Source organism: Wolffia australiana, chromosome 10 (assembly GCF_029677425.1).
Source record: "Wolffia australiana isolate 7733 chromosome 10, ASM2967742v1".
In the NCBI taxonomy this organism is placed as follows: domain Eukaryota; kingdom Viridiplantae; phylum Streptophyta; class Magnoliopsida; order Alismatales; family Araceae; genus Wolffia; species Wolffia australiana.
In genome coordinates, this window is record NC_135844.1 from 11,845,222 (window position 1) to 11,917,310 (window position 72,089).

A 72,089-nucleotide genomic window follows, 5' to 3' on the forward strand; every position below is an offset into this window, starting at 1 on the left:
ATAAGGTAGCCCAATAATTATTATTGGGCCACTAAAGTTATTAACTAGAATGATATATGGGCCTATAGTGTCACACACTTAAGATCGTAGGGGCATTGGTGAATATATTTTACTTTGTGGTTTTTTGTGAGAAACTTAAGTAAAATATAAATAGGGGAAGGGGCACTCATTTCAAGCACCCAGACCAGCGACAATTGAGAGCCCCCTCCCTTCTTCTCTGCTCTCTTCTCTACTCAACCAGTGAGAGTGTCTTTATGGTGAGAGAATCTTCAAGACTTTCAAGGAGAGTTGAAGAAGAATAAGAGGTAGAGAGCCAAGTGCAACATGATCGTGTGGATATTTCCGTAGGCCAGGCATGTGAACGATTGCAGTACGATCTCTAAGTTAGCATGTCAAGGGTGGAACAAGTTCCCCCTAAAGTACATGTAATGTATAATATCATAGATCGATTTAGAATTGATAAACGCTTCTGCATCCTTTGAAAAACTTCTCTTCCATGATTGAATCAAGGCACATGACCCAACAGATCATTGTCAAAGTACAATTGTTCATCTAAAATATGTATTTTGTCTCTCATGTCTAAGGATCTCTTACTAATGGAGGCAAAGCATGGTTTTATTTTTAATAGTAGAAATTTAATTTCTCAAAATCAAAGAAAATCTTATTTTAAAGGAACATACTCAAATATGCATAATGGGAGTGAAGTCGTTTCTACAGGGACATGGCTTAACATAGAGATCTAATACTTAAGGGTTTGGGAAAACAGGATCATAAGATGAGTGATTAGAGAAATTAATTATATATTAAAAATAATACAAGAGATGAATTAATAAAAAGTAGTGGAAGAGAGAAGTAAAGATAAGCAGAAGTTATATATTTATAAGAAAAAAGTGCTATCATATCATTAGGATTAATATATTTCTAGATACTAGTCCTAATAATATGTTGTAATAGAAATTGTGGAGAACTGTATATAGTATCATAAGAAATAGAGAGAATAAATTAGGTAGTGGAGGAATTATTTTAATTAAGTTATAAGGGAAATACCCAAGAGAGATTAGTAAGGGTACTATGATTCGTAGGTGATATACTTATTATGATTATTTTTTAATTTATATTAGGTTATATGTAAGGTAGGAGGGATAGGTATAGAGATTAAAGATATATTGAGATTAGGAAGATAGCGAAGATGTGTGCTTATTTTAAGTAAAAGATAAGAGAAGAAGGATGAAAAAGGAGATAAGAATTATGACAGATAAGGGAAAGAGATCATTTTTCTTGATTTATATATAATAACAGTTGAAGATAGGGAGAGAATACATTTTAGAAGACTTTTATTAGTTTAATAGAGAGGAGAGAATACATGTTCCTAATAAGGATTAATACGAGTGATTAAGGGGTCAATAATTATATTATACAATGGTTAAGGGTAGATTATAATGATAAAATACGGCTTATAAAGTCGTATATATTTATATTTAATAAGTCTTTTGATATTTTACTAGAAGAAGAAATCTTAATTCAACTACGATTAATTGGGGAAAATGCTCAATTTCCTGGTAACTATTAGTTAAAATTCCTCAAAGATGCCAAAGTATGGGACAACATTCAAAATTGGATTTCAGCATCTATTTATGCCAAATATCTGCAAGGAATCATAATCATCAACTATATGTATACCAAATTGCATTAAAAAACTATTTGGATAGCATGATTTAGATGAGTAGGGTAGGAGTGCCGACCGTCTCCCCCTAATTTTGGTATGTGTCGATGCTCATCTTGATGCAAACAAAGGAAGCTCCTAAGTGTTCTGAACCTTATTCAACACATTCTTACGAAAGCGAAGTCTTATTGGAGGTGTCATAGACTCTAGCTCAGTTAGAAAAGTTTTGGATGCGTCTCCTGCCACCTCCAATTTTGTCAAGAAACAGCAACATTGAGGGTAAAAAAGTCTTTTTAAAGGCCAATGTGAGTCCTTTGGTGGTCTTAGATGGGGTGGTCTGATTTTGGGTATCCTTCAAGCACCATTGGATTGCCTCTATCAATCTCCCATGGCCACAAAATGCAATCCACCAGATAGAGTCGATGACCAGGGCTGGAGATGGACCTCTAGTCTCCATTAAAAAGGATGAAATTTCAGCCGTGGGCCACAATGAATCCCAATGCATCCATGGGCCACATTAGCAACACCAAATCATCCTCACTAGCTACCACAACCAATCAGATGTGCGGAAAAGAAAGAAAATAATTAAGATTGTGTATTTTAAATCATGTCAACCAATCTTCGTAAGAAGATCTGACGACCGAGATAATATAAGCACACTTGTAGCAGCTCAATGTGACACAAGCTTTAGGCCAGGTTGGCTTGAAGCCAATAATATTTTCTTTGTAATCTAGTTACGGGCTGCTATCCATCTCCTTGCTTGTCAACCAAGTCTGTGCAAAATGAAACAAAATATTTAGATATATATCATAGAAACCAAAAAAACACAATTGTTATGTGAATGAAATTAACCCTTCCGTTCGAGTACACTGGTCTAGCTACCTGTGCAACTAGGCCTTCTATTGGGAGCTTTCAATCATCATGCTTAGGACTTGTCTTGTGGTGGGCCTTCCATGTGCTGCTTGCGTGCTGAGGCTAGTTGACCGTAGTTGGGCTTGAGCACTCTGCGCTCGCCTGCCTATGGTAGGCCTAACCATTGTTGCCCCTAGCTTGACCACAAGTGTCTGCCTGAAATTTTTTCTTTATTTATTTTAATTTTTATATATTTATTTTAATTTAGCCCTGAAAAGTATCAAATAAGATTCTAGAGAGAAGATTGAGCCCCAATATTTTTTCCACATTATAAAACTTACAATGTTAAAGTATATTTTGCACAAAAATAATTGGGAATGTAACTTATTTAAAAATCATTGCAAAATGTGCAGTTTTAACTAAGTGGTCCAATTAATGCATGAATTATAAATTCAACATAAAATCAGGATAATAGTCATAAAAGGAACCCAAGATTAGCTTATAATGTGTAGGAGCTTATGCACCAATTTGGATTCATCACTTACATGGTTCTTTCAGCACAAGAACACATATTGTTTATCTTTAGTGCATATGTCATTGGCCAGACTCATCATAAGAGAACGACTAGATAATGGTATGATATCTAGATATTTTTATGTTCTTGTAGATTATTTTTTGGATAAGACTATATAGAGAAAATGATGAAACACAAGTGATATTCATATTATAATCTCATGATAATACATTTTGTGATTCCATGTATTCATGGACTTCATCATATGCACTTAGTGGTATAGTGAAATTATTGTGTTTATGAACATGGAATGAGATATGGAATATGTGAATAGGCTGTCAGATGATAATCTCAATTTTAGGGGTTTAATTTGTTGTTGGTAATTGATATAATTCAATAAAAATTATTTTTAACCGTACTTAAGAATACTTAGTGATGAGCACAAATCTTCTCCACAGGGAACGATGATTAAGGATTTAATTTTCTCACTATAGTGATTATCGGTATAAGAAGAGATAAATATGAGAATAGAATAGGTGAGGTAGTGATATCGAGTAAAAAGATGTAAGTTATATGTTAATTTAACTCAAAGAAAAGAGTAAGAGAACGTGACAGACACGAGGATGGTCGATGGTATGAACAAGGTAGTGGTTGGATGTAGAGTGGTACGATGGAAAGGATTGAGAGACGAAATAATGGTGATGTAAGTAAGTGAAATTATAAATCAAAAGTTGATAAAAAAAACTATAATTATGATAACGATGATGTCGGGAGCGAAGCAATGTAAGGCGAAGACACTTACTTTAGATCCTTATGTTCCGCCAGAATCAAATCAATTTACGACTGTCGGTAAGCTCCCCCTCCTCTCTTATGCTTCTTCCCATACACCCAAGATAACAAGAACACACTTGATGGATCTCAAAACTCACCATCTTTCAATCAGCCCACACAAGTAGGAAGCAAGTTCAAGATAACTTTCACAATGATCCAGACCTCTATTTATAGATCAGAGTTATGGATGGAAAGAGGAGAGGAAGATGAAGCAATGCTGAAAATCTCAGCTCAATCAGAGTTCTAGGTCAAAAGTTATGGACATTTGAAGTTAAGCCAATCCTAGCCCTTGAGCATCCTCATTTCTCTCTCCTCATCAGCATCCTCATTTTTTGTGCCCATTAAGAAGTAAAAACGCATGATATTCTGCACTTTTTGTATTCCGTGCCATGTGTGCCTGAAAAAGGACAAAGAAAAAAAAATAAAAAGCATTAAAAAAACTCTTTGTCGAGTGCTGACGTGGTGGCGCGTCAGCGTGCTACATCACCCTCTTCTTTCTTCTTTTTTTTTGTTTTAAATGAGTGGAACTGAGCCTTCACGTCACCATGTGCCAAAAATACAAATAAAAGCCCAAAAAATACGTAGAAATATATTTTTTGACATAATAAGTCATATCTTTCCAAATTTAATGTCTACAAATTCCAGAGAATTCATATTCTGTCTCAAAAATTATATTCTTTTAGAATGTATTTTTAGAAAAATCCCAAAAATGCGGAAAATTCACAAAATCATTCTAAAAATAGATTTATCATTTTAAGCTTGATAACATGCAAATATGAGTGATTTGATGCAAATATACATGTAAATATGATCATAGTGAAGCGATAAACATGCATGTTATCATCGGCCACATATATTTCCATCAAACATTTTAGTGAACCTTTTAGATTTTGACTCACCTAATTAGAGCTCGTTCTCTATCTAAGAACTCAAATACAATGACTGAACATAGTAAGGAAATTGTGAAGGTTCTGAAAAAACATGCTGAAGACATAGTGTTCATAGTCACTATATAATTGATCATTACCTCCATACTCTAATTATTATTGCTTTGTTGATATATTTAAAATAATTGAGGTCATCTCATTCAATCTAACCTTATGGACTCTCTGAGCTCATAAAATGCCTTAGCGTGATTATTTGATTTGAGCAGTCAACATAATAGCAAAGAATTTATTAGATTGTGGCTCCTCATTTCACTAAAAAAGGCTTTAAAGCTTCAAATATATAATACTGAAAGGTGTACACATGAATACAATGTATATGATTTAACTCCATGAGCATACCCCATGAATCTGGGCATGAAAGTTTTAATATTCTTGAATAACATGGAGGTGAAGCGGAAGAACACAAAGACTTGCTCGAAGGAATAATCCATGGGCTTCTTGTATAGGTTAAAATTTTTTTATGAGAAAACAAAGTTGTTGAATGTGCACTATCGATAACACATATGAGGGTGAGTACACACATATTAGAGTTAGAAAGAAAGATTCCTCTTACAATGATGGCTCTGGCCACATTTAAGGTTTTGATGCTTGTATTCTAAAATATAGTTTTGTTAAGGAGTCTTTGCAAGTGAATATTGACATAGGATACCTTGTTTGGAAAATTATTCTCTAAATTATAGTTCTTCACCCATGTTGGTAAGCCTAAAAATGGTGTGATTGAATGCAACTTTAATAGATCGTTAGTGTTTAGGGCTATACAATAAAATCTATAGTTCCCTTTTCAAAGACAGCAAGTATATGTTGATAAAGACGTCGATCCACAAGGAGGAAACTGGATATAAACTTTTGAATATTCTTTCTTTTTCCTGATTAAAATTTTTGAAGAAAAGGAAAATTCCAGAATTACTTATAAATTTCTCTTTCATTATTTTTAGAATATTATGACAATTTCATAGGTTTCTACTGATCGGTTTTAGAGCTTCAGAACTGCGATCTGAGATCAAACGAAAATTAAATTTTAGACCTCAATTATATCAGATTTAAATATATATAAAAACATATATGTTAACTTCAAGAAGCAAACAGAAATACCAATTCAAGGTCAAAATCGGCGAATATTTTTATGAAATTTAAAAAAGAGATATTCTACATAGAGCATTGAATTTTAAACAACCCAATCTCCATTCTTAAGAGAGAAACTAGAGATAGTGATCTAGAGAGAGAAAGTGGAAAATTTGAGGGAAATGGATCTTTTGCTGAATTTCATGAAAGATAATATAGAAAAAAAGACAATGAACTGAATTTAAAAAGATAAAAGATATAACTAACGTCATCGTCATGTGCCCAAAATACAAAGTGGTGCTTTTTTATTCATCACACTTGATCAGATTCACTTTTATTTGATTGTTCAATCTCAAAATTCTAGAGAATACCAAAATAAGATCTTTGTGATAATAATCATTGTCAATATATTTAATCAATATTCAATTAATTTAGACAAGTTGAAACCATAAGAGTTATGACAAAATTCAAGTGATATTCATTAAACTGGCCGGGATCAAAATGGGATTAGCTTCTGTAAACTCCAGTACCAGGTTAACTTAATAAACACTTCTAAAGGCATGATGCATACATCACAGTTTTTCTTATAATATGTTTACCTTTGAAATCTTTTATAATAATCTGGACTTTTAAATTTTTCTGTTTCGGAAAATAGGTCCATAGAGTTTAAGTGATATCTAGATATCAAATATCAATATTGGGGAACCAATTTTTTGTACATATTTTTGATATCCAATATCGGGCATCAGCATCCGCCACAAAGGATTGGGTGAATTTGTTTATGTATGCTTGATAACCGGAATTCGGGACAAAGAAAAAGGAAGCCAACACGGAAGAAATATCAATGAGAGAGGCACTGAGAGAGAAAATGGAGAGGACAAAGAAACCCCCAGCAAAAACCCAAGAACAAATATGAAAAAATAACTTTCCTGTCTTCAAACTGCAACGCCCATTACCCAAAGTCTTTCTCATAATCTCTATCTTTCTTGACCCTCTGCCTGCCACTAGACTGCCCACAACCACTCCGTCTGTCTGTAGTTCGGGACGCTGATAGCTTGCCAGCCTCAGCAGCCTCTGCTACCGATCGGATTACTTTGCTGACGGTACGGCTGTCCCGGCCACCAGAAGTTCTTCTGTTGCCACCGCCACTAATCCTGCTGCCATGGCAATTACCCTCGTTGCTTCCACGATCAACACAGCTGCCATCTCCTCGATTGCCAGCGTAACTGCTTCCATCACTGCCGCTGTCGCCACCTCTGACGACATTGGTTGTCGCTGACCAGATTACTTTGCTGCCGCTACTTCTGCCACGTCCTCCACCAATTCGGCTGCTGTTGCTGCTGCTGCCACTGCCAGTCATGTCACGGCAGTCATCCCCATTTTTGATGCCACCACTGCTGTGGGGCCGGATTACTTTTCTTTCAACACCGCTGCAACGTCTACCACTCATTCTGCTGCTGATGCCGCCACCACCACTTCTGTTTCTGCTGCCAATTGTGCTTCCACTGCCATCGCCAACATTTCTGCCGCCATTACCACCACTGCAGCTGCCATCGCCATCATTGCTGGCAGCATTAACACCCTTTCTACTGCTGCTGCCGCCGCCATTGCCAACACTGCTCCCGCCATTACCACTACTGCAGGTGCCATTGCCGCCATTGTTGCCGTCATTACCGCCTCTGCGGCTGCCATCGCCTTCATTGCCATTGCCGCTACTAACACCACTGCTGGTGTCATCGGTGGCAGGTGCAAGGGTAAGCTGTTCGGGAAGGAACATTCCGGGAACCACGATGAGATCCTTCTTGGGCTCAATCAAACCATCATTCATCTGTTGGATTCTCAAAAGGCCATCGAAATTTTCCCGCCGTCTGATCTCTGCCTCAGAGTTGATGAGCTCAAAACAAAGAGCCTCTCCATCCACCTCCAAAGAGCTCTGACCATGACAAAATCAATGTCAATCATATGATAGGCGAGTGACAATAGAAATATATGAGCTCAAGCTGATTCTTTGTTTCTGGCACCAAAAAAATATTTAGAGCAACAAGCCAACGTAAATATTTGAAAAATCGATATGATGAATAAAAAAAATTGGAAGTGTAGAAAACTGAACGCATTGTCAAGGCGAATCATCCAAAGTTTAGTTAATGAGAAAAATCATTACTAAGACAAAAAAACTTCCACCTGGGGATACAAGGATTGTGATACGACTCTTCCATGCACTTACATGTGATGGAAGAAACCACACCATAGTCATGGATGCAGAGTCATGCACGCGAGACAAGATGAAGGTCGACATTTTAAAGTAGGGGGATCAAAGATGTACATGCAGGGAATTCATCGCTGACTTCTTGGAGAGATGCTACCAGAGATTCTCTTGCTCCGCCTTGGCTGGCTTCGAGAGATTCTCCCATCCAGAGGACGATAGGACCAATCCAGCCTATCATATTGTATCCTTTTCAAGATCTTTGATATTTTGGGTAACTTCTCGGAGACATTGTTCTTGATTTTCTCTCATCTTGTAAGCAATCTAGGACTGTACTGAATTGACATGTACAAGTGTAGTTGATTCTTGATTTCAGAAACCACAATAAAGCTTTTAGAACTAGATATGTAGCTTAGATAAAATGAGAAAAATGTCACCATGCACAGAAATTTTTAGAAATGAAGGAAACAGTACTCGACAGACAAAACTTGAGGTAATTGTTACTGGCATTGGTTTGAATCTTGAAGAAAAGTACTGGATAAGTAAAATTTCTGTACAATCCCAGTGAATTGGACAAAATCGGAGATCAGAAGAAGAGTATAACGAATTGGAAGTTCCATTAGAGAAGGTAAACATGGAGGGCTAAGCTGCATAGCTAGCTCATTGGATAGAGAATCTCCCGCCAGCCTGTTGCACTACAGAGACTTCAGGTAATCATGAGTTGTATTCTCGAGGGTTGGGGTTCTTATTTATGGAATTCTTCCTTTCCCGTAGAAATACTGTCCGCCAAAAGGGTTCATGAATTCCCCGCGATTTTATTCTGGTTTCATTTGAGCTTATTGTTTGTATTTCAATGGGAGGTCTATATCAATAATCAACTAAAGTTTAGCTCAAGACAAAAATCAATGAAAATGCAAATATTGAATATTCTTGAGTAACTAGTATGGGAGTAATTCAACAGCATAATCAATAACACAAATTATAGTTCAAAATGGAAGCCAAAACAATCAAAATCTAGAAAACATTAGTTGTAGTGACTTTTTACGGTTTGGATGGATGGTTCAAAATAGAAAAAAAAACATTTAGCGCATAGACGTCTGAAATTCCCCAACTGAAACGGATGAAGTGACTTACTGATTCCAACGCATTGATTTCAATCATAGCTAGAATGTGCTCAAGATCGGTCAAAGTAAACACCTTCCGGCAGACAGGACAGTTTGCTTGGTGCATATGTGTGCTTATTTGCACGTCTGAGCTGAAACAACAGCTTCACCCAGTAAATGTTTTCAGAACTTAACCCATCATCTTAAATTAAAGCATTATCATTTTTTAGGAAAAAAATGAGTTTTTTGAAAGATTTAGAATAAAATAATATTAAATGAAATAAAAAAAACCTCTTTGATCTTCGAATAACGGTCTAGTTCTCTGAGGAGGATTCTTGGCATCTTTCTCTCTTTCCTGCTGAACCCATTTCCACCACCTAAGGATGCATTCGCTGGAAAGACAATACTCGTGGCGGATAAGCATTAAAAAGAAATTCTAAAACTACGTACAAGAGAGAATATTGTTTTATTACCTATGAAAACAATGGAAGCAAGACATCAGCTTCATGAAAGGCAACAATTTATTGTTAGCATCTATCTGAAAAAGAGGATCCAGACAAAGTGGGCAGTTTCCTTCAGGATGATTCATGCCCGCTAGGATGTCTACTGCTTCCTACAAGAAAACCTCATATTAAAATAATTCTAAAATAGAAAACTAGAAACAAGCGTCCACATAAATATTCCGGACTAAGAAAAGACACTAACCCATGCATGTGTTCTACGGAAGACTATTGAAATATGGGATCTATTCATGCATGTGGGACAAAGGCCTGCGGAGGGATTACAGGCAGCATATGACCAATGAATGTACAAAATAAAAAGCTTCATTATTCAAAATATTCTTCGTCACAGAATCCCTTGCCACATCTCTAATCTCTACCAAGCTACTGGGCTGCCGGCCCCTTTTCTCCAAGGGATGGCTAAGGTTTTGTATGGACAAAAAGAATACATTAATGTTCAGTCCCGGCCCTGTTCAAACATTGGCCCCATTACACCGGATCCGGGTCCCCCCACTTAATTGATTTATTTCTCACATGAGAAATAAATCACTCACTCACGGAATATTCTGCACAAATAGAAGCAAAGATAAAAGAAACCATGAACAACTTATATAAATGTGGCTCACGTATAGTATGAATAAGAGAGAGAGAGAGACAGGGCATAACTAACAATTCGATTATCGAAGCTTCTGAATATTGCCAAAGCAATTATCCCTTCGGTACTCTACCACAGTACCACTACAACAAGATTAGAGTAAAAAAGACATCCATGTCATAACAATAAGTTTGACTATGAATTTGTTTTTTTTTCCAAAGTCAAATCATCTGGCATCCCTGTTTGCTTAATATTAACTATAAACAGAACCATATGTGTTAAACAACATCAGCCAAAACACCTCTCTGGGAGGAAGGAAAATTGGCTCGAAAGACGAAAAAAGAGAAGAAAAAGATTAGTTTAAGAAAATAAGTACCACAAACAGTAAGATCCCAGCAGTTTTTAAGCATGTGCGCAGCAGTTTTAAAAATCTATGTTCTATGTGCCTAGTGTCTGTCTTTGAAATAACTAGAATTTCATATTCTGATGCATAATAGATTCCAAAAATATGATAAATAAATTTCATAAAAATATTCATAATGATCATGCTGTACATAGAAGTCATTGAAAAAAGTTACCTCACAGAGTGCTATCAACATCGGACGGGAAGAGAGCTCCAAGCCTTTGTTCCGCAGAAGGAAAACCAATTTTTCACGCCGTTCCTCATCAAGACCCATGGAATCTACCAAGACAAGATCAGGTGGTTCTGCTGGATACTATCAAAGAATGAAGTGTCAATCATATAGAAGATGTTTTCATCATAACAGGGCGAAGCAATAAATATCATGATGTTGCGAATGATATTAGCTATGAAGATTTATCATAAATGACTCATGTCATGATCCATGAGCTTACAGTTCTCAACAATATAAATGATTCACTAGTAAACCCCTCTAAGGACGCCTCTTAGGACCTATCATGAGACAAAGAGGAGACGCTTTCATCTCACAGGTATGACATGAAGGCGAGCTTATAGCATTTGAAAAATGATTGGGCAGGAGTTGGTGGATATAATGAAAAGTAGAGGAATTGTCATGGAGGACGTGCACCAGTTTTAGAAATTGCTGCAGTAGGCCTCAGCATACCCCAGGAGGAGACCAATCTGGATCTCATTCCCTCTCAGTTCTCTTACCTATGTTGAGCTCTTGACGAGATCACAGTCTAGCTGGTTTTACTACAGTGGTATTGTTCTTGGAACGACTTCTATTTTAAGAAACATTTGCGATCGAACTCTTGAGGTGAATTCTTCAAGTATTGGACTGTTTCTTGCACTGAGTATTGAGTAACGCTCTCGACGTTTATTGAAATTACTCTATCCACGCAATGCAGTTATTGTCTTAAGGCCTCATAATATAAGCATAATTGAACAACAGAGGGATACAAGGCCCAAAGTTGGCTGAAAACGTTGCATAAATTCGGAAATTATCTGGTCATTCTGTCGAAAGCATGTCTCACAGACGAAATGAAAACTGCAAAGACAAAAGAAATCGAAATTTTTATTAAAAATAAGAGTTGGCAATGAAATGTTCATCCCAGAAGACGCTAACTTGAAAAATATGATCGACGTTATCTCCAAGATCTTCAGCCGAGATTCATGCATTCAAGTAATTTAATTATAATTGTACGCCTCAAACAGCTAGATGCGTTTTTTTACCAAACTAGGAGTCTAACGATGGCATAACCACCGAACCAAAGAAAAACCCCCCGACGTTCTTCAATTTAGTTCAAGCGAAAAAGGACCACAACACCAAACGGGAACAAGGGACATGAAAAATAAAATCTGAATTTCTTTCTAGTCATGTGAACGCATAATTCCTGGCACCAAAGGAAAAACACAGAGAGGATCTTCAGCTTAGTCCACATGAGAAACGCCACAACACCCAATTGCGACCACGGATCATAACAAATACAATCTACATTTCTTTTCAGTCGTGCAAACCCATGATTCATGTCCCCCCGAAAAAAACCAAGCCGACGTTCTTCAACTTAATCTACATCAAAAACACAATAAAACACAACGGAGGCACAGAGAACGAAAAATAAATTCGTGAATTTTTGTTCAGTCGGCGAACGCACAATCAATGACCCAACACAAAAAACCCGCGGAGACCATTCAGCTAGATCGGAAAAATAAAACCAACAACGAAAAGTAAAAATCCAAATTCCTAAAACGAGAGAGAGACAGCGCATGGAATTACAGTATACCAGAGGCCCGGCGCGCACGCCGAGGACGGCCTCAACGAACTGTTTGGCGGAGTCATCTGCGGTGCGAGGCTTCAAGAAAACGTGGATATGGGGCGGGAATTTCTTCAGAGCACGGCAATCATCGCCATAGACGGCCACCACCGCCTCCAATTCAGCTTGCACTTCTTCCTCTTCCTCCATTCGATCGTCGCCAAGCAGGGAAGAATTGATCTCGACTGTAGACGAGTCCGCTATTTATCTATTTTTGATTCTCTATATTATCCGTTTAGCGCCTGTTACAATTTATATTGTATTTGTACCCCTAATGGATGACGGATGACGAACTGTGAACAACGATTCGGTTAGTTATCTGTAGGGAACGGCACGTCTGGGACGTGATGCTCCAGACATAACAGGACGGATGACGATCAGTGACGGATGGTGACATGACAAAAGTTTCGTCATGTCACCGTCCCGTCACACATCCGAGGATTTCAGAAAAGTCCATCACGTTCACGTCACCGTCATGGCGTCCCCGTCACCGGACGGCGTCACCATCATGTGTGACGGGAAAAACAACCATGCAGAGGAGAGAGAATAAGAGGGGTGTATCTCCAATTATCCTTGGACGGCATCCTTCTACGTGTGTGAATTTTTTTTTGAACTATGTGTGCTTGAATTAATGCAGGGATTTTTCTGCAAAATGCCAAGAAATCTAGTTAGCGACACCACGTGGTGAAATCTCAGTCATCGAAAAGCTTAAATCTAACGATTTATAAGCTTTTTGGTCATTTTTAAAAATCTGTCACGGTCGTCATCCGTGACGGCCGTCCCATCACGTCACTCATCCGAGGCCCCCGTCACCGTCACGTGATGGTCACGCATAGTTCGTTATCTGTCATCGGCACCGTCACTTGCCCCTAATTTTGTCATCGTCACCGTCACATCATCCTTCATGTTGCCATCACCGTCACGTGTGACGTGACAGACGACAGCTGCTGTTCCCTAGTTATCCGAGGGCAGGACGGAACGGATGACAAAACCAGCTACTTAAATCTATTTGATTCTCTATATCATCGGTTAAGCGCATGTTATACTTTATTGCGGTTGAACCCCTATTTTGAGGACGGATGATGGATGACAGAATGGGAACAACGATTCAGCTTGTCATTCTAGGGTCAGGACAGAACAGAATGACAAAACCAGCTACTTAAATCTATTTGATTCTCTATGTTATCAGTTTAGTGCATGTTAAACTTTATATTGTGGTTGTACTCCTATTTTGGGGACAGAGAGGGATGGGAAGTTCGTGTTTCGTCGTCGAACGAACACTTTTTGACAACGAACAAACGGAGGGAAATTTCTGTTAGCATTCGTGTTCGGTTGTTCGTGTTTGTTCGCGAATGAACACGAACGACATATGACTTCAGAAACTTTACTTTTTATGTACGAAACCAACGTGGTATTTAACCTTGCATTTAAAAATTCTGCAACTGAATATCACTAGTAACTTGGTGGTCTATCTGAATATTAGCTTTTAAGTTAGATGATTAAAGTTAAGGAGACGCCAAATTTGAAATAAAATTGTCACTCTAACTGAATACTACAATTCATTACAGGAATATTAATAATTCCAGTAATCTATTTCACGAAAATAAGCAGTAGGTTTGAACTTTTTTAAGCATGGGTATGGTTTTATCATTTTCCATAGTAGGTACTTTTTGTTGGCGTTAGTCACTGGATGATTATTTCTCAGAAATAATTAGTTGACATGAAATCACTAGATGCTTTGTAGTTATTTTCCTTGGAAATAATAGATAGGTGGAAAGAAACATTCAAAAGTACTAATATAATATGTTGACATATAATTAAATCTAAAGTCCACAAGCATTAATCTATACTTAATGATTCAATCAGTACAAAGACTGTTAGAGTTAAAACTATGAAACATGCGTTCATGAGCTAAATTTCAAAACTCAGTTCAATTTGAAAAGTAAATAGATTGTCTTGGCAACAGAGTTTCAAAAATATCAAAATAGTGCATTACTCGATGAGCCATCCGTGGCCGCCCATACGGGTTAATTTGAACAGTTTTGGAGAGGCAGCGTGACTGACATTACGTTGGACATAATATATCATTGTTGGAGTGAAGTTGTGATGCTCCCAAAATATGTTGTCATTCCATTGAGTGTTGACTACTTGGTTTCCATGTCTTGTAGAGTTGTGGGGTTCAAACATGAATTCTGGTGGCATGAGAGAAAGGATCTCTGTAAGGATGAGCTTCATACTTACCCCAATTAGCATGCCTTGGACTGCGGAGAATGGCTCTATGTCTCCTCTATTAGCATCGTAAATGTCTTTGACGCTATCACCACCGTCTGATTCGGAGTTTGAGCTGATGACGACAACAATAGAATATCGGGGTTGCTTTGCTAGAATATCCGTTGGAGAAGGTGTACACTCCGCTTTGGTATGTGCCTTTCTTGGGCTCCTGCTTCCTCGACGAGGCCATCAACACTGAGCGAGCGTTGGAAACTGAGCACATCACAATCCATGATACCTGTTTTTCAACAACTCACATATAATTTCTGAGAGAAATGATGGTCCAAGGCAGTCAACAAACATTCAGATTAAATTGTTTTTTTAACTGATGACATCCAAATGTCGAGTATATCAATTTTTTAAAGTGCCTTTTGATGAAATTTTTTCCACAACTAACCCCTTGCAGTACCTGGTAATAAATTGGAAAGTAAATGATCAATGTGTTCATTCTTGTACTACGAAGAAATAGAAAAGTGAATGATAAAAATGGCATATACGTGGAAATTTCAGCCTACCATCCTTCCTCTATAGTCTCTTTGTCAGAATCCTCTTCCACTAATTTGACCTATTCAATCTTAGGTAATGACTCTGTTATGTTGCTTTCTGGATGTTGTTGCCTCAACCAACATTTTAGAGTCATCAGTACTGACATGTTCACCGCCAAAAGGGTGCAAATTCCATGTCCAACAGAGAAGAAGCGTGCGACAAGTGCACTCAACGCGCAAACATGATGAAAATTTCATTCCAAAACAGAGAGCTTAGGGAATCTCTTGCAACCGTCGCCTTGCCACCATAAGAGAGCATCAGTTGACACATGAGACATCTAGTCTTCACATCCAACAACACTTTTCTGCTATTAGGCATCTTTAATTGCGTACACCATTGGACATAGAGAAGGGTGTGTGGTGTAATGCAAAAATTTGCACCGACTGTGCAAATTTTCACACGCACGAGAAGCTCCGTGTGATGGGCGGTGCAGATTTGTGCACCGACTGTGGGGTGGGAGGTGGGGAGGGGGGAGGAATCCCTGATAAAATTTGGTCGGCGGATGGAGGAGAGGTGGGGCAGAGGAGGGGTAGAGAGGGGGCGCGGGCGGCGGTAGGGAGGGGGCGCGGGCGGTCGGAGGAGGAGGGGTGTGGTGGCACCTTCGAAATAATCGCACATTCACACATAACCACAACGCACAGACCCGTGCGCGATGTGTGGTGCGATGTCGAATATCGTGTGCGGTGCGATGTGCGAATTTTGCACTACATCGCACATTTGCACATTCGCCCATTTGCTCGCATGAATGGACCTTCCCTAATTAGACATAGCTCCGCTCCATCATCTATCATCCGAAGAACGAATGGCTGCGATAATTTGATGCACTCGTATAACCAAGTCTCCCAACGAGGCAGATTGCCCAACCCATCGCCTTCATGCTTCTTTGGACTCCCTATCCACTAGCACCGCAGCCTCGTCGGGAGTAAGTGGTGGCAGAATTCCCAATGCCTTCAACCCATCCTTCACGGCAAGGGTTATGACATGCACAATACAAGGCATGTGCCAATTTTGATCGAAGCTGGGGTTCACTTTTTTTACTACATTTTTCAATGATATGATCATCGATCTGTTGTTACTTGCATTGTCCCTCTTAATAGCAGTTACTTTCTTCCCTAGTCCAAAGTCGACCAACACCTCTAGGAGAAGTTTTACCTCTCGCTATGTGGACCATCAATTTTCTTTACTGCCAAGACACATTCTTGAAGTCTCCATTCATCTGTGACCCAATGCACAATGATTATTCCCAATAAGGGAATCATATTTTCACTTTGTCCATGTATCTACTATTAGGCAAACACTTCTAACAGTGATAGCGAGCGTATCAGCTTTTGCTTCTCTCGTCCGAACAAGGCCTTCACATATTCACGAATGGTCTTCAAGCCTTGTATTATAATCTTATGTTGCGCACAATAAAGCAATACCTCTCTGAAACTTTTTTCGTCAATGATGGTCCACGCTTGGTCCGTGAGACATAAAAATCTGGGGAGCATCTCCTTTGTTCTCTCAAATGGGATACCCAGTAAGAAGGTATTCTGCCCTATTGGCGAAACCCAATATTCCAATAGTGGATCTTTGACCTCCAGAACTCGGTTCCTCCTTTGACCTTGAGACTTGTTTGCCTTTCAGCCGACCGCGCAGCTCCTTATGTCTCTTCTACAAGTGCCTCCAAAACATAGTTGTCGTCTCGTCTTTGTTTATCTTAATAGTTGTAATTCTTGGAGGATTTTTCTCCTTGCACACAATACATTCATATTTTTTTGGGTCGAACTCTTCAAAATATTTCATGGCCTCTGATTCTCGCCCACGACGCTTTCTCCGCGAGGTTACAGGAGTAGTCATGCATGAATCTCGTCTACAGTTACGGTCTTGTGCCATTTCAACATTTGCATTAATCTGATTTGCATTGCTTCCCATTTGAGCTTCGTCAACGTTCATAGAGTATAAGCCTTTCCAAGAAGTCTCCTTTCAGAATTAAGAAGAACATAACTTTTCATGTATTCTATCACTTCTCATTATCATCATGCCATTGGTCACAGACACATACAGGATGTATATATACATGTCTAACAGAAATTTTAGGTATGACGCACACAACTGACAGATCAAATATGTAGATGTTGCTGCATATGACCATTCGTTACAATCCATCAATCAACAAATGAGTGTATCATTCGAAACATGCACTATAATTAGAACAACAAACACAAATAGCAACACAAAGAAATATATAACTCATACAGTAAATTAGACTCAAACTATGTCCACAATCAAGTACTTTCTTGTAGTTAGACGAAGGGGGATGCCTTGCCGAAGGGTGTAAATGTAGACGAAGAGCTTCCGATAGGGGCTTGTCGGAGGCACGAATGAGAGAATGAGTGATAGAGGGAATGCGTTTCTGGAGTTGGGGACGATGCAAGGCCCCAGCAGGGGGAATTTCTGGAGTTACAAGTGGGGTCTGATGGGGAGTGGAGAAGGGGAGAAGGGAGAGGGAGGAGTTGGGGATGCTGGAGGGACTGACGGGGAGAGGGAGAAGGGGAGAAGAGAGAGGGAGGCGGGGTGAACGACAGAGGGGGAGAAGGGAGCTGGAGGGAGAGGCAAAAGGGAGCTGGAGGGGATTGACGAGAGAAAGAGATCACTTGCGAAGAGCGAGAAGGATAGTCGCCGGCGAAAAAACCTGCTAGAGAGGGAGAAGGGACTCGTTGGAGCCGTTTGCTGTTTGCTAGAGAGGGAGCCGCTGGAGGGGGGGGGGGAAGGACCGGAGGGAGGGATCACCTATTCACCTGGCGGGAAGTCGGACTTCGGGAACATTGGAAGTGCACACTTGTCCAAATTTGTGCATCGAGAAGATAACATGTTCGCGAACGATTCGTCTGATCGCGAACTGATAAGCCAAAAATAGGGTTGAATTTTGCAATATTTAAACCCCTTGTCGTTGTTAATTTCAGCTTATGCAATAAAATTTATAAAAACTCTACTTAAGATGTGTAGTGATAAGTACGAGTGTCGTCAAAGGGAAGCTAGTAAGTTAATTCAATTGATGATCCACTTGAATAATTTGACACTAATTAAAGTTAATTTGATCTTCAATGAAGATCAAATCACCCTAATTAGATGAGAAATGTAGAAAGGGGGGGTGGAAGAGATGGGATGAATAGAAGAAATAGGGAGCTCTAAATTGGCTTCTTTGATCCAAAGAAAAGGTTCCAAGGGGTCAATTAGAGAGGTTGAGAGGGAAATTTTGATTTGAGATGGTTGGTTTTGTAGATCTTATAATTCAGAAATAACTACATAATTAGATAATACAAAGGGAAATTTACTCTCCTAGAAATTAAAGTTTTTTATAGTTTTTTAATGTGCACTTGGAATAGCTAGGTAAATCTCTCATTCTCTCTTCTCAATCTCAGTAAGGGCTTGTACCTTCCGCTCAAGCCTAGCGATTTAGAAGTTCAGACTAAGATCAAGAAGAATGAAGAAGAAATTTCACTAAAACATCATCCAAAATACACTAAAAGTTCAAATACAAACAAGAAAAAGGTACTAGATAAGTTGATCCAAGCTAGAGCTCCTCTCTGTCATGCAGCTGTGATAAAGCACCATCAAGAATGAGCTCCCCCTCTCGAAATTTAGCTTTTATACTTAGGTTACATGGTAAAAATTACCAGTTTACCCCCATTTAGTAATTAATGTTTATATATCAATGTGGATCTGAATGATCCAACTGTACAGATAGAAAAAGGGGATCAAGACGAACAGATCCATTAAAAAATCATCTAAATCGGACTTCAGAATCATAAGTTATTAATAAATCAAATTTAAATCAATTTAATCCATTGGATTTAAATTGATTATTTATTCATTTCGTTTTTAAACACGCCATGACGTGTCGCTCTCTCATTGGCTGGCGCATTTTGAATCCACCTTTTTGCAAAAAAGTCCTTAAAAAGCCTGGAATTGCTGCTGGACGCCGCCCCAAAGTAATTGTGTATATGCCCCTCGCGCACTCTCTCTCCTCTGGTTTCTCCTAAAAACATTAAAAATATATATTAAATATTTGCAATAAAACCCCATAACATTTTAAATCATATCTTTACGCCTGCAACCACGATCGAGAGCTGTTTTGAGGGTATCATTGCAACAGAACTTTACAAAAAGGCCCTTCCAAGTTTGAAAATAATGTTAATACTCATTTTTTTCTTATAGATATATCTTTTTTTCTTAAAAAAATATTTTTCTTCTTCAGATAAGTCTCAGAAAAATCGTAAAAAATCCTAGAAAAATCTAGAAAATTTCATGATTCATCCCTGTACTGATAAATAACAAAATTAAATATTAAACTTGCCGTTTTCATTAAAAATGATCATTTCAAGCTCAAATAAATCTCTTAAAATTCATAGAATTAACATAAAATTAGGGAAAAATCAGAAATCACTTGAAAACATTATTTTCATGTAAATCAATGATAACAACCCCATTTTAAGCTCCTTAACTGCATAAAATTATGCTAATAGCATGAAATAAAGACCGAATTTAGGGTGTTATCACGAACCATTCGCGAACATGTTGGTGTCTATTTTTTTACATTTGTATTTGTGTTTGTGTTCGTTCATTCGCATGTTCGTGAATGAAAGAATTTTTTTCCCCAACCTAAGGACGGATGACAGAATGAGAATGATGATTTGGCTTGACATCTGAGGAGCAGGACAGAACAGATGATGAAACCAGCTTCTTAAATCTATTTGATTCTCTATATTATCAGCTTAGTCCATGTTAAAATTCATATTCCAGGTGTAATCCTATTTTGTGGACGGATGACAAAATGTAAACGATGATTCAGCTAGATATCCAAGGGCAGGACGGAATGGATGACGAAACGAGCTATATAATCTATTTGATTCTCTATATTATCAGGTTAGTGCCTGTTAAACTTTATATTGTGTTTGTACCCCTATTGGAGGACAAATGCCAAATGACAGAATGGGAACGATGATTCGGCTTGTCATTCCAGGTGCAAGACTGAACGGATGATGAAACCGGCTACTTAAATCTATTTGATTCTCTATGTTTATCAGTTTAGTGCATGTTAAACTTTATATTGTGGTTGTAGCCCTATTTGAGGAAAGATGACGGATGACAAAATGTGAATGCCAATTAAGCTAGTCATCTGAGGGGCAGGACGAAATGGATCACGAAACCAGCTATTTAAATATATTTGACTACCTATATCATCGGTATAGTTCCTGTTAAACATTATACTATAGTTGCATGCTTATTTCAAGGAAGGATGACAGATGATGGATTGAAAATGACATTTTGTCTAGTCGTCTGGACGGCGGACGGAATGGATGACAAAACCAGCTACTTAAATGTATTTGGTTACCTATATCATATGTATAGTTCGTGTTAAAATTTATATTGTGGATGCACCCCTCTTTCGGGAAAGGATGATGGATGACAAAGTGGAAACAAGGATTTGGTTAGTCATGCGAGGGCAGGATGAAACAGATAACAAAACCGATAATGGTACGACTAACAAAAAGAATGACATAAATGAGTGATGGGATGGATAACAAATTGATGATGGAATGGATGATGGAATTAGATTACATCCTATTATTACCTACGTTGAGTCAAATAAATTTATATTACATATATTATTGGTCTAGTTCCTGTTAGAATTCAAATTTTGGTAATATCCTATTTTAGGAAAGACAACGGATGAAGGAATGAGAAGGACAAGAGGGGATGTGATGATTCAGTCAGTCATCTGCCATATAGTCATGTAGGTTCATCTTGTTTCCATCCAAGAGGCTGGACGGGATGGATGATAGATGGACGCCGAAAAGTGTTTTATTATGGATCCTCAAACTATACCTCTGGGATGGTGTAAATAAATTTGTGGCCAGGCAAGTAGAAGGATGAAGAGGCAATTTTATTCGATCTGATTGAACAGTCCATTGAACTAGATGACCATACCAAAGGGATAAGAAAATTGAAAATGAATTGTTGATTCAAACAATTTGATCTGAAAATGTACAGCTGGATGTGATCAATGACGAGACTAGCGGAGTCGATCAATAAATTTTTCAGCACTATAACTAGAATGAGTCAACCAATCCAATGGCGAGGTTCAATCTACAAACATCAATCAACTTGATCTGATCACCCATTCAATAAGAATTTAAAAGTTTTTCCATATGTACTGTCTAGAGAGAGTGAATGCAAATGATTTTTTTAGGTTATTCGATGCATAATTTTTTTATTGTGGTCCACAGAGTTTTCTCTCATTCTAGCCCATTTTTATACATAAAATATGACACTTCTTTATTAGTTGGATTTTGTTAATTTATCCGACTGGGTTCGAACTGCACTCATTGAATCATCTTGGTTCAGTTTTTTTAGATTTGACTATTGGACCCGATTGTTCTTGGAGATTCAACCCTGCGGATGGATCATGGACTGAAGCAGTTAACCCAATGCTTAATCTGATTAATTATTCTAACAGTCTTGGTGATATATGTTATTGAGATTAATAAAGGCAGTTTTGTCAGTCATATATCCATAAAGGCAGTTTTGCCCTCCGAGGGGCTGTTTGGCACGGATGACAGAGCGGGCATACAGTTCTAAATCTATAGTAAATCACTAGCACATGATGATGAGACAAGATTGAAGGAAGGCATGAAGGCCCATGTTAGGGATGTGGGAAAAAAAATCGTTCATTCGCGAATATGTGGACAAACACGAATGAACGCAACTATGAGTATGAACATAAGAATTCCATGACGAACAAAGTTCACATCCTTCGCACACGCTTGGTGGGAAAGGTATTTTTTGTTATTTTTTTATAATATATTGGGTTATCGTGCAGGGACTCAAACGGGACGGTAATTTCTTCTGGGGACAAAAAATGCTCCGTCCTTGGACGGGATGATTTTTTTGTCCATGGACGAAATAACCATCCCCTCTTCAACCTTGGACGGAGGACGGGACAGTTTCTGCGTCCTGGGGGGATCATGTATCATTCTGAGAGCTCTATCTGGAAGTTGACATGTGCTGTGCCACGTGTCAAATTCCAGGTGCCGGAACGCACTGCCTCGCCCCAGACGTGGGACGAGAATGTCATGGACGGGATGGTTTTCAAACGAGACAAGACGTGGACAAAAATATTTGGATGGGACGAACTCTGGACACAAAAATTTGAACGAACTTCCAAAAATTGAGACGTAGGGCAGGATGATCTTCGTCCCGTCCTGCCCTTTGTCCACATCCTGGATGATCGTGCAGTAGACATTTGGTCATTGGCTCCCCCTTCTTCGGCAAGCTAGTAGTGGTCACCCCTCGCGAATGAACACAAACACAAACATAGATTTTTAGAAGTTCCCAGTGCTTCGTTGTCGAACAATGAACTTCCCATCCCTTGCCCCATGTTCAGCTCTCTCCCAGGTCTGGACGGATGACGGAGAGGGACGAGACGGATGAGAGTTCGTCATCCGTTTTGGACTCTGAATGGGTATAAAATGAGACAGAGAAATAGAGAGAAGAGAGAGAGAGAGAGAAATGGCGATGTAAGAGGAAAGAGGTGGAGATGAATCTCAGAGCTGTCGTACTTCTGCTCGGAGTTCTTGGCGTTGTTATTCTCTTCTCCTCCGTCCAGCGGAAGGGGGTGGCAGAGCTGAAATCGCCAAATGTACGCTTGAACTTGGTTGTTGATTTCTTGTCTTTTGTCGGCTTGATTGATCCGCGAACTTCTTTGGATGGCGCATTCGAATGCTAAAGTTGATTCATTTCTTCGGGGGTGCATTTACATTTGAAGAATACATAATTTATAGAATAATTTAGTTTGTGTGTTCTTTGAGTTTCGGGATTCTGGTGCCGGTAGTAAGATGAAGCTCACAATTAACCCATCCTTTCAAGGTATCGAGAATTAAGAGATTAAATGAGTGAATACAGAACATGTTTCCAGATTACGCGGCTAACCAGTGTCAAATCTCATGTTTTAATTTGCCACTGATTTGAATGATTTCTCCTATTTTATTCTCTCATATCTATAGTTTAGATGACTGACATAATTTCCGAACCCGACCCTCAAGAGAATTTATACATTTCGGCTATTCAGTGAGATAAAGTAACTACAATTTTCAAATGCGCAATCACTCTGCGTAATTGTATCTTTATTGATAAAATTTATCATCTTGCTCTTACACGGATACATAATTGGCACGTAATGTGGAGAACGCAATGTTCTTTTTTTTTGTGTCTCTGTCGCAGGAGGTTGCAGAGGTGGAGGAAATCCATGAAATTACCCATCGAGTTTTCATGGACATCTCTTTTGCGGACCAACTTGTGGGTATGATTTATTAAGATTTCATCTTTAAATGGACAGTTTGTTTCTTTGCTGTTTTCTCTGTGAAAAGTGCCGCCAAAATTAATCTGTTGAGACACAAAATACTTGATCATTATCAAATGGGACATAACACGAAAGTTACATATCCTTTTGGGATATATATATATATATATATATATATATATATATATATATATATATATATATATATAGAGAGAGAGAGAGAGAGAGAGAGAGAGAGAGAGAGAGAGAGATTTGTGTTTCTACTTGAGACATAATGTGGGAAATGCTTTAATGACCGGAATAAGCATTCTTAACTCAGAATATCGTCATCTAGACGACGTGTCCAGAATTAGAGGAGATCCTGGAGCACTTTCAGGTTCTTTTACAACATGACAATGGACACTAAGTAGTTTTCAGCAACAATTTCCTCGTGAGTTGATTTCCTGCATCCGGTAATGATTACTGCCTTCTTCAAGGATAGGTCTGTACGACTGTAATCCACTTTATGTAATAGCTCGAAAATTCATCCGTTCAAAACGCATGGAAGATTCATATGAGTTCAATGAAAAGTGTTGGATTAAGCGCTTACATACTGTGCCAAAAGCTATCGCTGATTGTGATACGAACCTTGAGCTAGGTTCGGATCGGAAGGGGAAGAGGACAAGGCAAGGTAGGGAATTCCCGGGGTAGAGAGGTGAAACTGGAAGGGTAAGAGAGGAGGCCGAGCAGGGGGGGGGTAGGGATCGGCCGAGGGAAGAGCCGCCTGAAGACGTGGTGATGCAGAAACGATCGCGGGGACGGGGATCGTGGAGGGAGACGGAGCATAGAGGTAGGAGAGACGAGAGGGAAGGGAAGTCACTAATCACTTAAGGTCCAACATTCAACTCTCCCCCCCTTAGAGGGAGGGCTGGGCTATTTAAATGAACATAAAAGGAGGACATGACGAGAATGCCCTCGACGTGGCCCAGGAAACCTATCAGATTGCAAGGGTGCTACTTTTCATTGTTAAGCAGTATGTTGTTCGTCAGCAAGAAGTATAAAAAAACTACACTCTACCTTTATTTCCTATCTACCCTAGCCGTTAAGCCCCAATAGTTACTCTACAAATATTCTCTTTCTCTTAGTTACTGAAATTTCCTTACTGTTTTTGATACTTCCTCTTTTCTCATACTCTTATAGGGATTGTATCAGATATTTTCTTTTTGTTGCCTATCGACATAGTTTCTTTGGTTAGGGTGCTTAGTAAGTGATAGGATCCTGGCAAGGATCCGATCAAAATGTGCCCTGAGTTTATGTAATGGGGAAGAGCCAGTAAGAATAAGTTAGATAATCAATGTTGATGATGAACTTAACCAATGGAAGATATTCAAAAGAGCATGGTAGAGAATTTTTACGTGCCTGATTTCACCTTGGAGCTGAAATTTTTTGATAGGTTCTACGGGCCCGTCAACGGCACTTTTGTCATATTTCCCTTTTTACAATTCCTTCAAATAGCACAGCCCTCCTTCCGGGGAGGGCAGACTAGAAGCTTGGTTCTGAATTGCTCTTGGGTGTTGCCCCTTCCCTCTCGTCTCCTCTATCTCCACTCTCCGTCTCTCTCTACGGTCCCCATCCTTTGCGATCGTCTCTTCCTTCACCGCATCTCCAGGCGGCTCGTCCCCGGCCGATCCCAACCCCCCTCTGCTCGGCTTCCTCTCCTACCCTTCCCATTTCGCCTCTCTACCCCGGGAATTTCTGCCTCATCTCGTCCTCCACTCCTTCCGATACGAGCCTAGATCAAGGATCGTATCATTTTTCTTCCCAAAATTATGTTTTGGACTGTTGGGTCGAAACTGTTGGCCATCTCGACCATCACTGAATACTGTTGCACTTTAATTAAAATTTGAAAAATCTTCAATTTTCAGAAGAAATAATAAAATATTTGTTTCTGTCCAAAATAAATTGTAATAAATCACTAAAAATATATCTGCATGGATGTGAAGGTTGGTACTTTTTGAAAGGTAAACACGCAGCCGCCTATCGAGTATTGTCTCAGAACTGTGCTCAGACTATTCTATCAAAGTCTGTTGGCTCATCTTTGGGACTTTTTTCAAGAGCAAAATATATTTTCATGATCATGTGTGAGCATTAATTATTTCTTCAACAACTGCAATAACCTCTGCAAAACCAAGGAAGACAGTAAATTACATATGTCCCTTAATCCACCCGACAATAGATCCATTCGATATGTTGAAAAAAGTTAAATATTTTGAAGTTCTGTATACTTTGGGATCCTACTTCCTATTCTATGGGGTGACATTTAATTTTTTTACACTTAATTTCCACAGGGAGAATTATTATTGGCTTGTATGGGAAGGTTGTGCCAAAGACTGTAGGTAAGCTCATTGTTACTCTGACTTTTTGTTGATACACGACGCAAAGAACTTAAAATTTTACATGTCTTCTCAATAAAATCGTTTCTTGTTTTCGGCCCGGGGGATGAATCCACATCTAACTTGCACTCATTTTCTACAGAAAATTTCAGAGCTCTTTGCACAGGTGCTGGACTTGGCTTTGACATAGGATCTGGCATCGAGGATGACGATGACAAATTCATTGTACCCCATCAGCATCTCGACATTAGTCTCGTACACCAAAAGGATGACGACGAGGAATTAGCGATCATTGCCTAGTTGATCTGGGCATATCTTTTCAAAATCTTCCTGTGGGCCGAAGAAATCTCATTCTTTTGTGTTTTCTTTTCTTAGGTAGCATGGGGGTGGGGTCCAGTGGAAAACTGCTCCATTATAAAGGAACGCATTTCCACCGTGTAGTTTGGGGGTTTGTGATCCAAGGGGGGGACTTGGTTTATGGCAATGGCTCCGGAAGCGATTCCATTTATGGCAGGACCTTCAATGATGAGAACTTCACTTTGAAACATTCACAGGCTGGTGAGAGAAACTGCACCTGTTTGCATCGATCTTATGTCTATCCATGCCTTTCCCTTATAAATATCATCTACTTTTTTTCTTCCTAATTCAGAGAAACTTATCTTTCTCAATCCATCCATCTTTCTTTCTCTATCATTCTCTCTCTCTCTCTCTCTACTTTTACTTCTTTCTTTATAAATCTCTCTACCTTTATCTTTCTATCTTTTTTCTTGAAGAAAATAAGGAAGACCACCCGAAACGGTGCCCAACCTTCTACTGTTAAAGATTAATATTAAAGATTATATTTCTATCTTTGTATCTCCATCTCTCTCTTACTTCCATTTTGCTGATGGTCTTCCCATTTTAGATTTGACCTGTTTTTCTTCTTTCGTTACTGTGGTGCAGGCATCGTGTCCATGGTGAACTTTGGGCCCAACTCGAACGGTTGTCAGTTCTTCATCACCACAGTGAAAACAAGCTGGTACAGCCTCATCTCACCCATAGTCTATTGATTGACTAATCATATCAATTTCTCTTTGTGTGTGTCTTTCCCTCTTTCTATTTCTCTCTCTATCCCTTTTAGTCTCCCTCTTTCTCTCTCCCCACGTTTCCTCTGCCAATATCTCTGTCTCACTTATAATCTTTCCTCTCTTTTATCCATCTATCTCATTTTACACCCGCACACTCTCTCTCACACACATCTATCTCTCTAGGTAGTATCTCTCTCTTTCCCTCATTGTCTGTCTCTCTTTATATTGCTCTCTATCTCTTTCTTTATTTACTCCATTCCCCATCCATCTATATCTGTCTATGTGTTTCTCTTACTCTTCTTATTTCTCTCTTCATCTCTTTCTTTATTATCTCCATTCCTCATCCATCTATATATGTCGATGTGTTTCTCTTTCTCTTCTTGTTTCTCTCTCCACCTCTTTCTTTATTATCTCCATTCCCCATCCCTCTATATCTGTCTGTGTTTCTCTTACTCTTCTTGTTTCCTCTCTGTCTCTTTCTTTATTTATCTCCATTCCCCATCCATCTAATATCTTTCTGTGTTTCTCTTACTCTTCTTGTTTCTCTCTCTATCTATTTCTTTATGTTTCTCCATTCCCCATCCATCTGTATCTGTCTGTGTTTCTCTTACTCTTCTTGTTTCTCGCTCTGTCTATTTCTTTATATTTCTCCATTCCCCATCCATTTATATCTGTCTGTGTTTCTCTTAGTCTTCTTGATTCTCTCTCTATCTCTTTCTTTACTATCTCCATTGCCCATCCATCTATATCTGTCCATGTGCTTCTCTAACTCTTCGTGTTTCTCTATCTCTTTCTTTATTATCTCCATTCCCCATCCATATCTATGTCTCTGTGTCTCAACTTTTATCCATCTCTATTCTCATGCACTCGCTCTCTCAAACACATCTATCTCTCTTGGTAGTATCTCTCTCTCTTCCCCTCCGTACATTGCTCTCCATCTCTTTTTATTATCTCCATTTGCCATCCATTTATATTTGTCTATGTATTTCTCTCTCATCCTGTCTCTCTCAATCGCCCCGTATCTCGCAATCCCTCTTTTATTTTCCCTACCCTTTCCAATATCACTTACATTTTTCTCTCCATCTATCCATCTATCTACATATCTCTCTGTAATGGACGGAGCAAATGCAGGTTGGACGAGGAGCACGTGGTGGTGGGGAAGGTGATCGAGGGGATGGACATCGTCTTCACCATCGAATCGTCAGCCGGCACGTACCGCGGCAAGCCGCGCCGTAAAGTCATCATCTCCGACTCCGGCGAGATCTCCACCTCCACCTCCACCTCCAACCCCACCCCACCACAACAATAAGCCCATCCCATATTTTCACATTTCCCTTGGTTTTTTTAAATTTTACTCATCAAACTATAGCAAACCAGGGAGGGAGGTGATATGTTTGTTATTTCTGGTGGGGACGGATCTCTTTGTGTTTTGTACAAAAAAAGAAGACTGGAAGAAAAGAGAAATATCAATGCACCAGTTTTTGTCCAAGCAGTCAAGGAGAGGGACAGAGAATACTTTCCAACAAAAAAGAGAAAAAAAAAACACAATTGAAGGAGAAGAAATATTCATGCAAACCATGGGACCCGCCATCTTCTCCTCGCACTGGACCGTTGACTTTTTTATCTTCTGCGGTCATCAGGTGGAGCAGCAAGAGCTCTTCTGGTTCACCGGCTGGCCACGGATCTGCACCGTCGGCGGCCTCGCGCTGTTCATCGCCGGCTGGCTGGCCATCCTACACAGCATCATGAATCAACCATCATTATCAGTCATCCATCTTCAATCATCATCATCATTGTTATCATCGGTAATCACCTGTTCTTGATGGCGGCAGCCATCGCCATGAATGCCTGCTCCACATTGGTCGCGTTCTTCGCACTCGTCTCCATGAATGGAATTCCGATCTCGTCAGCAAACGCCTGACAGAACCATTTAGACCCATATTCAGTGCACTAATAAGATACCAGGAAACTTGGTATTGTATATAAAAGTCAAAAAATAAAACCAAAAGTAAACGGGAAAGACTGATAAAACCAGTTACTAAAATTTAAGCTCCTGGAATCCATCGAGTTCAACACTCAGAATGCCAAGGAGGCATTGAATATTCGATTTTAGTTTTTTAATAAACATAACAAGATGGAATCAAGCGCACTAAGAAAAATGTAACCATAAAAATCAGGAATTTCAGTTGTACATTATTGTTCACTAGAAGAAAAATGACAGAAATGGAATTAATCAATGCCTTGAGCAGAAAACTGACCTTGGCAGTCTCGGAAGAGACAACTTTGTTGGCGGTGAGATCGCACTTGTTTCCGACGAGGAGCTTGTTCACGTTCTCGCTCGCGTAGCGGTCAATCTCGTTCAGCCACTGCTTCACGTTGTTGAAGCTCTCCTGGTCTGTCACATCGTATACAATCTATACCCACCGCAATAAAAAAACCAACTTTTGGTTAAAAAAATACAAAGATAAAGAGCAGAGAAAGAGAAAAAGAAGAAGGAAATTACAGAGAGAGAGAGCAAAGGAGATAGATATTGAGAGAGAATGAGCAAGATACAGAGATAAAGAGAGAGAATGAGAAAGAGTGAGCAAGAGATAGCAAGATACAGAGAGGAACAGAAATAGACAGATATAGAGCCAGAGAGAGAATGAGAAAGCGATAAAGAGAGAGAGAGAGAGGGAGAACGAGAAAGAACTAGAGGGATAGAGAGAGGGGAAGAGAAATTGAGAGAGAAAAAGAAAAGAGTGAGAAAGAGGGTGAGACAGGGAAATAGAAAGCGGAAGAGAGAGAGAGAAAGAGAGAGAAAGAGGGAGAACGAGAAAGAAATAGAGGGATAGAGAGATTGAACGAGAAATTGAGAGAGAAAAAAAGAGAGAGAGAGAAAGAAGGTGAGACACGGAATTAAAAGAGGAAGAGAGAGAGTGAGAGAGAGGGTGTCTGGGAAATAGAAAGAGAGAGAGAGAGAGAGTCCAAGGGTCAAGGGAGGCTCATACTATAATCCCATGGGCACCCCGGTAGTAGCTACTGGTTATTGTTCTGAACCGTTCTTGACCGGCCGTGTCCCACTGCCAATTGTCAAGTCCAAAACCGGTAGCCCACAAAGGTTAAAAAAACACAAATGCCCGCATACAAAGATCTAAAATTTAGGCACTCACAATCTGGAGCTTGATGGTCTTCCCGTCTTGTTCAACAGTGCGAATTTTCTAAGGAAAAAGTTAAGAACATAATCAATATCAGTTTACAGAAAAACTGATTGGATCCTATAAACTCAGTGTAATTTTCTTTGATATTCACCCAGAAATGAAGCTAGAAAATTACTTACAAAGTCGACACCGATGGTGCTGATGTAACTCTCCAAGTATGAGTCATCCTGAAAAAAAATAAAGAGTTTACTTACTTTCTGGCACAATAATTATTGGCACCTCGCACATGACACGATCAATTCGACTCGACAGCCCGGTGAATTGGAGTCGTCAAAATAAGAACCATTATAATTTACGTATAATAAGAACTAAAAGACGAAATGAAATCCTTGCTCATGAAACCATCAAAATAAAGATAAAATTCTCACAGCAAATCTAAGCAGAAGGCATGATTTCCCGACGCCGGAATCTCCGATGAGCAGAAGCTTGAACAAATAGTCACTAGAACCAAGAAAAGAATAAATGTTTGAGCAACAAAAGCAAATTATACGCATTCTGTAAAATTTCTTGCTAAAAGATTGGAGATTTCGACAAGCTGAATATCACATTGTCCTATACAGATTATAGCGAGAATTAAAGCCGCAGTGAATTGTCCGTCATTTTCTATTCGCAAATTAAAGTCTTTCAAGTTAATACTGCTTGAAAGTTTCTGGTCTAAGGACATTTGAGCCTCTTTAAATCTGGTGGTTATTGTTGGCCGAGTGAAGCCGGCTGGCCAAGCGGATCAGCAAAAAAAATAGCACACGATTGTAAAAGAAATAACGAGTGATCACAGTATTCATCCGGAAAAATAACTGCTAATTTTCAGGAATTTGAGCCAGATATTCATTGAGAGTAGAGGCAACAAAGACAGTAGTAGATAACGCAAATGAAGATGACGCGCATGACGTACGTCGCCAAATTGAAGAAACAGAAATCAGAGAATTCGTCTCTGCCAGAAATCAGACAATCTTCTTCTAATCTGACCAAAAATACGCCATTTTTGAGGTTCAACGGAAATAATTTCGACACGAGACGTCCATCATCGTCGCCAAAACATTTTGAGTCAAAACGCAGAAATCAAACGAATCTCCGACAAATCAATCAGATCTGGAATCAACACACGGATCTAGGAATCCAGAAACAAAAAAAATTGCGCGAACCAGCCAAAAACTCTACAAATGAAAATCCTAACACAACATGCGGAATCCGATCCCCGAATTACACAGATCGGCGAACAAAACGCCCAAACAAGCGAAAAAAAGAAAAGAATTGAGAGGACTCACTATTCGGGATTCATGATGAAGCAGGATCGGCTGTTCCCGGGCCGCCGGGCGGAGAGGAAAGAGGAGAAAGATTGAAATTGCGGACGGCGGATCCCTTGGGATCTTCTTCTCTGGCCCTCTAATTTAACACGGAACAGAAGAGCGAAAAACAAGAATTCCCCTGTTCAGGAGAGAGACGAGAAGAGAGAGAGAGAGAGACAGACAAAGGCCGACTAGGTTCCCGTGGGGGCAGGAAGACCATTAAATACCTCTACAACTGAGCGGTCCAGAAAGAGAGAGAGAGAGGGAAAGAGAGAGAAAGTAGAGAGAGAAAAATAGAGATTGACTAAAAGAGAGAGAAAGTAGAGAGAGAGAGAGAAAAAAATAGAGATTGACTGAAACAGAGAGAGGGTGTAGAGAGAAAAATAGAGAGAGAGAAAGAGAGAAAAATAGAGAGAAAATTAGAGAGAGAAAGATAGAAAGAGAGGAAGAGAGAAAAAAGATAGAGAGAGAAAGACAGAAAGAGAGATAGAGAGAAAAGAGAGAGAAAAAGATAGAGGAAAAGAGGGAAAGAGAAAGAAAGAAAAAAGATGGAAAGAGAAAGAGAAAGAGAGAAAAGAGAGATAAAGAGAGGGAAATAGAGAAAGAAATAGAAGAGAGGAAAAGAGAAAAGACAGAAAGAGAGGGAAATAGGGACAGAGAAAGAGAAAGAGAGAAGAGAGAGAGAGAGGAAAGAAAGAGAGAAAAGAGATAGAGAGAGAGAAAAGAAAGAGAGAAAAGAGAGAGAAAGATACAGAGAGAGAGAAAATAGAGAGAAAGATATAGAGAGAGAAAAGATAGATAGAAAAAGAAAGATAGGCAGAGAGAGAAATAGAAAGACAAAGAGAGAGAAAGATAGACAGAGACAGAAAGAGAAAGAGAGAGAGGTAGATAGAGAGAGAATGAGAGACTGGAAGAGAAAGATAGAGAGCGAGAAAGATAGATAGATAGAGGAAGACAGAGGGAGAGAAAGGTAGAGAAAAAGAGAGAGAAAGTTAGAGAGAGAGAGATCGAAAGAGAGTTTGAGAAAAAGAAAAAGAGAGAGAGATCGTGTGGAAGAAGAGAATCGGAAGGATATGTCTAAAATACCCCTATTGTGCTGACCGATTTCCTCCTCTTTCTTGCTTGCCCACACGTAAAACAAAATTATCGGATCTACTTGCAAGTCCGATCCGGACCCGATAATTTAACCAACTTCTCCATTTTGATCGTTAAAAACTAATCCTTTATTTATTGTCCAATTAACCAAATTTCCGTAAAAAATCCCCACTGTGGGCCACACTGGCGGCTAACAATCATAATTCAGCAGCCTAATAAAAAAGATTATAACACTAAAAAATATTGTAAATAACACTAAAGAAGATATATTTGATGACTAAAGAAGATTCTATAAAATAATTTGATTTTCCACGTATCAAGCGTTGACCTGCGGACAGGACCAGTCAACGGGTTTGAGAAAAATCAACACGATAGTTGGTGTGTTCCAAGAAGGGGCCAAGCATGACCAGCCTCGGGATGACGACTTCGTTCCTCAAAGCGCAGACGAAGGGGTTGTCCCACTGCAGGAGTGACCCCACCAGGTTGGACCGGACAGTCAACGGGAAGACTCGCCACCACCGCTCGGAGCAGAAGTCAGCAAGAGCATTGACGACCGAGCTCGTCGCCCCGTCAGCCACGGCCGCCGCCAGCTTGGCAGAGAGAACGGCGGCGTCCTCCAGAGCGCAGCAGCCGCCCTGGCCGAGGTTCGGAGTCATCGGGTGCCATGCGTCCCCCGCGAGCACCATGCCGCCATCGGCCCCCGCCGGCGAGACCCCCGGCCAAAGCCACCGATCAACCAGCGGCGTCCTTAGAATGCCGACATCTGGCGTCCTTGAGATCACGTCACCAAGAGCAGACGGCCACCCGGCCACCATCTCTGCTGCCTCCCGCTTTAGCACAGCCACCTCCCTGCCCCTTGACCCTGAAAATGGAGACAAGGGAATTAATAAAAACAGGCTGCTGTGCTGTTGCCTAGACATGGTTGTTCTGTTCTGTTTGTTTTAAACGAATAAAAAATTCGCACAAAAGAACCGCACAGGGCCTTGTTCTTTGTTCTGTTCTTTTTTTTTTTCAAAAACGAACAAAATTCGCACATTCGCACACTCGCATAAAACTAGAACAAAATTCGCACAAAGAGAACAAAATAACCGCACACGGGGTCTGTGTGATGTTCTGTTCGAATTTGTTTTTGTTCTGTTTGGAAAACAGAACAGAATGAACAATTCGCACAAGTTCGCACAAAAAGAACTGAACGACCATGTTGACTGTTGCCATATCAAAGCCTGATAATGTATCTCCTATTATTAGTTTAATATCGAGGCATAATTACAGTATCAACATGGAAGCGTCCACCCCAGACTTCATTTTGTCCAAATTTATCGAAGTTGTTTGTTATGACAAGATAACATGGCAAATTAAGATTGACAGATCATTTTGAAATAGGGAAGAGATTGTAATTTCTCATCTTAAAGTTACTATCCTTGAATCAGGTCAGGAAACCCTCTAGTTAGTTGAGTCATATTGGCTTGTTCTTCAGGTTTCATCTATAAGATTCGAGCGTCATGTTTTGCTGTTAGATCTCCCATCAGGGATTGGTTGATGATGATGAATTGGTAATCCTCTTCATCATCATTCATGGGTGACATGAACGAATGACGATCATGAAATCATCTGATACGGTTAAGGGATAAAGACGCTGATGATAACAAACTTATCATTGTCCACTAGTCAGTGTTAGTGAGATAGTCAGCCTTATGGGCTAATGGGCCCTATTCTATAAGCCCATTAGCCCTCTTATCATTCTCTCCCTCCTAGGGTATATGTATACCCAGCCATGTACTCTATTGAGTTATGTCATTATCTTCTTCCTTCCTCTCTTGACATGGTATCAGAGCTCCAGAGCTCTTCTATCTAGGGTTTGACATCACCCTCTCGCTGTCTAGCGAACCCGGAGCGTGACCGACGGATCAGCCACAGCGCGAGCTGTAGCCAGCCCGCGGAGCTTCCGGAGAACCAGCCGCAGCCAAAACCCTAGCCGCAGCCGCAGCCGAGCGCCAGCCGCAGCCGCAGCCCTAGCCGGAACCGCAGCCGAGTGCCAGCCGCAGCCGCGCACAGCCGCAGCCGCAGCCGCTCGCCAGCTGCAGCCACGCACAGCCGCAGCCGCAGCCGCGCGCCAGCCACAGCCGCGCACAGCCGCAGCCGCAACCGCGCACAGCCGCAGCCGCAACTGCGCGCCAGCTGCAGCTGCGCACAGCCGCAGCCGCAGCCGCGCGCCAGCCGCAGCCGCTCGCCAGCTGCAGCCGCGCACAACCGCAGCCGCAGCCGAAGCCGCGCGCAGCCGCAGCCAGCTGCCTCAGCCGCCGCCGAGGCAGCAGCAGAAGCCGCAGCAGCCGTCGAAGCAGCCGCCGCAGCCGCAGCCAGCAGCCGCAGCCGCCGCCGAAGCAGCAGCCACAGCCAACAGCCGCAGCCGCCGCCGAAGCAGCAGCCGCAGCCACTGCCAGCAACCGCAGCCGCCGCCGCAGCCGCAGCACGGGCCGCAACCTCAGTCACAACAGCCGTCTCCGTAGAGACCACGGCTCTGATGTCGGAGGAACTTTACTCCACGGGCCAGACGCGTCAACCGGCCGTTGCAGATGATGGCTTCACCAATGCAGACTTTTAACGAGAACCCTTGTCACACAAGGTTACTCATTCTCTGCCGGCGGTTCCCGACACGACGTGTCTCCAGGGCCCAAATTTGTTACAGTGGCGTCACTTTGTCGAGACTACTCTCAAGGCTCGCCAACTGTTCAAGCATTGCACACAAGCCCCGCTTCCATCGACCCATCCACACTATGCGGCGTGGGAAGCCGAGGAACACTTCGTCCTTGGATGGCTCTACACGACCTCCCTGGCACCCTCGTTCCGTGAAAGGTTCCCTCGCTGCTCCACCGTGAAGGGTTTTTGGGACCAGGCCAACAAATTTTGCGGCCGCGAAGGGGACAACTGGCGCCTCTTTATGCTCGTTGCTAAAGCCAGCAACTTTCGCCAAGGCGCACTGTCCATCTCGGACTATGCGCTGGAACACAAGAAGCTGTGGGACGAGGTGGACTACTACTTGCCGACGGATGATCCGACGTGCAAGTCATTCCAGAACACTCTTCGCCTACGCCTCTTGGGGTTTCTTTATGGCCTAAACAAGGAGTATGACGACACTCGGCGCCGTGCCCTCCATCGCAAGAAAGGCCTTCCTTCCATTGATGACTTGATGAAGGAACTCCAGGAAGAGGAGAGTCATTTTCATGTCATTGGCACTCTCTCCTCGGAGGCAGCTCGTGACTCGACTGCCCTCCTCGCCCGGCCTCCCTTGCCCACTCCTGCTCCCCCTGCGGAGGCGGCCCCCTCCGAGCTGATTTGCTCCTACTGCAGCAAGCCTGGACATCTCCGCAAGTGGTGCAAGAAGCGTCAGTACGACAACCGGAAAAAGAAGGAGGCTACCAAAGGGAAAGCTATGGTTGCCTCCTCCTCTACCTCTTCTACCAGCCCGGCGACTATTGAGCAGCTCCAAGCCGACTTGGCCCGTCTCCGTGACCAAGTGGCTACTATGCAGACTCCGACTCAGTCGACGGCACATTTTGGTGGATTTGGTGCGTTCTCTCTCCCTCAGTCTGAACAGTGGTATTGTGGTACGGCTTCTTACTCGCCTCTCGTATCGGATACGAGCTGGGTTCTTGATTCGGGGGCAACCGAACACATGACCCCGTTCAATGACCGGTTTGTATCCTACGAAAGGCATAGTGGGGACCTTACAATTCTTACAGCCGGTGGTGGACGGTTGCGTGTTGCTGGAATTGGGGCAGTGTTTGTAGACGGCCTCGGAGTGGTCAGCAATGTTCTTCATGTCCCGCCCTGCGAGCTATACTTATGTCTCCTCAGCGTTTGGTTGACAGTTTGTCCTGTTCTTTTCACCTCCAGCCTGACGGGATGTTTCTATTTGACAAGGTGGGTCGGACTACACCGATTAGGCGGGAGAACGGGTTGCTGTTGTTGGATGATGGGGGCGCTCTCGGTGCTTCCTGCTTCACCGCCAACTCCGACCGGCGGATGTGCAGCGTATGGGACGTCTCCAGTTGGCTCACCAACGGCTGGGTCACCCGCCATTTTCAGTTTTACAGCGTCTCTTTCCTTCGATGTGTACTGGATTGGACCTTCAGACTATCGTGTGTGATGCCTGTCAACTGGCGAAGCACCGTCGTTCATCTTTCTCTCCGTCCACCTCGCACTCCTCCACTCCATTATTTCGCATCCATAGTGATGTTTGGGGACCCGCCCCGCAGGCTAGCCTAAAGGGCCACTGATACTTTCAGATCTTTGTTGACGAGGCCATCCGCTACACATGGGTCTACTTGTTGACCGCCAAATCTGAGGTTGCTCCGACGGTCCGTCACTTCTGCACCATGGTTCGTACTCAGTTTGGCCTAGGTATTCAGCGCTTCCGCTCCGATAACGCCCGGGACTTCGTCAACACCGAGCTGGCCACGTACTTTGCTGACCATGGGATTCTCCACGAGTCCTCTTGTGTGGCCACCCCGGAACAGAACGGTATGGCAGAACGTCGGATCGGGTATGTCACGTCGACCGCCCGTACCCTTCTGCTGAACTATTCTGTTCCGTGGGCGTATTGGGGTGAGGCGGTCTTAACGAGTACCCATCTCGTAAACCGTCTCCCCTCCCAGCCCCTCGGTTGTCAGCCCACTGGATCGTCTCTCCAAGGCGTTCCCCCATCTCTCACTGCGGACTGGACTCCTCCCTCGCATCTTCGGGTGCACGGCGTACGTCCACGATACGGCTCCCACTCGCACGAAGCTCGATGCTCGAGCTCTCCGGTGCGTCTTCGTCGGGTACGCTTCTCTCCAGAAAGGTTACCGTTGCTACCACCCTCCGTCTCGGAGATTTTTCATCTCGGCAAACGTCACCTTTGCCGAGCATGAGTCTTACTTCGGTGATTCTACCTCGCCACGCCTTCCGCTGGTTGAGGCGTCTTCGACTCCTTCCTTGGAACCCTTTCCGTTTGTGGGACCCATTCCTCCACCGTCGCCGTCCCCAGCCACCTTCTCTCCCTTGCCTCCTACCGTCTCACCTCCCGGTGCACCGTATCCTCCCCCTAGTGCACCTCCTAACCCCGGGAAGTCCATCTCTCACCCCGGGGAGCTACCTCCTACTCTTGGTGCACCGTATCCTTCTCCTAGTGCACCATCTTCCCCCGGGGAGCCTCCCCCTACCCCCGGGGAGCTATCTTCTTCTCCCTCCTTTGCTTCCGCTCCTCCGTCGGACGATGCGTCACCCTCGTCTACTGATGATGATGCTCAGTTGGGATGGCCTATCGCCCTTCGGAAAGGGGTTCGTCAGTGCACTCGCACACCTCTCTACCCCTTATCTCACTATCTCTCTTTTGATCGGCTAAGCCCTTCCTACCGGTCCTTTCTTTCTCACATCGAGTCGCATCCCCTCCCTCGTCGCCTATCCGATGCTCTTGCTTCTCCTCATTGGAAAGCGGCGATGGATGAGGAGATCCAGTCCTTGCTCAAGAACCACATTTGGGAAGTCGTCCCACTTCCTCCTGGCAAGAGGGCGGTGGATTGCAAGTGGATTCATGCCAAGAAGCATCATGCTGATGGTACTCTCGAGCGCCTCAAGTCTCGACTTGTGGCTCGGGGGTTTACTCAGTCGTATGGCGTGGACTACTTCGAGACCTTCTCTCCTGTGGCGAAGATGGAAACAGTCCGTCTCCTCTTGGCGCTTGCGGCTCATTCCGACTGGCCGATACGACAGTTCGATGTGAAGAATGCTTTTCTCCACGGTGACTTGACGGAGGAGGTGTACATGCAGCCACCTCCCGGGTATACCCTTGGCCCCCCGGGCACCGTTTGTCGGCTGCGGAAGTCTCTCTATGGACTGAAACAGTCACCGCGGATGTGGTTCGGTCAGTTCTCTTCGGTCATAAAGACCGAGGGCTACACTTAGAGCAATGGGGATGCCTCCCTATTCTTCCGTCACAGTTCCGCGGGTGTCTCCATCTTGGCCGTGTACGTCGACGACATCCTCATCACGGGGTCCGATTCTGCAGAGGCCGGCCGCCTCAGCTCTGTGTTGGCCAAGGAGTTCGAAATCAAGGCCCTCGGCCTCTTCGCTACTTCCTCGGCCTTGAGGTGGCCTACTCCCTCCGGGGGATCTTTGTGTCACAGCAGAAGTATGCCGTTGACCTACTGGCCTTGACCGGAATGATTGAGTGTGCACCGGTTACTACTCCCATCGACCCTAACGTCAAGTTGGGTAAGGGGGAGGACTCAGCACCGGTGAACGCATATCAGTACCAGCAGGTGGTGGGGAAACTCCTGTACTTGACCCACACCCGCCCCGATATCAGTTTTGCCGTCAACCTCCTCAGTCAGTTCATGCACTCTCCGCGGGAGATCCATCGTCAGGCGGCCAACCGGGCACTTGCGTACCTAAAGGGCTGCCCCGGGAAGGGCTTGTTCTTTCCTCGGAGTATGGAGCGGACCGTGAAGGTGTACACTGATGCGGACTTTGCCGGCTCAGTTGTGGACTGTCGTTCCACCACGGGGTACTGCACTTTTGTCTTCGGCAGTCTTGTCAGTTGGAAGAGCAGCAAGCAGGACAAAGTGTCCCGCTCCAGTGCTAAAGCCGAATACCGGGCACTTGCCGATGGGGCCTCTGAAGGTCAGTGGATATACGGAATTCTCCATGACCTTTGTGTGGAGTATTCCGGCCCGATCCACTTCTACTGCAACAACAAGTCGGCAATCGCCTTGGCAAAGAACCCTGGCCAACAGGAACGGATCAAGCATATGGAACTCCACTGCTACTTCTTCAAGGAGCGCGTGGACGAGGGCATCTTTGACTTGGAATTTGTTCCATCCGCTGATCAAGCTGCTGATGTCCTTACCAAAGGATTATCTCGACCTCTCCTGCAACGTGCAGTGTCCAAGCTCGGCATGGATGACATCCATACTTCGCTTGCGGGGGGGTGTTAGTGAGATAGTCAGCCTTATGGGCTAATGGGCCCTATTCTATAAGCCCATTAGCCCTCTTATCATTCTCTCCCTCCTAGGGTATATGTATACCCAGCCATGTACTCTATTGAGTTATGTCATTATCTTCTTCCTTCCTCTCTTTACAGTCAGTCATGCCACATCTGTTCGTACTTATCATGGCTTGGTCAGCTTTTTGATATGCTCCTCCATGGAGAATATAGATGTAACCACGGACTTCAGCAGATCGTGATTCAAATTCCAGAAAAACATAAAAAATCCAAGAATGGCAATGTATAAAAGAGTCGACTTGATGAGAGGAGAGAGAGAGAGAGAGAGAGAGAGAGAGAGAAGTGGAACGAGGAAGTGAGATATGGTGGAGGGACGAGGAATCACACTCGTCTTCCTCTGAGGGGGAGGATCTCCCGCTCAGCTCCTTGCTGTCTCAAGCAGCCTTCAAGAATCTGCTGCTTCTTTGATGATCGATTGCCTCTTATTTTTAGACAAGAATTTCCACCTATTAGTTGCCTCACATGTTGCCTGACGTGGCACCAGTGAGACGACCTCTCTTCTTCCTCTTCTCCAGGTACGTCCACGGAAGACCCGTATCACTCTTCATCCCAGTATTTGGTCCACAATTAAACTGGTCAAAGCCTGTCAGTCAAAGTCAACAGCCCCTATTAGGGCTTTGCTTACCTTTAACTGCTCATAAGATTTCTTCAGCAAATTGCAACTCTTTATGCAGCTTACTTTATTGCTGGTAATTTGATTTTTTCATCGGATTTTGCATTGACTGTTATCCACTATGGTTTGTGACTTGGTCAGCAGGTCACTTGTTAAGGTCATCAGTTTATTAAACTGTCTTCCGGTTCTTGTTTACCACCTTCTGGGCAGCAATGGCTGTTGGGCCGTCTTGTGGTCATCTTCTTCTTCATCTCTCATTCTATTTACTCTATCCATGGTGTTTGACAGGACCAGATCTATATAAATGCATACTTGATGTACTAGTGTACATGTCTTTCTATTTCTCAACCCGCTAGTGTCAATGCCGCATACTGAAATATCAAGGTATCAAATTGGGAATGTCCGACTCCATCTCTCTTCCAAATCGTTTTTAATCTGGTGCGCTAAACTAGGATGAAAATGTCAGTATCAGAGTTCCCAACATTAACTGTTAAATGGGTTCTCGTCAATGGGCCATCTAACTGTTAAATGGGTTTCATGTACTAGCTGTTATCCTGACCATTATCTTGATATTGGGCCTTTTTTGCGTTCCTTTGGCCCAATAACACTTACATATAACTTTGAACACTTACATATAACTTTGACCGTTATCTTAAGGTCGTTCTTGAGATGTTGCGGGTTCTTTCTTCTTCCCTAAGGTTTTCCACTTCTCTTGTTCATTCTTCCTGGAGAATCCCTGCTCATGACATTAATATTTCAAAATCCTACGAAAAAATTCAGTTTACATTCGGAGAAACTCCTCAAGCTCCAAATACCAAATCCTAATTAAGGCGCTAATTCCGATAACGTCAACCCTAACATTAAATTCACTTCAGTAAATTCCTAAAATGAGCACAGAAAATTCTCAGATAATGATGCGGAGATGATATAAAAAAACAAGGGCAAACGAAGGTAAAAAACTTGAAGATGTACCCAATCCGCTAAAAAGTCTGTGCTAATTGAAAATTGGATAGAAAGAAATGGAAGATGAACCTGGGTCCTGGCTGTTGAAGCATATGAACCAGTAGACTTTTGTCGGTGAAACAGGGACAAAGCCGGCACGAATGCCTTGCCCGTATACATAGTTTACTTTTGGCTGCAGCCCGTGGCCATCTGGGTACTCACCGAGGCCCCGGAAAGCACAGTGACCCACAAACTTGGGCTCTGAGAAGCCCATCGACTTGGCCACTGCCGAACGAACTCCGTCGCATCCGATCACAACCTGATCCAGCTCAAGAATACTATCGATCAGTTCTTCCATCTAATGTTTGCAAACAATAACGAAAATGGCAAGCACCATCCAAAACTCTATCATTATCATCATCGTTGATGTCATCGTCCACCAGGCTCGAGTGACAGTGACGATGTCCTCATAGTCATCCTCTCAGAGACAAATGGCCATTACCATAACCATTCAGTCCATTGTGTGTGGTTACAAGTAACGATGATAACAGAGGATGAAGATTGTCTCGTCATCGTCATCCTGGCAGGGATAAAAGAGGATGGCATTGACAACTTCTTTATCATCATCATGCTGAGGACCAATGATGTGGACAATGACGACTTGTCATCATCATCATTGATTGGCAGACACTACTTTCAACAGTGCAAGTTGATTAATCAACTGAGCTTGGTCTTACCTTGGCTTCGATCTGCGTCCCGTCCTCAAGCTCGAGAAGAGTTTTCATGGCATCGTCGCCTCGAGTAATGGACTTCAACTTGGAGGAGAAGCGAATCGAATCAGGTGGGAGGCGGCTGGCCAATGCTTCCAACAGCACCTTCCTCTCCACGGCACGAACCTCTTGGCTGCAAGAAGAACCAAATCAGACCAAAAGATTCAAATCTCCCATGGATTACGAAGGAATCGGGAGGAGGACGCTTGCCTCGGATCAACATCCCGGAAGGTGAAGCTTCGCAGAAGCCTCCCCTTCGTCGACATCATTGCCAGCCTGCACTAGATCAAAGGTTAAGATAAAGATATGGTGAAAATTAAAGAGTGCTAACTTCCTGGGGGGACATTAAGATAATGTGGGAAGAGGATAATTCTCATCAATCATCCTGGGCATTTCGACCTGTCCCGAACCGTCTCACGCATTGGACGAACTGGAATGGGAGTCTTTGAGTCCAATGCGAGAGTGGCGCAATCTGCAAGTCCTTGCTCCTTAAGTGTTGCCTACACTTATGGAGTAAGGACTTGGGAAAATTAGAATTCTTCTGGCCATAGCTTAACCGACGAAGCCCACATCCCATCCACATCCCGGGATAATATTCGGGGACATGGAAGGAAAAACAGATGAAAATTGTACACACAAAGAAGAATTCAACGGCAGTTCGTTCATTCATCCCTCACAGACTCTGCAGTTTCGTTCATTCTGTAGTAAATATAGAGAAAATCACCTGAACCCGATGACAAATTGGAACAGAAAGAAAGGCATAAAGATTTCATTCTATTTTCAATTCTAAGTTCAGGACGGATGAATGTTGAAGGATTGAATTTCACGAATTTTCCACATTTGAAGATATAATTTCAGCAATCTCACCCTTCGATCTCGAGAAACTGTGTCCGGAGCTCCGCCCCCACGCCAATGGAGTCGAGAACGCGCCACGCGTTCTTGAAGAGTGTCAGAGAGGTGCCTCCAGTGCGCAGAGAGTCCCCCTGCTCGAGAACCAGAGACCGCACGCCGAGCCTGCAATCGAAGGAATACAACGCTCAATCGAAAACAACTGAAGCAATATCGTTTAATCAGGATCTCGAGATCTGAAGACTTGCTTGTGCAAGGATGCGGCCGTGGCGAGACCTGCGATTCCAGCGCCGACAACGACGATCTCCTCCTCCCGAACTCCGCAAACGCAGATTGGAGATCGGCGACGGCGATCAATCCTCGATCCAGCGCGAGAAACAGGAAAAGAACCGATCGTCCAAGCCGATGAAGCCATCGAAGGCGAAATCTGCGAGCCAAAACCGTAACCGGCCTTTGAAGATGATGATGGATAATTGCTTGCAGCCTTGTTCTTCTCGGATTGCTGCTGCGAAATTCGAAATTTGGGGCTTCGACAGCCATCTGTGGCTCGTAGTCGTTGGTACCTTGTGGACAGTGTAGTATCTTGAGAATCGGAGCTGGTGGAGTAGGATAAGACACGCTGTGCTACGCGGGTAAGAGATAAATAGGAATGTTCGTATTTAGAGAGAGAGATGGACATGCATGGAGAAGTAAAGGTAAGATGGGTAGAGAGAGAGACATGTGCAAAAGGCCGAGAGAGGTATGCAGATTTTGTGAGAGTTTTATGAGTCAGGGGTAGAGAGTAAGGAACGGCACGTCCAGGACGTGACGCCCCGGATGTGACGAGACGGATGACAGGTTGTGACGGACGGTAACGTGACGAAATGTTCGTCATGTCACCGTCACGTCACTCGGCCGAGGATTTTCCAAAAATCTGTCACATTCCCGTCACTCGTCCTCATTTCATCGCGTCACCGTCACTAGTGACGATAATTATTTTTATTTTTACATCTTATGTATATGTATTTGTTATTGTTTCATGTCACTGACCCTCTCCCTCTCTCTCTCAACTCCTCCCCTTACGATCTCTTTCCCTCTCTCTGTCTCTCTCTGGATCGCTCCCTCTTCCTCTTCTCTCTAGATCGCTCCATCTCCTTCTATATATATATATAAGTCTCTCTCTCGATCCCTCCCTCTCCTTCTCACTCTCGTTCTCCCTCTCCCTTTCTGGATCACTCCCTCTTCCTCTCTCTATTTCGGCCATTCCCACTCCTTCTCCCTCTCTATCTATGATAGTAGTTGATTTTTCTGCTCTCGCACGGTTCGGGATTTCCACGTAGTCTTAGATTATCCCTATACATCCGTTTTGATCTTAACGGGAAGAATTCAACTGAAAATTTCATCATATCGTGACATTGGATTGATCTTTCATTTGGACATTTCGTTTGAGCATTTTTCGACCACCTAGTGTGTTCGCCAAATACATGTGATTTGCCTAAGTTCCACCTTATAAAAAATACAAATAACTAATTATCGAATCTCTTTCGGGCTTTCTGTCGAACACCCTGCGGTCTTTCAACAGAAGTACCCCTCTTATTTGTTTACTAAAACGAAAACACAAAAAAATCAACTAGTTGATCATTATCACCTATTTAATAAAAAAATATAATTGTATTAAAATTCCGTCACGGACGTCATCCGTGACGGATTATTCGTCACGCCACTCGTCCAGACCACCCCATCACCGTCATGTCACCGTCACGGGCGATCCGTCACCGTCACCGTCACGGACCCTCTGATTCGTCACCGTCACCATTATGTCATCCGTCACGTGACCGTCATGGTGACGCGTGACGTGACGGATGACGATTGCCGATCCCTAGTAGAGAGAGACATGAGCAAATGGCTAAGAGAGAGACATATGCAAAAGGGCAAGAGAGAGATACGCAGGTTTTATGAGAGTTTTATGAGTTAAGGGTAGAGAGAGAAATGAGCAAATGGCTAAGAGAGATACATGCGCAAAAGGGCAAGAGAGAGATAAGCAGATTTTATGAGAGTTTTATGAGTTAAGGTTAGTGAGAGAATTGACAAAAAGGCTAAGAGAGAGAAATGTGCAAAAGAGCCAGAGAGATATGCAGATTTTATGAGAGTTTTATGAGATAGGGGTAGAGAGAGAAATTAGCAAATGGCTAAGAGAGAGACCTGTGCAAAAGGCCGACAGTGAGACATGAGCAAAAGGCTAAGAGAGAGACATGTGCAGAAGGCTGAGAGAGACATGCAGATTTTGTGAGAATGTTTTAGTTAAAGGGCAGAGAGATGCATGAGCAAAAGGTTAAGAGAGAGACATGTGCAAAAGGCTAAGAGAGAGACATGTGCAGAAGGCTGAGAGAGACATGCAGATTTTGTGAGAATGTTTTAGTTAGAGGGTAGAGAGATACATGAGCAAAAGGTTAAGAGAGAGACATGTGCAAAAGGCTAAGAGAGAGACATGTGCAGAAGGCTGAGAGGGACATGCAGATTTTGTGAGAATGTTTTAGTTAAAGGGTAGAGAGATACATGAGCAAAAGGTTAAGAGAGAGACATTTCAAAAGGCTAAGAGAGAGACATGTGCAGAAGGCAGAGAGAGACATGCAAATTTTGTGAGAATGTTTTAGTTAAAGGGTAGAGAGATACATGAGCAAAAGGTTAAGAGAGAGACGTGCAAAAGGCTAAGAGAGAGAGACATGTGCAGAAGGCAGAGAGAGACATGCAGATTTTGTGAGAATGTTTTAGTTAAAGGGTAGAGTGATGCATGAGCAAAAGGTTAAGAGAGAGACATGTGCGAAAGGCTGAGAGAGAATTGCAGATTTTGTGAGAATTTATTAGATAAGAGTATAGAGAGAGATGATCAAATGGGTAACAGAGAGACATGTGCAAAAGGATGAAACATATGTAGAAATTTTGTGTGAATTTATTAGTTAAGAGTATAGAGAGATGAGCAAAAGGTTAACAGAAAGACGTGCAAAAGGATGAAACAGATGTGCCGATCTTGGGAGAAATTTAGGTGTGATGGGTAGAGAGAATGAGAAGGGAAATGGAAGTAAATTATTAAATTATTATTTAGTAGTTTTTTGTAAAATTTAGAACGGAAGTGAGGCAAACGGGCGATTCATTACCAGGAGTTCTAAAGCTTCATTATATTGATATAAATTTTCTATATGACCATCATAAATTTTATACTGTCTTTGACATTGACTAGGCAACCTGACCAGACCGAGACAGGACCAGACTGGGACCGAACATGAACGGACCAAACTTTAGGTAAGCATTAGGTCTTTGCTAAAAACCCAGACCGTCAAACCCTAAATATTGTGTATCAAGTTAGGTATATTTATTATTGTGTATCAAGTAATATCAGTAAGTTAGGCATTCAATTATCTGGAATATATATCTTGTAGTATCTAAGAAATTGAAATGCAAGATATAGATATGGACATTATATTATATATTGCCTCTCTGGCTATTCTATAAACCTTTTCATTGAGGCATACTCTTTGGCCCCTATTTATGAATAGCATACGACGAATAAAATAAAATATTTTACATCTCGTTACTTGGTTTTAACTGAAGAAATCTTGTGCTGACTCTTAAGGTTGAATGTATTACACATGAATGTAACATAGATTGGTCAATCTACACCCTAAATTTATATAGTTATTACACATGAATGTATGACACAAGACTGAGCCTTTCCAATTACCACCTTAAATCTCTCTAGGTAATGGGATGGCCATGAGAAAATTCAACACCCTCATGAGCCTAGGACTTCTCCCCAATTTATAGGAAGATCAGAAATATACTCATTTGCATATTTAATTTTAGCCACCATACTCAATGACATCATTATAATCAAGATAGACTCATCCTTTGCATATTCAGTTTTATTCATCATACTCATAAATGTTTAAATCACATCACTAGTCCACGTGATTAACTGTAATTGGGATATGTAAATGATAAATTAGTTTTCTTGCAAGGAGTGAATGATAGCTTAAAAATATGAACTTATATAGATACGCACTTTTCCACGCTTCAACCGCTCATGAACATCTCTTTTTTTTATTGGCAAAATATAAAGTGTTCGGTACGTCTAACCGTAAGGTTGTGCCCGTAAACTGATCCATTCGTGCCCTAGACGCCATAGGGTGATTTTGTATATGAAGTGGATTGTTTATCAGCATTTTTAGGCATGCAGCGAGCATAAATATCCCAATTACACTATTGGGCCACCTGCAAGCATAAATATCCCAATATCTCTGTACAGTGGCACTACCAAGCTCACCACCTGAGAGGGCCTCAAATGTCCAACTCTCTACGAGCCCACTCGTCATACTTGCCAGAGATGAAACTCCCCAACGGAGAGTTCGTGGTACATACGCCACACAAGCTTCTTCTAAAGCATGTCTTGGACGTTTTAAAGACATCTGATAACATGCAAATAAGAGCTAATAAAATGCTAATTTTATCATATTTGTGGGATTTTAATATTTAAAAACATTAAATTTTAGGGCATGTTATCATGACTTTATGTTAAAACAAGTTTTTTCTTAATTTTCAAGAGAAACAATACTTTTCATAAATAATTAGGTTAATTAATAAAAATGAATTTTATAAGATTTTAAATGTTTTTTAATTGACCTATTTATATAAACAAAAAGATATTAACAACAAAAATTATTCTAGAAGTTAATAAATCATTTTTCTTTGCATTAATAAATGATATTTACAAATTATTTCAGTTACTTTTAAATAAAATTCATTTTTTTATTAAAACTGATCCATATTGGGCCAGTTTAAGCGCTAACGTTGTGTTAAGTTGCGCAGCGCATACGTGGAGAGCATTGGCCAATCGGAGCTACGATAGGTGTTTTGGAGCGTGACACACACATACACAACGTCATGCATGTCGCGCCGCATGCGAAGCCAGACGTGGACCAATCCCGTGTGACTTAACTTGCTGCGTGCGACGCAGCGAGTTAAGCCCGTGCCAAGCTAGACATGGACCACACATGCTGACCAGGATGTGTTCATGCAAACGATACGTACGGGGCGTTGTGCGTATGAGGAATGAAGCATACACGACACCAAGTGGACCAATCGCCGCGCTCCGTTCAGCCTGCGTAATAAGCAAAAAGAACGGGGTTAGTAGCAGAACTGGAAGAACGAGTTCTTCTGATTCTACGTCAATAAATTGGGGAAAATAAAAAATTAGAAGGCATTCTTGATCCTGAAGCAAGAGGAGAAGTCACTTAGCCCCCTCTTTGACTCAAGAACAGCTTGGAGCACATTTGGAGCTGAATTTTGACAGCAATTCTGACAATCTGGTGCCGCATTCTTCCCCAAATTTAAGCATAAATTTGTGGGAAATTGGGTTGTTTGTTGGCCAAAATCTGTTCAAATCGACTCGCAGATCATTTCTTGTACTTCTAGGCTCAATCTGAATTCAGCTTACACTTTATTTCGTGCTCAATTTTATCAATTTTGCAATTTTGTTTAGTTTATGATTTTGCTTAAATTCTGCTTCCCATTGTTTTAATCTGCACATTTTAGCTGTTTTCCAATATTTTAATTTATATTAACTGAGGGCAAACAAGGTCGAGTCGAATTGAATTTTATCCCAAAGAAATTTAGTTTCTAAATCCCTTAATTAAGAAGGCGTCATCTAGCGCTGCTAAGTGAATATAAGTTTACTATATCTTGAATTAAGCTGATAAATGATTTAGTACTCATTCTTTTATCTTAAGTATGGATTTGATTTGGATAAACGGCAATCAGATAGTAACTTCAATGACATTCAACCTTAAGAGTCATTCGATCAGATAGAATCCAATTTCAATAGTAGTTAACGATAATTTTGTTTCTTTTTCGTAAATCAGTTAGGACTTGATCGATTTGCTAAACATATTTTGAATCCACTAAACAACTTTAAAAAATGCAAACAAATTTAAGCTTTTTTAAATCAAATGGGGTATTAATATCAATGATTGAAATAATATAGACTTCCTTACCAAAACACATTACGAGAAGTAACAATCAAAGTACGAACATCTGCGGTCTATTTGGCACATAATTGATTCAAGATTAGGGAATCGCTCAGTATCGGGTATATTATTGGATAATCTGGACCACTTTGTAGTGGTAGACAAACCGACCATGAAGCTACTCTTTGAGGCATTATCAAGCTTGCTAGAAGCCCGCTCTTACGCAGTGAGGACACTCATAAGTTCCTCAATGAATTTTTTAGATCCATTGAGGAAAAGGATGGCATCATCTGAAAATAGAGAGTACGAGAGGATCGAAAATCCCCTTTCGTAAAAAAATTCCACTCAACTCGATCAAGGGTCTTCTCCATGTCTAGTTTGATGATGATGTTCGAGCCCCAAATATGAGTGTCTAGTGACTGAGCTAACTTATGAACTAGCATAATACTATCATGGATATTTTGACCCTTGACAGAACCACACTATTCGGGCAAGATAAGTCTATCAAGGAAGGTCCCTAGTCAATTTGTAATATTCTTGGATGCAAATTTATAGTATACATTACAAAGACTATAAGGCAAAATTCACTAAAAAGAACTAGAGCGTCCACTTTTAGAATAAGCGCCAAGAAAGTAGATTTCCAACTTCTAGGTAGGACTTAACGCATAAAGATCTCCTTGATAGAAAGCACCAAGTCCGTGCCTACTATATCCCAACATGCTGCATATAACTTCGTAGAAAAACCATCCGGCCCTAGGGCCTTGTTCTGACAAAAGGAGAAGACCACCTCCTTGGTCTCTGCTCTCGTAGGAAGGGCCGTAAGTAGGGTATTTTCATGGTCGGCCATCAAGTGGGGGATGGAATCAAGTAAATCCTCACTTATAGTAGTCGGCCATGAACCTAGGAGTGTATTATAGTTTGCGATACTGGCTGTCGCTAACTAGGCGGGGTCCTGATTATGCATCCCTAATAGGATCACATAATTAAGATGAGCTCTATGTCAAATCGAGGCATGAAAGAAATGTGTATTTTTTTCACCTTCTCACATCCATTGGATACACGATATTGGAGATAGAAAATCTCTTGTCGTCGCATGGCTTATTCAAGCTGTTCTCTAAGCTCAAGCTTCCGCTTTCCCACTTCATAACTCCAACCATCTTGTAGATGTCGCTCAGTAACAATTAGCTCCATCATGAGTGCTTCAACTGGTGCGTGCGTGGCTCCAAATATATGTTGATTCCATCATTTTAGGTGGAACTTGAGGTTCCTCACTCTATAACTAAAGTTCTCCATATGTGATGTAGAGATCATTCCATGCCAATGGCTGTGCACAAAACTATGAAAGTCTTCTTGCTCTAACCACATAGCTTGGAATCTGAATGGAGGGTGGCCTACTCGAGTACTCAAGTCTTGGAGAAAAAGGAGCAGTGAGTGGTTAGAGTAATATTTCTGTAGGATCTCAATCGTAATAAGTAAAGCAACGGTTGAACCATTCATACATACTCGCATCCACCTGGCGCTCATTGCACCATGTCCACTTCTCACCCATAGTGGGAGGCTCCATGTGTGAAGCACGGTGAATCAAGTCATTATACGCTTGCATAGATCGCAACCTGGGAAGTTGTCCTCCCTGATGGATATTATGTGGCCGTCAAGCCAATCAGACTACCATGTTTATTTAAGTTCATTGGATAAAATATTATGTTCATTATTATTCCATGTGATGCTTATAATGAAGTCCATGAATACGTGCAATGACTTAGTGAATTATGATGAGATCGTAATACAATGATCACTGGTCTTTAAACATGTATTCTAAATATTCTTATTCGATGGATAGTCAAGACATACATCAAATTATCCGGATAGAATAGCACTAGCGGATCCTACTTATACGATAAGTATAACTAATCCTATGGCTATTAGTGTGGCAACACTAAGGACATATTGTGGGTGCTCTTTGGAGAAAGAGTTCACTGAATTGATTCGTATGAATCCCTGAATGGTATTACACGTAAACGTCAATCAGGTTGATTCAAGCCATGGTTGTATAAGTAATCCACTACCTTGAGACACCAAAGACATCTCTTGAGTGGATGACTACATTTTGATTATGACTTACGAGCCTCTAATCAAGGGATTCAAATAAGTTATAGATTGGATGTAGTAAGAAGCTTACTGAGATGATTGAGTTGTCAAGATGGAATCATCCGCCCTCCGTATAAGAGGAGATTGACTTGAGGAAGATGATGTAGAAAAAAATCTCTAGCTAGGGTAGTGAGGATTTGGAGAAGGCGTTTTCCAATGATCCCCATTACACATTAGTACTAATTGAATGACAGATTAGGGTTTGATGATAAATCGTATAAGAGGAGATTATTAAGTCATTCGAGAGTCTCGCACGGATGATGAATTATACATATACGGTAACCGATGATGGTAAAGGTTCCATGAGAGAATTCGAGACTACTCGGTATATTGTAGAGCACGAGATGTAGCTTGGCACCCCACATGCTAGAAACTTAACCTATCGATTGGGTTAAATTGATCCCTATTTAATTAATCTATATGTTGATATAGTTAATTAATAAGGCTGGTCAATAAATATTATTCAACCATTAAAGTTATTAACTAGAATGATAAATGGGCCTAGAGGGTCACACACACAAGGTCATAAGGGCATTGGTGGATATATTTTACATTGGAGGGTTTTTTGAGAAAAATCTTAAGTGAAATATAAAGAGGGAATCTGTATAGGTCACTCCCTCAGTTCGCGTTGTCACTGCTGCCTCGCATCACCACAGGCTGAGACTATGGAACATATATTCTTCCATAGTGAGACATCCCTAGAATGTTGGCGTCACATCACACACCCTTGGCGTCCACTCCATAACTTGTTGATAGAGTGTTTTGGCAAGATGTTTCTCTCGCAAACACGCTCTAAACGGAGTCCCATCCTACACAGCACCATAGCTTACTTACTATGGGAGATATGGATAGGGCAAAATTCTTCTCGTTATGTAGGGACTCCTATGTGTGCCGCAGATATCACGCGTTGAATCAAGCTCTGGGCATTTAGGTGACCCTTGTCTTGTCATGCACACCCAACATCTCATCTCGCCTCGCAACCGCATCTCAAGCCTCACGTGCGACTTCCTTCACTCTTGGGGCATTTCGGTGACCCTTGCCATTGTAAGCATTCAGCTACAGCTCATCTGTTGGCTTCCACTGTCACTCGGCATCCTCAAACTGAATGTAGATGGTGCGGCCAAAGGGAACCCAAGGCCAATAGGGGGAGGTGGTATCCTCCGTGATCATACAGGGAGTATTCTCTTTGCTTTTTCCTCTTTCTATGGCATACAAACTAATACAGTAGCCGAAGCTATGGCGATACATGATGGTTTATTCATCTACGAGGAACAAAACCTTCACCACGTCATCTTAGAATCAGACTCACAAATATTGGTTGACATGCTTCATGCAGATACATGCACCCAGTGGCGCCTACATTGTGTATGGCAGGACATCATGTGGTGTCGCCATCACACAACTAGTATACTTCACCAACTGCGAGAAGGTAATCAGACAACAGATGCCCTGGCCTACCATGCGGTACACGCACGACACCCCTCCTCTCTTTTTCTTTCTTGGCAGGGCCTCCCTCCCTCAGCTTGGGGATGCTATCGCGTGGAATGCCTTGGCTTGCCGACTCTCTGTATGCATCACATACTACCGAAGGAGGGCCCGCGGGAGTGGCAGATTGCATGGAACACTCGAGGTGGGCACACCCAACCTCTCGCCTGATCGGATGACTTTCACAACGACGGGGTGGACTGCGCACACTTCCACCATCACAGCTCCTCTATGGCCACCGCACTCTTTGCCCCCACTTTCACTCGGAGGGAGCATGGACCACGTGAGGTCAGCACGCGTGAACTTCTGTGAGCCCCTATTAGGTATCATTTATGTATCTTTTCCTTTCGTGCACATTGGCATGGATGAGTTGGATCCAAGTGTAATTGGGATATTTATGCTTGCTCCACGCCTATAAACAATGATAAACACTCCACTTTATATATAAAATCCCCTGGGTGGTGTCTAGGGCATGGCTGGATTGGACTATGGGCACAACCACAGGGTTGGCTGTACCCGGCACCGTGTTTTTTGCTATATATATATATATATATATATATATATATATATATATATATATATATATATATATATAGAGAGAGCGAGAGAGAGAGAGAGAGAGAGAGAGAGAGAGAGAGAGAGAGAGAGAGAGAGAGAGAGAGAGAGAGAGAGAGAGAGAGAGAGAGGGAAAGGGGTCTCATTTGAAGCACCCATGCAAGCCTGATTTGAGAGCCCCCTCCTTTCTTCATTCTCTACATCAACCAATGAGAGAGTCTCCAAGAAGAGTTGAACAAGAAGAGGTGGAGATCCAAGCGCCGAGTGATCGCATGGATACTTCTAGAGGCCAGACGCGTGAGCGGCTTTGGAACAATATCAAAGTTAGCATGTCAAGGGTGGAATAAGTTCCCCAAAAGTTACACTCAATATTTTTTTTAAAGATCGATTGAGAATTGATTGACCATGCTTCCGCATCCATGGAAACGTGATTTCCAAGGACGAACCAAAGCATCGAACCCAACACTCCCTAGTGTTCACTAGCTGCCCGTATGCAGTTGAAATCCCTAGCTATAAACCAAGGGAGGTCAAAAAATCTCGGTTGGGCCTGGAGATGTGGAGTGAGTTACTCCGAAAGGGTCTCCCACATTAGATGTCTATACGAGGCTTAGACCACCATGAGCATGTAGAGTTTCATAGAGTATGGTATGGCAAAGGTAACGTACTGTGTCCCTTGAATAAGAAATTCCAACGAATAATCCTGCTTCTAAAAAATCCAGAGCTTATTCGAGTTTCCTCTGAATAGAATATGAGTGATCCGATTTAGTCATCAGCTCAATAAGCCCAATTATCCCTAGGTTGTGCTTATTGATGAGGGAAAGGAGATGTGACTGGTTTGGAGGGCTGCCAATCCCTCTACAATTCCAAATGACACTTGTAATCATAAAGCTATCTCCTCGCGTGATGCACCCTCGATCGGGTGTTATATATGCAACGTGTATGGGGGACATCTGAATGATGTCCTGGAGAGAGGGAGGTGTCTGCGTTTCAATCATCAGAAATAGAGTCATCGTCCTCCTCCAATCTCGTGGAAGCGACACTGCTAGTGTCCCCACAAGTATCCTTAGAACTGGGGACATGAAGATCTCATTATTCTTCTATAACCAAGCTTTCTTGAAAGTCCCCAAGGAACTTGTCGCTCATTCAACTCTCATAATGATTTTTAAGTATTCGGTATTTGCTAAACGGTTATATTAAATATAAAATAGTCATATTTTATAAAAAATAAAACATGATCTCATCTCATTATATTCTGTTTGTCCACCTTCATTCTAATCTAGTATCAAAAATTCACTTTCCAATTCTATCTCAATATATCTTTTTCAGTCTCCATCAATCAAAAATACATCTAGCACTTTGTATCTCAATGTCAACCAACTCAAGATACTATCTCAATATTTATATTTATATCCCTAATTTCTGGAACTAAGTCACACATTCTCAGTTCAATCCATTCTGATGAAGAAATGACACATAAATTTCCGCTGAAATTTACAGTCTTAGCTGATACAATGAATTACTTATATCACAAACATTCTTCAATCATACTAAACAAGACATTCATTTCTATATTAAAATTCCCACTTTCTTAACCTCATTCTCAAAACAAAGTCACACTCTCCCCCTGATAATCCCAAATATTGGTGTTTTAAATAATGATTTTAAGACTTTGTTTATCTTATCAATGTGTGAGGATTTGAGATTATGCAACAATTTTAATTAACCTCACTACCTAGGGTAAGTAAGGGTTGAACCACAAGGAGCAGGTAAATTCATTTTTAGTTTTTATTTCAATTCAATCTTTTCTATCTTGTTCTTTTAACTTAATAATTTTTTGCAGATTAGATAGATTTAATACTTCAAGTTTTTAAGTAAGATTTAAGATTTAATTATCTTAAATTAGAATTTTAAATGTAATATTTAATAATCTTAAATTTAAAATTCGAATTCAGATATTAGTTAATCCTAGACTTAGTTTAATTTTTGACTAAGTCTAGAATCTGCCAAAAATGGGCGTATTCGTGCAGTGGCGGCGTGTGATTGCGCGTGGTATGTGCGTCAGCGCCGCACAATTACACACTGTGCCCGCGCGGCCACTGCACACAATCTCGCACTGTGTGCGCAGTGACTGCGCTATTAGTGTGAGATCGGGACTTGGTTGAAATTTTGACTAAGTCCTAGATCCACACAATATGTGCGCTAGTGGTGCGTTGCACACGCGCAAAGTTTGTGGCCGCGCCGCACGATTATGCACTGCACGTGCACAGAGACTGCACTCTACAGTGTGAGATTGGGACTTAGTCGAAATTTTGACTAAGTCCTAGATCTACACACAGTGCGTGCGGTAGCGGTGCACGGCCGTGCACAGTTTGTACGGCATCGCCGCGCGGCTAAGCACTGCGCGCTCGGCAACTGCGCACAAAATGAGCGACGATAGCACTTTTTATATATAAAAGTGTGAAAAATGAAGGAAATAAATCGTAAACAAAAATGTAATGATTTTTTAGCATAAATAATCAACAGATTAAGTTGGAAATGTTAGAAAGTTATAACTCTAAACTTTCTAACCCAACTTAATCTGTCTCAAGAGTGATTCAACTACTGTATTCTAAGAAATCTCATGTACATTTGTGTCACGTTCCTTCACGGCTAGGGAATGATCCTCTTCCTTAGAATCTTCTCAGCTTGCTTCTTCACTCAACTCAATTGCTCATCAACAATGGAGGGTCTACTGAACTTCGATTTCAAACAACACTTTCACTTCTCAAAATGAAAATTCTCGACCACTTAAACATTGTTTTTGAGAAAGTATTTATAGGATTTGTTCTCTCTAAAATGCTTGGATCTTTTGAATGTTCCAGCTTGATCCATAATCGCCATTTGACTTGGTTCATGTTGATCCATAACCCCCATTTGACTTTTTCCATATTGATCCATAACTGATATTTGACTTGGTCCAGGCGCCCTCCTTGATCCATGTGCATTATCTCCAACTAAGTATCTGTACTTATTTAAACAAAGATGATATCTAATCCACTTGAATCAAGTGGGGTTAGTCAAAAGAAACATATATTGAGTAGTAAAACATAAAAAACTCATCATTATATATGCTTAAATGATGATATAATTTATCACAAAATTATGTTTATCACCCCCTACCTATTAGAATCTCATTATTTGAAGGTAATAATAATAATTGATTTATTCACATTTTATGCGTAAGATTGAATAAAAATTAAACATTTGAAAATATTTCTATTGAATTCCATTTATATAACCATTAAAATTTTACTGTATATTTTATTTTTGTTCCATGCTCTAATCTAAGATGATATACATTCACATATTTCAATGGAGTGAGTGCTATAACTGCAGGTCAAGAAAGGAAATTATGGATGCCATAGATCAAAATATTCTCAAATGATGGACAAATTATTGGACTTCATCTGAGCTGATATCCATTCAGGTTTTTCAACGAATAAAAATTGTCATTGATGAATATCAATAACTGCAATTTAAGATACCATAGTTCTAAAAATGCCAAAACACTGGCAATCCAAATCAGTTTATACGAGTACCATAGAATCTTCTGACACCTTGTTACATCAAGGTAGGAGATACTAGATGTTTTAACTTTTGAGAAAGTGAATAAATGTATTTTTTTAAAGCTGAATCATAACTGTTGGTTATTGAACGATGTTGTCTTTTGTATCTAAGGTGAGACCTAATTGGAGGTGAAAAAGGTTCTAAGAGAAAACTCAAAAATGCAAAACTATTTGATTAAACTTGATAACATGTACCTATCTATGAAGTGATGATGAGGATAATCTATGATCAGTAGTTTTAAAGCAGTTTAGGTTAGCCCTCAATCATATCCTAGAAGTGTCCAGACTAGAGTTTTGAAACCCTAAACAATGTATGAGAATCCCCAGGCTGAGATACTTAGTAGTAGGTGCCACCCACAGATTTCAAGAAATGAAACTGCCATAGAAGCTGTGATGTCTCCATCGAGCAGCAGTTGTTCTTCTCCTTCATCTTGGCACCCAAAACCTTCAAGATTGGCCTCCAAAATCTTCGAGGATATTGAAGTCATTTAGCAGATAAAAAAAAATATATCCTTCAGCTTGGCAACCAAATATGTTCAAAATTGGCCCCAAAAATCTTCTAGGATATATATATATTTTAAATACTTAATCACTTAAATTCTTAAATAGCATAAAAAACTGAATATAGTTAATGTTAATATTAATTATATTTAAATATATTAAATATAGGAAAATACTCCACAAGTAATTTTCTCAACTAATTTCTTAAGTTACTACATAAATAAAGTGAATATTATTTCAAATAGTCAAGTGAAATAATTTCACAACCAGTGAAATTACAGCACATCAAAATATCCAATTCTACTATCGATTTCAGGTTAGTAAAAATAAAGAAAAAAATAATCATTAAATACATAAAATGATTTTGTCTTCTTTCCTATTACTCCTTTTCATTTTTTACTCTTTTTTAATGTCTTCTTTTCTCTGTTTTTGATCAATCAGTGTTTACTCCGTGTTCAACCTAAAAATTTCCTAGATATCCTTTATTTTGCATTTCTGTTTCTTATTCTCACTTTTATCTCCTATCTCTCTCTAAAGCTTTTCTTGGATCACTCTCTTTCTTATTTTCCCTCTTGAATTCTTCTATTTGAAAATCATATATTTCTATTTCCTTGAATGTTTGTATAAAATTATCCACATTGACCATTTAAAACTTATAAAATAAAGTCACATGAATCACAATTAACTCAAAAGGTAAGACACGAATTTACAGTCCATAGAACTGGTGCTTTCACAAGAGTCTCCATAATTTGCATAAAGCCTATTTTCCATATCAGTTCTCTCAAACTATGCATATTTAAGAACCTTATTAATCAACAGCTAGGAAATTTAGTAAAATATTTAATTGAACGTTTATAGAAAGGAGAACTCTAGTTCCCAGTTCTTAGCAAAAGAGAAAGGTTTTAATATCATTTATATTTTTTCATTTTTCCACTTTTATGGTGCCAGTAGGTTCCACAATAGTAAGTCCTCTCCTTGATTATAATGTGGGAGATTAAAAACTAACCACACCCTTTCTTCCAAGTTTATTTAGAAAATTTTCAACAAAATAGGAAGGTCACCTACAAATATATTAAATTATAAATAAGAATGTTAAATTATAAATTATAAAGTCACCTAAAGCACTTTAGGGCATTCTCCATAAAGTAAATGTTCAAAATATACAAGTAAAAGTAGTGTTTTCTTGATTGTCGCGATGAATTTTTATTTGATTATGCCCTGAATATTTATCTAGAAAACACAAATAGTTTTGGCACTGGTAAAGTTTAGAAAATCAAATGGTTAACACCTTCTAGATCCAATGTCAAAGCACATTTCCTAATGAAAATTCAGAAGCGTCACATGCAAGCTAAAATGGTATACTCCTGTCTTGGGGATATACTGCACACGCCTTCACCTGTCTCCTTCATTTGAAATGAATGCCAGATTTTATAAATCATTTTTGTCTAAATTTGGATCTTTATTTAACTAGTAATTCAGTAAAGGCTTTAGACAACTTAGGTCAAGCTTTAGTGAACAATCTATACAAGCCTATATGGCGTAGGAACCCACTAAGTTTCCTGGTGCTGGTGGGGAAGAGGGAGGTTGTGGATCACTTTATTTTTACTTTTACCACTTCTAGTCCATGTCTGCTCACTAGATATCCCAGTAACATCCAGTCTTTCACCCCAAACTGGGACTTTTCCAAGTATGCATTTCTGATAACTTTTCAAAGTTAGGAAAAATGCAACTTTTAAAAAATAGAAAACTCATCAATAATTTTTTCCATGCAGTATCCTACTAACACATAAAATGTAGAAGTAATGTATCTTTGAAATGTAGGTGAAGCATTACATAATATAAAACAATTTCTCCTAACTGCTAATGTTCCAAATGGATAATTAAAAGTTGTTTCATCTATCAATGATTTGGATGCATTTATATTCATAAACCATGAATATATTTAAAACTTTAAAGAATTATGGCTTTCTAAATTTTACAAATGCTTCTCCATAAAATGAAAATTGTAATCCAATTTTTTAGCAATAAAATTCAATTACTTGAAATTGAAACATAGTGTCCAACTAGTCGGAGATCTTGAATTTCCTTCCCTTACACATTTATATCGATGGTTATCCATGTTTTCTATGTAACCAAATGTAGAGGATTCACGTAAGGACTATAAGCAATACCATAACTACTTAGTGCATAATAGGATCTAATTTCGTCTAGAATTATCATATTGCTCAATGAAATAATTTTCAAATGGTTCAAGAATTCAAGGATACTATATAAATTACTATACAAACAACTGAATATAAATGTATTGAACTACCAATATAATATTCTCCTTATAATGTATAATTAAATCATATGTTATCAAGTGAGTTTTAGTTATAGGAGTTCTCCAAACAATTTAATTCGACAAATTGAAATATATTTTCATAATTTCATGAAATATTGTTACACACAAAATTTTACCCTTAATTGTTTTGGACTCATTAACGATGGGTCAATATAAGTTTCATTTAGGAATACTTTTAGTCTCTTATATTTTTTATATACTTATGCCCGGCCACTATATTTTCATAAAGATAACTTGAGTATGATAGTAGTGATTTTTTTACATAGCTACTAAGTATCATGTATTTTAAATATTTATCAAAACTTTGACCTGGAAGCTTCCCAAATTACCATAATATTAAATATTGAGAGTGTATAGTGTTGATTAATTACCTTGTCCTCACAGACTTACCTTAAAACCTATCAGGTATATCTAGAAGAAACACAATCTTTGACTCAAAGAGTGCTAAGCCTACGTTTAGAGCTGGTAGGCTGAGGAAAAAGTATGTGTAGAGACAAGTAGGGGACACCAGTACAATTATATAGTGTGTACTTCTTACAAAAGTGATAACTTCAGTTCAAATTTTTATTAAAGCAACAGTATACTCTCTATCTCATGGTTTCGGACAGCCACAAAAACCACTACTCATGATAGTTTCAAATTATTCATTCGAAAATTTATTCTTTGAAGCATTTTAGTTCCAAATGGCATGATAACACCCTAAATTCGGTCTTTTTTTCATGTTATTAGCACAATTTTATGAATTTAAAGAGCTTAAAATGGGGTTGTTGTCATATATTTACATGAAAATATTGTTTTCAAGTGATTTCTGATTTTCCCTAATTTTCTGTTAATTCTATGAATTTTAAAGGATTTATTGGAGCTCAAAATAACTATTTTTTATGAAAATGGCAAGTTAAATATTTAATATCGAGATTTATCACTATGGGGATGAATCAGTAAATTTTCTAGAATTTTCTAGAATTTTTTACGAATTTGTAGGATTTTTTTGAGATTTATTTGAAGAGGAAATGCATTTATTCTAAGAAAAAAAGATATATTTATAAGAGATAAAAAAGTATTAACATTATTTTTGAACTTTGAAGGGCCTTTTTGCAAAGTTTTGTTGCAAAAGACCCTCAAAACAGCTCTTGGTCGTGACTGCAGGCGTAAAGATGTGATTTAAAAAGTTTCAGGGTTTTATTGCAAATTGTTTATTAATTGTTTTAATGTTTTAAAAAAAAAGCGGAGGAGAGAGAATGCGGGAAGGACATATACACAAATATTTCAGGGCGGCGTCCACTCGTGATTTCGCATTTTATAAAGGGCTTTGCCGAAAAAAAAGGCCAAAGAGTCTTTTGCGTGCAACGTGGCGCTATCGTGGCTGTCGGATGAGAATCCGATGGGGCTTAAAGAGGGGTTGGCTCCGGCAGGTAGGTTCATCACCCCGCGTGGCGCGTAAGATGCGCACGCACGTGCGGTGACGTGGCGCTTGTGGATTCGTCCGCGCAGCGAAGAAGCCATGCGCCATGTGCATGCCATATTTATACCCATAATCTATTTTTTACCTTCTTTTGTTGATTTTCATTTTTCGCCAGGGGGTACGTGGCGCAACGAGAAGACGCCCGCCTGGAGAAGTTGAAACATCGGTACCAATGAAAAAGCAACACGTCAGCGAGCGGTTAAAAGAAGAAAAAAATTAAATAAATGATTCAATCCAATGGCTAATATTGGTTTAAATTCATTTATTCATAATTTTCAATCCAGAAGTCCAATTGAGATGATTTCCTTACAGATTTTCTCGTCTTGATCCCCTCTTTCTATGTGTACAGTTGGATCATTCAGATCCAACCTACATTGATAGATAAACTTGAATTACTAAAGGGGGGTAAAATGGTAATTTTTGCCACTTTACCTAGGTATAAAAGCCAAATTTCGAGAGGAGGGGGTCATTCTTGATGGTGCTCTATCACAGCTGCAAGACAGAGAGGAGCTCTAGCTTGGATCAACCTATCTGGTACCTTTTTCTTGTTTGTATTTGAACTTTTAGTGTATTTTGGATGATGTTTTAGTGAAATTTATGCTTCATTCTTCTTGATCTTGGTCTGAACTTCTAAATCACTAGGCTTGAGCGGAAGGTACAAGCCCATACTGAGATTGAGAGGATAGAATGAGAGATTTACCTAGCTATTCCAAGTGCACATTAAAAAAAACTATAAAAAACTTCAATTTCTAGGAGAGCAAATTTCCCTTTGTATTATCTAATTGTGTAGTTTTTTCTGAATTATAAGACCTAAAAAACCAACCAACTCAAATCAAAATTTCCCTCTCAACCTCTCTAATTGACCCCTTGGACCCTTTTTATTTGGATCAAAGAAGCCAATTTAGAGCTCCCTATTTCTTCTATTCATCCCATCTCTTCTACCCCCCTTTCTAAATTTCTCATCTAATTAGGGTGATTTGATCTTCATTGAAGATCAAATTAACTCTAATTAGGGTTGAATTACCAAGAAAATCATCAAATTGAATTCCTTACTAGCTTCCCTTGGACGATACTCATACTTATCAGTACACATCTTAAGTAGAGTTTTTATAAATTTTATTGTATAAGCTAAAATTGACAATGACAAGGATTAAAAATTGCATAAAATTTACCCCTATTTTTGGCTTATCATGGCATTACTCCATCAGGCTGTCCGCCTTTCCAGAAACTTTTATGCTGTTTGACAAACCCAAAATGAGGCATGAAATTCTAAAAATATTCAGATTATTTTGGTACGATTTTACTCTTGTTATATTTATTTTTATATGAATTCTAGTTTTGTGCCAGCACTGGTGTGCAAGCAGGTACCCGCACATGAGAGCCCTCAGCAGACCCAAAAAATGGCCCATAGAATACCTAACCCATCACTTATACCCATTTCTTATCCTTCAGCTTATCTTTGATTAAAAATTAATACACCTAAATGATAAATCTAAAATGGGTCATGTAATTTTATATATTTTAAGGGCATTTTGGGATCGTTTCATGTGTATTTTACCCAATTTCATGAAATATTGCATTTCATGCACTACATAGAGCAAATGATAAAAATGATGCATTTTAATGTCAATTTATGCATGCTATGCAGTTTAAATATTCTTTTAGTTGAACTATACATTTAATAACTTCTCATGTTCTATTTAGTATATTGTTTATTAAATTTCAAGGGTGAAGCCTACATTGAATTTGAAGAAACAACTAGAGAAAAATTAATAAAAAAGAGACCTATAATGAAAAACAAAAGAAAATATAAATATTGGGCCGGCTAAGCGCAGCACTTCAAGCCAGTAACAAGGCCAGCGAGCGCGGAACACTCAAGCCGGCCCAGCTGCCAGCGACATGCAGCCCAAGGAGCCTAAACCCAAGGAGCCTAAGTCTAGCCCAAATGAAGCATAGCACATGCCCACAGAGATCTCACATGGGAGGTATGTATATTGATATAATTCAGTTTATGTGAACCGTGACAATTATATTGTGCATTTTCTTGTAGAAAATTTCACTATGGGATTGAAATCCCATCACATTTTAGAATCGCTGTGGGCCGGGCCACAGAGCTAGAACATGACCGCGGCCCTAGGGGCAGTGATCAAAAGACATTAAAATGAAATTGAAATCGGGCTTTGAGCAAGACTGGCCCAAAGCCCGTCTTTTTGGGCCGTTTTAACTGGACGGATATGATCCCATCCGTCTGATCTTCTTTAAGATGATTGAACAGTGGGGATCCATTCCGTCCCATTTAACATGTTTTTTTTACTCTATTTAGGCTGACGCGGATCGCGGGACCCGGGATAGACGACTAAGAAGATAGAGCAATGACAGGGCGGCTGACGGGGCTCGCTGATGTGGCGGCCAATTCAGATGAAGAATATCTAATGGTCAGGGGCATTTTGGTCAACCATTACCCCTGGCCGTCAACGTTGCTGGCTAGTGGCCATTTTCGGCCGATGAGAGGGACCATTATGGATCCAATGGCCGGGGAGGACCCCCCAGAACCATTCGCCCTACATTGGACGGCCTGGAAGGTCCCTCCCAAGCCGTTAAAGATGCCCCGAAGGCCCCCAGCTTGGACATCTCCGGCCGCAGGAAACGAAGGGACAGCGGAAGGCTCACACAAGTGACCTAGTGGCTGGTGAGGCGCCGTGACACACCTCAATAACTCAAAGGACTCTTGAGAAGGTCTCGGAGGTCAGTTCTTCATCGAGTCACACTCGGACGGAGGAGGAGGGTAGAGGAATCAGTAAACCGAGGGTCGGCGGCGGCAACCGGCGCTACTACTCCTGTTCTATGAATCAGGGCGTTCGGTGAGATCTAACCTTCGTAGATAAAACCCTAAACATCCGTTTTGATATTAGCAGAAGAATTTAACTCAAAACTTCATCATATAGTGCAATTTCGATCGATTTTGGTTCACGTATTCCGTTGGGAAATTTCATCGAACACCTCGTGCGTTCAATAAATATATTTTGATTATCTAAGTTTCACTGTATAAACGGTTAACAATATATATCTATCCCATTATCAAACCTCTTTTGGGCATTCTGTCGAACACCTCGCGGCGGTACAACAGAATTAACCTGTTTTCACTCTTTTTCTTACTAAAATGAAGCCATAAAGCACGTTTATCATTCTCTTTTGGGCATTTCGTCGATCATCTGAGGGGCGTTCGATGAAAAGCCTTCTTGTCTTTGATTTCTCCTGCAATAACTATTTTTAAAAATCTAAAAAAACTTACTATTAAGTAAAATACTATATAAATTTCTCCTCTTCTACCCCCTTGCGGGCATTTGGTCAAACTTCTCTCGGGTGTTCGACTAAATCAACCTGTATTTCATTAAATCAACAGTAAAAACTCTGTAAAACTATAGAAATAATATAAAAACCTCAAAAACTACCTATATGATTTCTGTGATAAAAATCTTACCTATATAATTAGTAGTCTATAATTCTAACCTATTCTATAGTTATATAAAAACTTCTTAACTACAATTATTACCCTCTACTCCTTCCTAATATCTCTCTACACTTACTTAAATTCTTACTTAACAGATTAAAGTTAGATACTTACTTATTCATCGATCTTATTATTATATAAATACTTTCCTATCTCCTCTGTTCTCTTTTAATTTATATGTACTCATCTATATAATTCCTTTTCTTTCTTCTATCCTCTTATTACGAATCACTCTTATTAAGCACTCTATTTCTTCACTAGCTACATTACTCTCAATCTTAGATATAATTCCTAATATCTTAATCCTTTTTTCTATTCGTAGCTATAGAATATATATCCATATATCTAATATTCTCCCTTCTATACATATCTTATTCAAATAATATTTTATCCACTTATTACTTAATTCATCTTAGATTTGTTATCTTTAGTATTATTGCTATATTTTCATAACTGATAACTCGATTATCAAATCTACACCTAAAGGCCAGTCCCTATGGAGACGACCTTACTCCAACTATACATTTGAGTAAGTTTCTATGTTTTATAAATGTATTTGATTGTAGGCAAATTAAAATTACAACGACGATTAAAAATAATCACCTAATTTTCCTCCATTACTAAGCATTAAATCCCTAAACCTTCACATCCTTCAATTTCTATATCTACCTATCTTTTAGCTATATCTTTCTTACAAATAACCTAAATATAAATTGAATAAAAAATAATATATTTGATAATATTAGTATAATAAATAATCTCTCCCCATATTATTACTCATATATCTTAGTAAAAATGTAAAATAATTGTTTGCATACCTATCTTACTCTCTCGCTTTATTATGATACTCTAAGTGGATTTCATGTTATCCCAATATAGTACTATCTCTCAAATGTATAAAATATAGTTATCCCGAATAATAGTATCAATAATATACTTTCTTATATAGATATTAGTTCTACCTTTCCTATCTTACTTACACTACCTATCATTACTTATTATTATGTACTATCCTAAATTCTACCTGAGTTTAATTATTTATTTCCACTTACTGCTTATTTTTTGACCTTTCACTATCTCCTCCCTATATCATCTTATTGTCGGGTTCTAGAGGCCTAGATCTGGATGAAGAAATTGAAATGATATAGAGCGGAAGACATTTACGAATCAAACGCCATCATTAAAACCAAGAAACGATGTACCTTTTCACACATCACATCCACGCTTTCTTGGATACCAGAGTGAGACGAGTCGAGATGCTCAAGTGTGCAGCCTCTAGACATATCCATGCGACCCTCGACAAGTCGAATCATCTCCTTCTCACTGACGAGTCCCATTCTTTCTCTGTTGTTGTCGTTACGTCGTCCCGATTGCCTCGGGCATGGAGAGGAGTGTTGGGAGAGGAGAGAAGAAAGGTAAGGTCCCTGAAAGATTTGGGCCTGGGTGAATTTTGTTCATGGCCTTCTGCTATTTATACTAAGTGGGTATTTTTCATAGCATCCGGTGTCCAAAAGACCATTTGCATGTGACCCTCTAGGCCCAAGTATTAGTTTAGTTAAAGACTCTAGCAACCCAATAACCTTTATTAGCCTTGAAAATTAATTAACTATATCATGATATAGATTAATTAATGTCGAATCAATATAACCCAATCGACAGGTCGAGACTCTAACACTTGGGGTGCCAAGCTACACCTCGCTACCTAGAAGATACAAAGGAGTGTGTATCAACTCACTTCATGGAACCTGTTTGTCATCAGTTACCGTGTATGTATAATTCCTCATCCACTTGATGCTCCTTGGACGATTTACGGTATGGTCAACTGTCAGACCCTAATCAGTCATCCGAGTCAAATACTGATGCATTCAAAAATCATCGAAAAACTCTTCTCTGATATTTCCTTGGCCAAGGACTTCATCACATTGTCTGCCTTGAGCTGTCACCTCTTATACCGATGGTGGACGATCATCTTGACCACTCAATTATCTTCATGAACTTCTTGATGTACCAGAACTAAGACTGTTTAGAATCCCATGATTAGAGACTCGCTGGCCATAGCCAAAGTACAAATGTCCATCCACAAGATGTCTTCGGTGTCTCAGGTCTAAGGACCACTTACACAATAATGACGTGAATCAACCTGATTGACAGTTAAGTATAATACCATTCACAGATTTTTACAGATCAATTCAGTGAATTATTTCCACTAAAGAGCACCCACTATCTATCCTTAGTGTCTCCACACTAATGGCTACGGGAACGGCCATACTCATCATATGAGAGAGGCTAGATAGCGATATTCTATCCGGATACTTTGATGTCCTTCTTGTGTATCCTTTGAGTAGGAATGTTTAGAACACATGCTTCAAACTAATGGTCTACCTATTATGATCTCATCATAATTCACTAGGTCCAATCATGTATTCATGAACTTCAATATAAGTATCACACGTGCACTATAATGAATGTGGTCTATTAATGAACATGGAACGTGATGTGGAATGTGTGATTGGCTTGCCGGCCACATATATTTCCATCACTTATTACTTCTGTTATTGTACTATTATAATTCATTTCTATTATTATGCTTATTCTCATCTTAGTTTCCTTAACCCTAATTCAAACATTAGTTCAATATCTAAAGGACTATACATATTTAAATGGTGTCACTCTGATTATACATATTTAAATGACTTTATACACTTACCAGTTTTATTTTATTTAGGAAAGTCAAACGTACAAAGACATTCAAAATAACACCTTAAATTTGATTTATCTGTTCTTCATTTTGAGAGCGTTGCGACAAATAAAAGGGACGAGTTTTCTGAAGTGTTAATGCAGAAGCAGCCAAAGAGAAGCTAGACAGTACTTGTGTATAGAAAAAGAAAACAATGTGGGAGGTAGTGTTTAACCTCCATGCAGAGCTGAAGGAGCTCAAGGCTACTTTGAGGAAGAAACATGAAAAATTGACCTCTTTTGATTGTACATGAAAAAGATAAGACCAAAAAGTTTCTTTATGCCTTTTGAAGATACTTTTGAGGGTCCCACATTGCAATAACAAAGATTGCATGTCCTAAAAATCATGAAGCTATTGGAGTTGAAACAAAGTACACTAATTCATAGCTATCCTCCTGTTTTGTGCATACATTGAGCTTGAGTGATGCCATTGTGACAACATCTAAACATCTTACACCATCATGAAGAGCTTTTCAGACTACTAAGTTTAATGAATCACTAGGAATTTTCCCTAGTCTTCTAGTAGAGGCGACAACAACCAGAAGTATTGTTGGAAGAAATGTTGGATTCTCTAATGTTGATTTGGATGGAACTGAAGCAATACCTGCTGTGAGGAACTTGGAACATAATCAGAATGGAGTTCAAAACCCAGATGATCAACTCAACTGGGCCTCGATGGGATATGTGATTTCTAGGATACTCTATTGAGAAATGTTGAGCTACTCAAGTGTGCATCCTTTAGATGTATCCATGTGGTCGCTGACACATTGAACTACTATCTCCTTATAAACTCAATTTATGCATCACTACCATCATTATGCCATTAAAATCACATCAAGATTGGGGAGGACTAGAGGGGGAGGGGAGAAAAAGGCAAAAGGCCCTAAAGAATGCTGGCCTAGATGATTTTTTTCAGGACCTTCCCTTATTTACACAATTTTAAACAAATCTTGTGACCACTAAGAAGACCATCTGATTGTGACCTTTTAGCCCCATGTATTAGTCTAGTTGAAGACATGGCATACTAACATTTATGACTCTTAGAAATGAATGAATATATCATCATATATCTTAATGAATGACGGGGAATTTTCAACCCAATTGATATTTTGAGTCTCTATCTTGTGAGATGCCAAGCTAAAACATGTCTTCCAGCTGATACAAGGGAGTATATTGACTCATTCATTGAACTTGTTTATCATTGATTACCGTTCACATACACTTCCTCATTTACTTGATAATAGTGCGTGACTTAGGATATAGTCAACTATCGAACTCTGATCAGCCATTTGAGTTAGTACTCATGCACTCAGAAGTCCTCAAATAGGTAATCTCCAATATTCCATTATCTTTTCCAAGGACTTGATTGCATCATCTTTCTTTAGATATATCATTTTATATAGAGGGTAGACAATCCCATATTGTCCACTCATTGTCTTTGGTAACATCTTCCCACACCCAAATTATGATTGTTAATAATTTCATAATTAGGAACTCATAGGTCAGAGTAGAGCCTGTAAATTCAGAGGGCTATGCTATTGTCTAGGTGACCCAAGGATTTCTGCTATGGGTTCGCACATGGGATGCTTTTACAGCTTTATGATCTCACCAATGGATGGCTTCACCATTGTACTAAGAGTGGATATAATTGTTGATGCAAGGTCCATAGTGTTCTTACATGTTTTAGGGTCCTCTTTCATGAACCGTTCAAGCCATGTTTCATCAATGTCCAGTAGGACAGGGAGTAGAAAGACTTGTTCCTAATATCAGGAATAATAGTGCGTAACAACCCATATCAAGGTAACAATGAGGGTGGATTGTCTATTCCAATAGATTTTGTATTTTATCAAATCATTTGAAACAATATGTCTTGCCATGTTTAGATCATGGTTGAATAATTATACCAAAGATTCAGAAGTATGGGATGAAGAAAATTCAACACAATAACTAGAATGATAAACAAAGTAGATTGGACTGGACCTGATTCCTTCATGATTTCTTTGGCTATCTTGATAACCATAGTCCATTTACCGTTGAATATCAGAAGGGTCTGCAACAAAAGGATAAGAAAATTAAAATGTAAAAATTGCGAATAAAGAAATTTCAGAGGACAAAAGGGGATAAATCACATGGTGGAACTTTATCTTCTTATAAACTTAACCAATAAATATTCCCTTAAACGGTTAAGTCAGAAACAGACAATGTGTTAAGAACACATTTCCAAACATGGAAAAAAAACTGAAATATGCCTTTCCTCCCCAACAACTGTGCGCGTTCGTAAGTTATAAGTTAGCATCTTATGACCTTACTATTATATATACTTAAGAAACTGGATTTATAATAATATTTGAACCATACTAATTTACAATAATAAGAGGTGATTTTACAGGGAGGCAGAAATCTAATTATGTACTATGTGTAGACGTAGAGATAAAATGGTATGTTAATAAATAAAAATATATCTGAACTAATTGCATTGGATTTTATATAAATTGAATAGGAGAACAAAGGTAAGAGAACTACTATATGTTGCGTATTTTTCCAAATCTTTTTAAAAAATGCATGAAAGAGGAGATGTGTACAAAGGATAAATAATATTTTTGGAGGATTTTCACATTTTATTAACATTAAAACAAGTGGAACTATGTAATATCATATTTTAAATAATTTTATTTTACTTAATGTATAGGTTCTATAAAGTAAAAAAAGTTTCCTTTGAAGTGGCTGATGGCTGAAGCAACAAACTCCAATGCGTGAGTGCCAGGTCAAGGAGTCCTCCTAGGTTGCATGTCACTATAGAGCAACCCCTCTATAGCCAAAATTGTTCTGTGTTTAAACAAAAGAGATAGGATGTTGCCCGATTAGACTTGAACACAATTTGAACAGAGATGAAATTGGGTTTGGGAACTATCAATAGTTTTAAGCAAAATAAACTGTTCAATTTGAAGGAAAGAAAGTTTGAGGAATACGAAGGTAGAGAAACATCATGTAAATTTAAGAAAAGGCAAGGAAACGGACAGGGATGATGATGCAACATGCGATCTATGTTCTTTTATTCTTGATGCTCAGGTCTTGACCCACCAATTTTCTTTCTTAAAATTAGATTCTTTAGCTTTCCCATATCATTCATTTTTCTACAAAAAAATGATCAGAAAAGGTTGAGCATTAAGTCCAAGCAGATTTAACTACCAGAATTTTCCTTCTTGCTAACTGATTAACCAGAATTTAGGGTTAGAAATATCATATAAGGCTTTTAGTTTATGCAAAAAAATTATAATTTTCCTTGCAATCATACAGTAAGGGTCGAATTCACAAAGAGCAAGTATGCAATAAGTATTGAATAACTGAATGTTTTTTTAATAATTTAACCTAGACTAAAGAAAGAAAACTAGTGAAAGTAAATTTAAAATAATTCTGAGATGATTATAAAATAACTATCCGAATTCGACAAATTTATTGAATTTTAATTGAATGATTTTGAGAAGTTTAATATAATATTTTGTAAAAATAATATTTTCTCTCGATTTAGTTCATTAGCTTGTGCCTTGGAAGCACCAGATGATGGTTGATTAAAGAGATGTAGTACTAGTTCAACTAAGTGGGACCGAGTGTTGATGATTTTATCATCTCCCAACTGAGGGGGATGGAGGTGGATGTGTTGATGAGTGGTAGAGTGAGATGCAGCATGTGTGATAGTGGAAACATATGCTATCAACGATGATAAGCTATGAAGAAGGAGGAATACGTGAGTCGGAAAAAGACAGAGATCACATTAACCTCGTCATCACGTGATCAAAGATGTGGCTCTACTTTTTCTTCATGTGTTTGGATCTGAGTGTCATTCCTTCAATCCTTCACAATCGGATTCTAAAAATGGTCCCAAAAAAGATTTTAAATGAGCAAATCACTGAACTAGCCATAATTAGGTAAAAAATCCAAAGGTGCCTTTTTACAGGGAGGAAGGGGTTACATTGATTGGTCCGTCGTGGATACATATAGGAGGGAAAGATGGAACTATCTAAAAATTTCATCCCAAAACTCCTCTTGGATTGTTATATATAGTCTCTAGAATTTGGAGAAATCTAGGCCATCTGATTTTCTCTCTTCTCTGATTTGTGTGGCAGATTACCAGCATGGCGCATTCTTATAGGAGAAGAAGTCAACTAATTAATTAAAAATAATTAAATAAATTTAAAGTTGTATTTTATGACTTATAAAATTATTTTTATGAATTAAAATTCACAAGATGCTATAAAAATACTAAAAAAATATAAAAAAATCATAATATCATTTTAAAAAATTATGGGTACTGAAGACTGGTGGTCGGGATAATTTGGCATTATGCGAACTGAAGACTGTTGATTTGGGAAAATCGGTTGGTCATGAGGACTGAAGCCTACTTCTCGCCAGGTATGATACTATAACCGTAGAAGTTTTTCACTTTACACATGAATATGGTGGGCGTCACACCCTCACAAGTAAGATTACTCTCTCACGGGTGGTAGGGACTTAGCCTGGGAATCTCCACCAACTTTGTTCCTGCCTTAAATAACTTCATAATATCAAATATGTATGAATAGGAAGTGGGTGATGAGGCTCCTATCTAACTATAGTGATGTAATATTCTATCAGCTAGGACTGATCAGCTCCCATTATATCACAAATGTCGACAATGTATGCACGAGATATCTAGATGCCATGATGCAATTTTGAGAAGTAATGACAAGTGTGATGAATTAACTAACAAAGTATGAAGAACAGTTATATTGTCGAAGGTTGATTGGGCACAATCGATTCCCCAATGTCCCTTTGGACCAACGTAAGATGGGGGGTAGTCGCAC

General features: G+C 40.1%; 4 protein-coding genes across 8 annotated transcripts; 1 reads left to right on the forward strand and 3 right to left on the reverse strand.

The window, feature by feature from the left end:
- Positions 1-6,763: 6,763 nt before the first annotated feature.
- On the reverse strand, positions 6,764-12,693 carry LOC144708468 (RWD domain-containing protein). 4 transcript variants are annotated; one of them, XM_078581822.1, is made up of 6 exons: positions 12,469-12,693; positions 10,849-10,952; positions 9,649-9,788; positions 9,467-9,567; positions 9,207-9,322; positions 6,764-7,802 (listed from the first exon to the last, which is right to left on the reverse strand). In XM_078581822.1, exons 1-6 carry the CDS (start codon positions 12,653-12,655, stop codon positions 6,822-6,824), a joined length of 1,629 nt encoding a protein of 542 aa, XP_078437948.1. In that variant the 5' UTR covers positions 12,656-12,693; the 3' UTR covers positions 6,764-6,821. The 4 variants fall into 4 exon arrangements, with proteins under 4 accessions (XP_078437948.1, XP_078437947.1, XP_078437949.1 ...); XM_078581821.1 differs by having other exon boundaries at positions 10,849-10,986; positions 12,476-12,692; XM_078581823.1 differs by having other exon boundaries at positions 10,849-10,986; positions 12,469-12,664.
- Positions 12,694-22,848: 10,155 nt separating this feature from the next.
- LOC144708234 (Cyclophilin-like peptidyl-prolyl cis-trans isomerase family protein) lies at positions 22,849-28,522 on the forward strand. The gene is made up of 7 exons (XM_078581462.1): positions 22,849-23,006; positions 23,588-23,666; positions 25,994-26,041; positions 26,181-26,204; positions 26,414-26,596; positions 26,981-27,056; positions 28,237-28,522. The coding sequence occupies exons 1-7, from the start codon at positions 22,905-22,907 to the stop codon at positions 28,412-28,414; spliced, it is 690 nt and encodes a 229-aa protein (XP_078437588.1). The 5' UTR covers positions 22,849-22,904; the 3' UTR covers positions 28,415-28,522.
- A 31-nt stretch (positions 28,523-28,553) lies between these two features.
- RAB1C (RAB GTPase homolog 1C) lies at positions 28,554-31,794 on the reverse strand. The gene is made up of 8 exons (XM_078581463.1): positions 31,571-31,794; positions 30,674-30,746; positions 30,425-30,472; positions 30,258-30,305; positions 30,096-30,167; positions 29,364-29,519; positions 28,919-29,022; positions 28,554-28,838 (listed from the first exon to the last, which is right to left on the reverse strand). Exons 1-8 carry the CDS (start codon positions 31,582-31,584, stop codon positions 28,742-28,744), a joined length of 612 nt encoding a protein of 203 aa, XP_078437589.1. The 5' UTR covers positions 31,585-31,794; the 3' UTR covers positions 28,554-28,741.
- Positions 31,795-32,955: 1,161 nt separating this feature from the next.
- On the reverse strand, positions 32,956-43,517 carry CTF2A (FAD/NAD(P)-binding oxidoreductase family protein). 2 transcript variants are annotated; one of them, XM_078581696.1, is made up of 6 exons: positions 43,151-43,517; positions 42,921-43,067; positions 42,264-42,329; positions 42,021-42,186; positions 41,374-41,602; positions 32,956-33,548 (listed from the first exon to the last, which is right to left on the reverse strand). In XM_078581696.1, the coding sequence occupies exons 1-6, from the start codon at positions 43,315-43,317 to the stop codon at positions 33,031-33,033; spliced, it is 1,293 nt and encodes a 430-aa protein (XP_078437822.1). In that variant the 5' UTR covers positions 43,318-43,517; the 3' UTR covers positions 32,956-33,030. The 2 variants fall into 2 exon arrangements, with proteins under 2 accessions (XP_078437822.1, XP_078437823.1); XM_078581697.1 differs by lacking the exon at positions 43,151-43,517 and having other exon boundaries at positions 42,264-42,334; positions 42,921-43,055.
- Between the last annotated feature and the right edge of the window lie 28,572 nt (positions 43,518-72,089).

Coding starts and splice junctions, on each gene's coding strand:
- LOC144708468 (XM_078581821.1), bottom strand. CDS start 12,655: ATGGAGGAAGAGGAAGAAGTGCAAGCTGAATTGGAGGCGGTGGTGGCC. Junction 9,323..9,466: donor GTTATTCGAAGATCAAAGAG/GTTTTTTTTATT, acceptor GTTTCAGCTCAG/ACGTGCAAATAAGCACACAT. Junction 7,803..9,206: donor AAATCAATGCGTTGGAATCA/GTAAGTCACTTC, acceptor TGTCATGGTCAG/AGCTCTTTGGAGGTGGATGG.
- LOC144708234 (XM_078581462.1), top strand. CDS start 22,905: ATGAATCTCAGAGCTGTCGTACTTCTGCTCGGAGTTCTTGGCGTTGTT. Junction 23,007..23,587: donor CAGAGCTGAAATCGCCAAAT/GTACGCTTGAAC, acceptor TCTCTGTCGCAG/GAGGTTGCAGAGGTGGAGGA. Junction 27,057..28,236: donor ACCACAGTGAAAACAAGCTG/GTACAGCCTCAT, acceptor GAGCAAATGCAG/GTTGGACGAGGAGCACGTGG.
- RAB1C (XM_078581463.1), bottom strand. Junction 30,306..30,424: donor GCACCATCGGTGTCGACTTT/GTAAGTAATTTT, acceptor CTTTTTCCTTAG/AAAATTCGCACTGTTGAACA. Junction 30,168..30,257: donor AGACCATCAAGCTCCAGATT/GTGAGTGCCTAA, acceptor GACAATTGGCAG/TGGGACACGGCCGGTCAAGA.
- CTF2A (XM_078581696.1), bottom strand. CDS start 43,317: ATGGCTTCATCGGCTTGGACGATCGGTTCTTTTCCTGTTTCTCGCGCT. Junction 42,187..42,263: donor TTCCGGGATGTTGATCCGAG/GCAAGCGTCCTC, acceptor TTCTTCTTGCAG/CCAAGAGGTTCGTGCCGTGG. Junction 41,603..42,020: donor GGACGCAGATCGAAGCCAAG/GTAAGACCAAGC, acceptor GAGCTGGATCAG/GTTGTGATCGGATGCGACGG.